The 72,089-nt window shown below is 37.8% G+C and overlaps 2 protein-coding genes, 1 non-coding gene and 1 pseudogene across 5 annotated transcripts in view; 2 read left to right on the top strand and 2 right to left on the bottom strand.

The window, feature by feature from the left end:
- The window catches only part of LOC112050445 (ATP synthase subunit gamma, mitochondrial-like), a 12,723-nt gene extending 6,929 nt beyond the window's left edge, over positions 1–5,794 (top strand). Inside the window, exons 3-5 of the mRNA XM_052890709.1 lie at positions 2,595–2,758; positions 4,689–4,853; positions 5,495–5,794. Coding sequence (XP_052746669.1) covers positions 2,595–2,758; positions 4,689–4,853; positions 5,495–5,758 — 593 coding nt within the window. The 3' untranslated portion in view covers positions 5,759–5,794. The remainder of the gene's footprint in view (positions 1–2,594; positions 2,759–4,688; positions 4,854–5,494) is intronic.
- A 23,934-nt stretch (positions 5,795–29,728) lies between these two features.
- On the bottom strand, positions 29,729–29,801 carry Trnav-aac (transfer RNA valine (anticodon AAC)). Its single transcript has one exon. It is a non-coding gene; the product is annotated as a tRNA-Val (tRNA).
- A 12,696-nt stretch (positions 29,802–42,497) lies between these two features.
- On the bottom strand, positions 42,498–71,778 carry LOC112050446 (L-lactate dehydrogenase). Of its 3 annotated transcripts, none has more exons than XM_052890613.1 (8): positions 71,620–71,778; positions 56,713–56,840; positions 55,938–56,055; positions 54,141–54,265; positions 50,155–50,377; positions 48,984–49,225; positions 43,368–47,925; positions 42,498–43,153 (listed from the first exon to the last, which is right to left on the bottom strand). In XM_052890613.1, the coding sequence occupies exons 2-7, from the start codon at positions 56,833–56,835 to the stop codon at positions 47,761–47,763; spliced, it is 996 nt and encodes a 331-aa protein (XP_052746573.1). In that variant the 5' UTR covers positions 56,836–56,840; positions 71,620–71,778; the 3' UTR covers positions 42,498–43,153; positions 43,368–47,760. The 3 variants fall into 3 exon arrangements, with proteins under 3 accessions (XP_052746573.1, XP_052746571.1, XP_052746572.1); XM_052890611.1 differs by lacking the exon at positions 71,620–71,778 and adding an exon at positions 67,615–67,788; XM_052890612.1 differs by lacking the exon at positions 71,620–71,778 and adding an exon at positions 66,561–66,775.
- On the top strand, positions 49,260–49,440 carry LOC112050447 (small nucleolar RNA U3; annotated as a pseudogene).
- Positions 71,779–72,089: the final 311 nt, after the last annotated feature.

Here is a 72,089-nt window from a genome sequence, read left to right as displayed (position 1 = left end):
GACAGGCTATTTGAAATGCACCCCCATGATATGGGTATCAAATAAAATGGTTCGCTGTCAGAAATTTCTAACACAATAATAGAGTAGTCCCCATGCTCCCAAACTAGCTATAACTGTATCTGAATACGAATAGTCACGTGACTTAAATCTAACATGGCGGTCATCCAAGATGGTGAATTGACGATTTGACTGGAGCTGACAATATAGCTCCGTATTTTTTTAATCAAATGTGCGTGGCAAATGTCTTTACCTCTTTCAATGATTTTTAAATATGGATTGCAATATTTGGAAAGAGTTTAAAATTGTTCCTATTCACAAGTCTGGGAAATGGAAAGATATAAAAAAATATCGCCCAATATCCATTATATCTACAATGGCAAAGGCATACCGACAATTATGTATGGCCATTTAAAAAAATACAGAAGTGAAAAACAGCATGGATTTATGTGCAAACGCTCTACAAATAGCAATCTATTACTACATGTAGCTAATATTGCAGAGTGTATTGACGATGGTTATCAGATGGATGCAATATATGCTGACTTTTCAAAGGCTTTTGATAAGGTTAATCATCTCAAATCAAGATTCATGCGATCGGTGTCTCAGACACTTTATTGAAATGGAGCAAATCATATCTTGAGAACAGAAAGTCAAGGGTGGTAATTAATGGTCAACAATCAGCGATGTTTATAGCAGATTCTGGAGTACTGCAGGGATCAAATTTAGGACCACTATTTTTCGATATGAAAAATAGTGAAAATGGTCGCTAATTGTAGGCCTCATAAGAAGGCTCAGAGTCACACAGCGGGCGATGGAACGAGCTATGTTAGGAGTATCTCTGCGTGATTGAATCAGAAATGAGGAGATCAACGAGTCGAGTCGAGATATGGTTGACTTACTTGATGCCCTAAGCAGTTTTTATTTTAGAAAGAATGAATTAAATATAGGTACTTACTACCATCCACAGGTAGAATTTAAAACTCTCGAATTTTGAATTTTTTATTAGTCGTTCGTTTCTGTTGCCTGATGCTTAGCATAAAGGCTAGGCGGATTTACACGAGGCTTCGGCCGTGGCTAGTTTCCACCCTACTGGCAAAGATGTTAAGCGATTTAGCGTTCCGGTACGATGTGACGCGAAGTCGTATAGAAACTGAAAGGGGTGTGGATTTTCATCCTACTCCAAACAAGTTAGCACGCTTCCATCTTAGATTGCATCATCACTTATCATCAGGTGAGATTGTAGTCAAGGACTGACTTGTAAAGAAAAAAAAAGATACCTATGAGTCCAGTTTTGAAGAACCATAATTTTAGAAGAAGGAGAAAAAATTATGACCTAATAGGCACTTGTTAACTAGAGTAACTAATTAGTTGGTTACGCCTATTTACCGCTCGGGTATATCAATTCAGTACAGCGAAGGCACAAGTCGATAACCCGCCAATATTTTATCTTTGGCACGCCGATAACCTCGGGCGAGCGCGCACCGTATCGCAGGGTGACGGGTTCGACACGCCTCGCCACAGAACTCTGTGTAAACAAATTTCGTTGACAACACTAGTTATATGTTTTTATCAATATTCGTAAATAAATACTTTAGATAAAAACGCTTAAAAAAAAAACAAATAGCTGACGCACGCGACTTAGTCCGCGTAAAATTCTGTTTGTCACAAATCTTGCGGGAACCGTGGATTTTTTTGGTATAAAAATGCTAAAAATCTATCTAGCTCCCAGCGAAAGTTCCATTAAAATTGGTCCTGCTATTTTTACTATCATCTAAAGTGATCATTTCAGTGAAATTACCTTAATCAACGTCATTTCGTTACTACCTTCTACTATCACTATTTACAATAATGTTAATTTACGTTAAATTATTAATATCGTTGGAAAAACAATGTTAGATTAACGCAAAAACTAAAAATTTATGGAATCAACTCAAAACGGCTCAAACAGGCCTGGCCAAAGATTTTGTACTATAGTCATGTCACCAGCGCATCGAAACTGAAGCGAATAGTCGCGGCTAATTGTATTAGTTTCTAAGCATTTTTATCGTCTAAATCAGTGATTTCCAAAGTGGTCTATATCGACCCCTAGGGGTCTATGACAACCTGCAAGGGTTCTACGTCAGCGAAAAAAAATTTGGGGGTCCATGGAATTAAAATCGGGGTCCACGATAGTGGATTTTAACACATACACTGATATTACCAATTTATTTACATCATACTATCTTATATCTTTATTATTAAAGCATCAGAGGTTCATCCTTCTCACTAAAAATATTGACTTATTGCTTATGTTATTTTATTTATAGTTTATATTATGTTTATTTAATGTTACGTATATTTTACATAACAGATACAAAATTTGATTTCGAGTAGTTTTAATTTAAATTCAATTAATAAATGTATAAATTAACATGTATTTTAAGTTTTTAACACTAAACTTCACTACAGTTAAAAATTTACAGGAAATCAATATCAAGTAAGTAGGGGTCCACGACACAAAAAAGTTTGGGGAACTCTGGTCTAAATAATCCTTAACACTATACCTGAATAAGATTTTTTTATAAGCTTGCGTTTATATAAAGTATGGCGGACAGGTTTGTGCGGCGGCGTCCACTCGGGGGTCTCGCGCCGCATTCGCAGGACGCTGACGGAGCGGAAAGCGGACGCCAAGTCCAACAGGATCGTGTGCATCGGGGACAAGTCGCGCGCCATGCTCCGGCGACACTTCTCTGGCAACATGCTGGTCAACATCAAAGATGTAAATATTTATATACTAGCGGACGCCCGCGACTTCGTCAGCCCTTAGATCTCTTTAATCCAGCCGTCTCAGAAAAAAATAGCTATCGCATCCCATCTCATTTCATTCAATTCTATTTATTCCATTCTATTTCATTATCGCTATCGCGACTTTCCATACAAACTTTCAACCCCTATTTCACCCCCTTCGCTTTTAATTTTTTGCGATAAAAAGTAGACTATGTTGTGTATATATGCCAAAGTCCAATTTATCATAATAGGTACTAAAATTCATTTTAATCGGTTCAGCCGCTTAGCTGTGTAACAGACAGACAGACTTACTTTCACATTTATAATATTACTATAGATAAATATATTTTTTAACCGACTTTAAATAACGGCGGTAAACTTTTCGACCCGTACTTGTGTAATATCGTCAGCAGTGACGTGCACTCCATAGATGCAAAAATGCACGGCATATCCTGAGGAGTCATTACGAACCTGTATTGGAGAAGGATTATTCTATTTTGTAACCAAATTGTATGAATAGTGCATACCCTAGTCGAACACCCTGTGCGTGCCGCTAGGTAATCGTCAGAATCAGAAATCGTAAGATGTCTCATTAGTGCTTTGCGTTGATTCGTCAGAACAGATCAATATACCCATGCCAAATTCCAGCTTTCTAACATACTCCGAGTTATTTTACTTACAACTTTATCTAATTAATTGACAATGGAATTTGTATGCTATTTTCGTCCTAGGCTAGGACAATAAGAATGAAATAAAAATAAAACGTAACCGAAATCAGTTCAAGTATTCACATTCTAAATTAAATTTTGTAACTTGGTAGAAATTAAAACAGCATGTGAGAAAAAGTACTGCAATATTACAAGCTATCAAAATTGCTATAAAATTGGTGTAAAAATATTATCGTGCAGAGACATTACGGTCCGCAATTCTATACATCATGAGCCGTGATAGCCCAGTGGATATGACCTCTGCCTCCGATTTCGGAGGGTGTGGGTTCGAATCCGGTCCGGGGCATGCACCTCCAACTTTTCAGTTGTGTGCATTTTAAGAAATAAAATATCATGTGTCTGAATCGGTGAAGGAAAACATCGTGAGGAAACCTGCACACCAGAGAATTTCTTAATTCTCTGCGTGTGTGAAGTCTGCCAATTCGCATTGGGCCAGCGTGGTGGACTATTGGCCTAACCCCTTCTCAGAATCATTCTGAGAGGAGACTGGAGCTCAGCAGTGAGCCGTATATGGGTTGATAACGAGACGCAGAGGCGTAGCTACCGCCGTATCAATGATACGGGGCCCCCGGACTGCATGGACCCCTTACGTGTGAAAGCAAAAATTAGCAAAATTTAATCCAGAATCACGCTTAATCTGGTGCTCTCCAGAAAAAATACTGCCTTAAGAGTTTTACTCCAAAAATTACAAAAGTAAAAAAAGAAATCTCTTTTTTCACGGGTGAAACGAGTAACCAAAAGTTGGATATACTAAACATATTTAGCATATATATACTTATGTTAAAAAGTTACTGTCATTTTTATTTTATGAAATCATTTTTATCTCTTACTAGCGGTACGCCGGCGACATCGTCCGCGCGGAATTCAGATTTTCAAACGGTGACGGAAAAACATCGTGTGAAAACCTGCATACCTGAGAATTTTCTTAATTCTCTGCGTGTGTGAAGTCTGCCAATCCGGCCAATTTGGCTTAACCCTACTGATTCTGAGAGGACTCTCGTGCTCAGCAGTGAGTTGATAATGATAAAAATTATAGATTGGTCGTATCGAGCAAGTGCGTGACGTTCATATAGTTTGTTCAGTACCTCCTGGTCATAGTCTTGGCTGCCAACGCCAGGTCCGCCAGGTCCAGTTAGGAGTTAAACTCTCATAAAATAAACTGTCTAATTGAATTTTAAAAAAATTGAAATTCAGATTGGTCGTGTAGCTCCAGTGTTCAGCGATGCCTGCATAATCGCCGCTGCGATCGCCCAGTCGGGATATATCTACGACTTGGGGGACATCTACTACAACAAATATTTCACTCCCATCAAGTATGAGACGACCACCATCCCATTCTTCAACAAACTCATGATCGAGGTGACAGTACATGTTATTAATATCTGCCTATTTTAATAGCCTACCCTTCTAATGGTGCTTTTCCACCCGAGATGCGCTACGAAAATATGTGACAACTTCCACCAAAATAGCACGCATCCTTCCATATAAAAAACATATCTTAATTGAATCCGTTTCCACCAGTCCTAAGCTATGTGTGAATATGATTAGTGGATATCGAACGCATCTATAGCAACGTAGCGTAGCATATCTCTGGTGGAAAAGCACCCTTATGCTAAACTAGCCGACGCCCCGCGGTTTCACCCGCGTAATTTAACGAGAATACGTTGATAAAATATAGCTAATGATACTCACAAATAACGTGGCTTGCTTGAGGTGAAATATTTTTCGAAATCGTTTCGGTAGATCCAGAGATTACGCCCACAAACTTCCACAAACGTCAACTCTTTATAATATTATTACTTATAGACTAGCAGACCTCCGCGGTTTTACCCGTGTAGAACCCATTATATACATTTTCAAAATGGCGCCCGTAAATGAAAACGGTGGGGAGTGTTTTTTTTTCTTACACTAACAATATAATGGGGATGATGACAAGGTTTGAGTATATTGATTTTTGAGATATCGGTTGTTAATGAATGAATGATGATGATGACTTACAGGCTGCGCCGAACATGAGTGCGTTTGACGACGTGGACGAAGACGAATTGCAAAGTTACTCGGAATGGACGTTTGCAGCATTGCTGTTCTACACGCTGAAGGAGTCGGCAGCATCGGAGCAGTCAGCGCGCATGGCGGCTATGGACAACGCGACCAAGAACGCCCAGGACCTGATCAGGAAACTGACGTTACTGTTCAACAGGACCCGCCAGGCAGTCATCACCAGGGAACTGATAGAAATCATTTCTGGAGCTGCTGCCTTGTAATAGGCACTAGATACCTTAGTAAAAAAAATTTCCTTAATCATGAATATAAGATTGATAAGATGCTTTTTTGTCGTTTAAATTGTATAAAAAACTGCCTCGTTGGTTGTGCGCTCTAGCATGGTGCGGGTGACAGTTGCCTTATGACGTTCATAATACGTACTATTATCGTGAATCTCGTCAAACTGTCAAGAGTGAAACGAACTGTCACCTGCACCATGCTACAACGCACAAGGGGTAGGAGGTAGGGACATTATCATTTTCCAATGCATTTTTTGCAGGCCCGCGTTTCTCTCTCGATAATAATCAACAATAAAAACAAAAAGCTTTTAGCTTTTAGTTCAGTTTTAACGTTTTCTATTCTTACGATACAAAAATTAAAAATCTACTAAAATATCTTGTCTATTTTACTATACGTGCATAGTATAGTAAAATAGACAAGATATTTTAGTAGATTTTTAATTTTTGTATCCAAAAACTACACACTTAGAGCTACAATTTTGGTTTTTTTTTTTTTGCTGTACAACCATTTTTGTATAAGTTACAGCCTGTTGAAAATCCCCCAAAAATTTGGATTTTTTTTCTGCTCCCTTAATTTTTGTGCATAGTGTAGTTTACCTACTCTTTTAGAATCTTAGCCGAAATAATATTCGCAAAAAGGAAAAATAAGCTGATTTCATTATTTTCACACTGATCCAGCTTCGGAAATGCATAATAACTTAGTTCTGAAGGCTGGGTTTCTCCTTTCAATGGTCGATAACTTTCCCAGCTGTTACGGAGAAATTCTCGAACGATAGAAAACTATCCTATTTTCATAACCCACGTCTAAACTAGCCTATAAAGTCCGGAGTCTACCTAGAGCCATAATCAAACAGTCAGTCAGTCAAACAGTCAGACAGTCAGGTCAGTTGTCAAACAGTTTCAAACTACTATTTAACAAAGAAGCAGTTAGTTACTTAACAGCTAGCAGCCTAAAACTATCGCGTTACCCTTAAACATTTACATGTTTATGTTGTCCTGGTAATCAGAGCTGCCTGAACCACTATGTTAAAGGAGCGTTAAAGTCTACCTAGAGCCATAATCAAACAAACAACTAGGTCAGTTGTCCAACAGTTACAAACTACTATTCCAACAAGGAAGCAGTTTGTTACTTAGCAGCTAGCAGCCTCAAACTATCGTGTTACCCTTGAACACCAACATGTTTATGTTGTCCTGGTAATCAGAGCTGCGCGAACCACCATATTATATCAGCGTTAAAGTATTGGGCTGCTGCACGCTGCTCTCTCTGTACACGTTGATGTTACAGGTGGTATATAAAATGTTCTAGTACACTGATCTGCCCAAACTACTGTGTTATAGCAGTGTCAAACTATCACGCTGCATTGTAACACCAATACAATTATGATGCCCTTGTGGTCGATGCAATGTGCTATCCGTGTTAAACTATCGCACTGCCCTGTAACATCAACAAGCATTTATGATGTCCTTGTAGTCTGAACTCTGAACTGTTCGAATCACTGTTTATGTAGTGCATTGGTAATTTAATCCGTAATGTTTAACAAAAATCAGATCTTCAAAATCTTAATTTCAGCAGTACAGGAATTAAGAGACTGATTCAAGATAAAAAAATTTGAAAAATCTGAAAAAAAAAATATAACTTGGTCACCCTAGGGATTCTTAGAAAACTATTCAAATTAGTTTTAGATAATTAGGTGGTGTACCTATCATTTACGTTTTATCCATTAATTACGGTACATTAGAATGTTTGTACAGGGCTGCTCTGGCGGGGTATCGCTAGGTTTGGTTGTACAAGGAGAAATATTTGAGCGAAGAAGGGTAGTGTTAACTAGTTTAAAAGGACATCCTTAGCCCCTACATCATCCTACATCCATCGGTTACAAGTCCGAGACATCGCTCAAGGTTATTCTCTACCACTCCAGAGATTATCGGTAACATTCTTGTTGTCAACCCGTCTCCGACAATATTTTATGCAAATAGCGAATATTCGACTGGTGACAGAAGGGCTGGCTCATTTTTTGCGCAAAGGATCAGCCTGGCTGTCCAGCGCGGAAATGCAGCCAGTATTCTTGCCACCATTCCACGTGGGCATGATTTGTATAGTTATTAGGTTAAGTTAGCTTAAGTTCCTTATTGTATTCTTTCTCAATAAAAAAAAAAAATAGCGAAAGTCTCATATGAAAAATAATGTTGTACCTTAAGTACATTTTAAGACCCCTGATAATCTTAGCTGCCTGGACCACTGCGATTGTAGCAAATATTATACTGTCACGCTGCACTGTATAACCACCTCGTTTGATATGATACCCTGGTAATCAAAGCTGCCTAAGCAACTGCGTTTAACACTATAATGTCACGCTGCTCTGTAACACTCTCGTGTTTTATCATGTCCTAGTAATCAAAGCTGCACGAAAAACTGTGTTTGCAGCAGCGTTAAGCTATTATGCTGCCCTGTAACATAACTCTTTTTTTATGATGCCCTGGTAATCAGAGCTGCCTGAATAACTGTTAAATCAGCTTTAAACTATCGCGCTGCCTCATCAACAAGTAAGTTTATGATAAGTTTTTCAGCCGTATACAGCCTCTACTCTCGGGCTTGGCATTTAGACGTATAAAGGCCATTATATTCACTTAAACCACTTTATCTATCTCATTATAATAAAAAAGTGAACTTCGTAGTGAAGTTTGTATTGCAGGGGTAGGTTTGTATTGTATATTTATTTTATTTTATCCCCATTTTCTTACGGGAAAAGGTGAAACCGGGAGGCGTCGGCCAGTCTTAATATATAAATTCGACAGGTCATTCATGAAGTCTCGAAAGTCAATTGACGTACAAAGATGAAATTTGGCAGGGAGTTCATAGTTAGTTGGTATCCGCTAAGAACTGATTTTGTTATAGGGCCGGATTAAAGGAGTCTAAGGGCGGACGACGTCGCGGGCGTCCACTAGTGTTAATAGATCGATTGAATTTAATAAGAGCCAGCGATTGAAACCTAATCGAAGGTCTCAGACGGATATCTCGACACGCAGCAAAATTATACCAAATTGGCAGCGCAACCATCTACAACGCGCGTAATTTAGCGTACTCGTATATTACGAATTAACATTAAAAGCAGCCCCAGGGCTTATGTACACAGGGGCAGGGTTATTAAGCCCTGAGGCTTCTTGTGTAGGTTAGCCCTGCCTGTAATTGATTCGGAATACGTAATAAATGCTTTGATCTTCCAGATTTTGGGTAGAGAAATGGTTATGTAGCTGCAACAGCAAACTCTATCCCCCGATTTTGTTTTATTATTTTTTATCAAGACATATTATATTCACGTCAATAAATGTCTCATTGCATGAATTTCCAAACAGTCCTCAATGCACCTTTAGTGTGGGGTCGACCAACACTACGCTTTCCGGTGCGGGGCCGCCATTCCATCACCTTGAGACCCCAACGTAGATCAGCTCTTCGAAGTTGTTTGACCTTTCGAAGACCATTGTCACGACTCGCTAAGCTAAGTCAGTGACTTTGGTTCTTCTGCGGATCTCGTCATTTCTGTTTCGATCATGCAGAGAAAATCCAAGCATAGCTCGCTGCATCGCCCGCTGAGTGACTTTGAATTATTATTTTATATTATTTAATATTGACCTCTTTTAATGAGGACCAAGTCTCGGATCCACAAGTCATCACTGACTACCTACACTCACTGTTCGAAGACGTTTATCTTTTAGGTACTGAGAAATTTTGGACATAAAGATATCGCGGAGTTTCTGAAAGCCACCCAGCCGAGCTGGAGTCGATGGGTCAACTCTTTCCACAATTTGGACCAACCTTACTGGTACACATAGTCCAGTATACTCGTCTACAATTTCGAGAGCAGAGTCTTCAACAATAATATAATTGGATACCGTGCATACCTATGGTAACATATGACTGACAAATTTATAGCTTACCTACCTAAAATGAGATGTGTCTGGCGATTACAGGCTCTTGTCCTATAGCAGTGCGCAGTCCTGTAACACCGCAATGTTTATGATGTCTTGGTAATCTGAGCTACCCGAACGTCTTGCAAATCAATAACGGCTTAAAACGTCAGCAAAATGTATTGATTCAAACTTCACTTTCATTGCGCATTGTTCTCGTTAACCGAGCAGTACACAAATTAGACAGGGATGAGAGATTGTGGAAAATCTATAATACGGCACAGGCACCCACCCACGTCCATGTGGAATTCAGAGGAAACCCACAACTAAAACCACCTGATTTCTGTGAAATAATGTCTATTTAAAACCAAAATTACTCCAACTACTAGTACTACTACTACTACTACTAGTTCGATTTTGATGGTGCTGCGACTGGTTTGGTTGGTGTAGCAGGCAGGTCATACAAATCTGGGTGGGGGTACGGACCTCGAGGCTATGTCTGCTATGGCAAGGTGCGGGGAGATCTTGATCCTCCTATGTTCTTCCAGCCCCCTTTTGGGATTGAGGCCTTTCGGCCTAAAGGTATACTTATAAGTGGATTTCAATCAATGTGCCCCATGCGGACTGCAATTACTGGCTATCCTGCTCTGTCCTGTAGTGCTATTCTGTAACGATGTTGTGTATGTGCGAGTTATAAAATCATTTTCATCAGTTATAGAATAATTTTTTTCCTCTTTTAATTATTTTTTCCTCAACACAATCGTTATTAGCATTTGCCCATGCCTTTGTCATTCTTTCTCACTGGATAACATAGTGTGACCACGATTTCAACCTCTATATTACTGATCGTTCAGACGTTCGTTGTGCGAGTAACCTCACTATTTCCGATACATTCATAAATGGCAGTCTAGCAGTGTCTTCCTCTTTCCTTCTTTTTTGAATGCGTCGAAGTTCCTGGAGAACTTCTAGCGGAGGCTCCTGTGAGACTTTAACCTTAGAGTAACATTGAAGTCCATGGTGTTTGTGAGCTGAGTGAATAAGTCATAACGCTCATTACCGTGGTTTGAAAGTAATGGCTGAACAGAAGTTGACAGTGTTGCAGAGGAAATATTGTCTGTTTTCAGACGAAAAATTGACAGTAATTGACTTCGTCAACTACAATTTGCCCTCGTTGTAGACGGCATGGCAGAAACACAGAATGCACTTAGTATCATATAGTAGTAGATGCTCAAAATATGACCATCGCATTTTTTTTTAAAGGTGGGCAAAAAAACTTATATCAGAAAAATAAAAACCATGTACCTAATCATTATCTATAGCACAACTCATTATTGTCGAAATCTATGCACTCGAAATTGGAGACAAGTAGACGAACAGCGCAGTTAGGTGGATCCAATTTAGAGAACGAGGTGAACAGCCAAATCGACTAGGCAGCTTTTAGGAAACTCCGTGACATCTTTCGATATTGTTTGAAGTATTTCTGTGTGATCGAATCAGAAATGAGGAGATACGCAGAACCAAGAACCAAAGTCACCATCATTACTCAACGAGTCACGAAGCTAAAGTGGCAAGGTACATAGTTCGAAGATCTGATGATCGCTGAGGTCAAAAGGTGCTGGAATGGCGACCCCGCACCGGAGAAAGTGTTCGTTGATCATAATCAGAAAGTTGCGGGAATTTCTTCAATTTCTATGCTTGTATTTGTTGTTTTGCAAGAACCTATTTCAATGTATTAACAGAATATTAACAAAAGATGAATAAAATCGGTTTAATCGTTCTGAAGTAATTATGTGATCATGGGAAATACGCTTAGTATTTTATGATATAGGTACATATTTAGGAAATGTACTTGGCGACACGTTATGACGCCACGTTTACTATAGTTGATCACTGTCAGTATGACCCGTCGCATATTATGATGTTTTACATAAACAATGTTGTATGCACATCATAAAACTGCATTGCTGCTTTATTTTGAAAAACCTCTTTATTGCTTATGCGCCTCTAGTATTACTGCCTCGTAGTTCTAGACTGCTTCTGCCTGCAGTTTATATATTTGCTGCCATCTGCGAGATAGCATCATTGTTATGTACATCTATTCTCTTCTCTCTACTACGCTGGACACTACACGGGGGTGTAGCTGAGTGGGATGACTACTGTTCAATTGATAAAAGTTATGATATATTTTCCAATATGAATCTTATCTTTTAAGAAATAGGACTCATTTTGCAATGCAGTTTATTTTTCTTTGCATACCCCCAACCACTGTGATATCCAATCCAATTAATCGTGAGATAGCACTATAGTTATTTACGACTATCTCTTTCTTACAACTGCATTTTACAACATAAGAGGATAGTTTAAAATCGCAAACAATGGAGTCGATCTAACAAGTAGGAATAAAAGTGAAAAATCGTATATCATCCGATATCAGTTTCTGAACTTCTTACCCATACCGCAAGTAGCCCAAATCTCGTTGACATAATAAGACATGACAGTGACTGTATATGATATAGTTTTTGGATCGATAAATAATAGCTCAGTATACTCAAACGTTCAAAGAAATTAGAAATAAAAATAAAATTTAAAAAAACAATCTTGGCAGAAACTAAGATACGAATCTTGTTTGTGTAATGTTAATTTACTAATTTTTTTCGTAATAAGCACTTTGGGTGCCAACGACTTATCGTTGCAGCTCTCTTGTCGGATCGGATACACAACAAATCTGTTGAAATAAATGAGTTCACACCTATACCCATTCCACCTGCCTCCAATGCACCTGCCTCCGTATCTAGACTGAATGAACGCACCCACCCCGAAAGCCTCGGTGTGAGTTTTAACACACACGCTTCCGTAGGTAGTAGAATGCACTTTGACCTATTTGATTTTATGCGATCCTGGTACTAGTGCAGCGAGTTTGTTGCACTCCAAGCAATGTGAAACTGAAAATGCAACCAGAGTAGGCGTCGTCCAACTAACTTTTTACGTGTGTGTGTACTCGTATCGAACAAGTACACACACACACATACAACCAATGTGTGTTCGCGCATAACTTCGTCGTTTATGGACCAATTCTGATAATTCTTTTTTTGCTAGAAAGGAGTTGTTCCGAGGGTGGTACCATGATAAGGAAACATAATAAGGATGAGAACTTTCCACCTAGATGGGTTGTGATTGTTAAGTGATCATCATAAAGATTTAGTATTTTCAGACAGTTCTTTCCCGTGGTTCTTTTAAAAACGGCTTTAATTACAACGCCACTGGCTTGGCACCGCCTTCAAGTTGATCAGAAGGTAGCACATACCATGTTATTTTTTGCTTTTTAGTTTAGTTGTAACATTCATGTGGTTTTGAAGTCGGTTGTTTTTTTTTTATTAAAATTTTTTATTTTTCAATTTTTGATTAGAGATGTTTGCGATAGAGCACGTCCTAAAATGTTACTACTACTACCACCATGATCATTTAGCCGCCAAGTAGTATTAGTGTGCTCCAGTCCATAGAGTCGGTTTTGCGGGTGTTAGGCCAATCTACATCTCGAAAACAGTGTTAGACACTGATGCCTCGAATAAATAGCGACCGAATTAAGAACCTCCTTTTTTAAGTCGATTAAAAATACGTGTGGTTTAGTCCAGTGAACAAAAATACCTATTAAACAATGTGAAATACTGATACTGCGAATAAAAATACGTATAAGTAGCTTATTCGATTCATCATGACGTCTACAAAAATGTGCAAAAATCTCAGACCCGCACGCAATTGTAAAAGTTGTATACTATTAATGATTTTTAAAAATAGGGTCTACATGAATGGAAAATACTACAAAACTATTGATATTAGAGTATTTAACACAGGACTTCTTTAAAAATTCTTGAAATTTCGTAATAAAAATATTAACTTGTGAAACTTGATCTCTATTGATAATATATTTTATTTAAAGTAGGGTTCCGCGCAGTCGCTAAACGCGATTGCGTTAACGCTGGAAAGCGGGCGGCTCCAGTACCTAATGATTTTATTTCGTGTTTTAAATTAATTTAAAGAAAATGGAAAAAGGAATGTATAATCTTGACACTTGAAACAATAAATGACTGTAAGAAATAAGTCCTCAAGTTTTCAAAGAGTTAGACAACTGTTAATTAACAAATTATTTCCGATGTTCATTATGGTATAAGCGGGGTAAGTTGAAAATCACAGCCGAGATTGCTAGCTTGAGCCGTAGGCGAGAGCTAGAGTAAGGAAGCAGAGGCTTTTTTTATATTCTTTACGAGTTAGCACTTGACTACAATCTCACCTGAAGGTAAGTGATCATCACTTATTTCGTAATCTAAGATGGAAGCGGCCTAACTTGTTAGGAACAGGATGAAAATCCACACTCCTTTCGGTTTCTACACGACATCGTACCGGACCGCTAAATCGCTAGGCTGTACATCTTTGTCGGTAGGGTGGTAACTAGCCACGGCCGAAGCCTCCCACCAGCTAGATCTGGACTAATTCAGAAAACCTCAATCGGCGCAGCCGGGGATCGAACCCAGAACCTCCGTCATTAAATCCACCGCACATACCACTGCGCCACGGAGGTTGTCAAAATTATTATTATCAAAGCGCACGTATGTGATACGACGTTTTATAACACATTTGCGAGGAAGCACACTTTGAAAAACAGCCAGTAAGTATTACCACAGTAGATATAACAAGGTATTACTAATAAAGTAAATTAGATAATATTTTTGTGTTTCTGTTACAGATAAATCGTTGTAATTTTTTGTCAATTTTTTTTTTAAATGAGATCTTGGCCACATGAGGAATTTTCTTCAGCTCATAGAAAGTTGAGCTAAAGTTGTCTTGGACCCACGTTTGGGAAATTTTTGCCTTATGACCAGGTGCAGAATCTTGCTGGGAAGTATAAAAATTAATATTAATTTTTAAGAAAGTGTACCTATTGGGGAAAGTACTGGATAAGATGTTTCACCACGTTTCACTATGACAACTCGTACGAACCGATTCTGTTTTTCGTTTCTTTTACGCATAGCTGGGGTATGGAACTGTCTGTCGAAGTCAGTGTTTCCTATATCTTACTATCTGGGCATCTTTACGATGAGAGTGAATAGGCACCTTCTAGGCAAACACGTTCCATCCTATACTATATATACACATACCATCAGTTGAGATCGTGGTCAAGCGCGAGCTTCATTATCATCATTATCAGTCCACTGCTGGACACAGGCCTCTTGCATAGAGTTCCAAGCACAACGGTCTCGAGCAGCCATCATCCAGCGGCTCCCTACAACCCGCTTGATATCCTCATCTCGCACTTATATTCCTTATAAAAAGAATATAAGCGCATACCACTGCGCCATGGAGGCCTTTTTGACGGACTCCATGGCGCAGTGGTATGCGCTGTGGATTTACAAGACGGGGGTCCTGGGTTAGACCCCCGGCTGAGCCGATTGAGATTTTAGGTAGGGATAGGGTAGGGATAGGGTAGGGGTAGGGTAGGAGTAGGGGTAGGATAGGGGTAGTTTATATCGAGTTTCACGCGGACGAAGTCGCGGGCGTCCGCTAGTAAAGAATAAAAAAGGGTTATTGCAATCGATAATAGTGACCCAATTTCTGAGTGCATATTAATAGGTCTCATCTCTTTACATGTTATGCAGTCCTGGTATTAGCTGCAATATCAACGCCCACGTGAATCCCAAGCTCTGCATAAATTTAATCTTGCTAGACGCCCCGCGGTTTCACTCGCCTATTTCCCGATTCCATATAAATAAATACTATGACACTCATGAATATCGTGGGTTTCTAGTGTTAACATTTTTTTTAAATTCAGTTCAGTAGATCCAGAGATTACCCCTTATAACACCACAAAATTTACATCTAAAAGTATAGAAAGCGTTAGATTTTAAATATTGAACGAAATTATATAAATACTCATAGTGGTATTTATAGCTACCACGGTGTTAAAACACAGCTGTTGTAGCTTTTAAAGGTTAACTTCGCCTGTTAGTATGTATGTATGTATGGACCAATCGCGAAAGTTAAATATGAATTACAAAGACATTCGATTGTAGCTTGTATAGGTAGGTAATCACGTTTCTTCGGTGGCAATCGAATATCCATACTAATATTATGAATGTGAAATTTGTGTGTCTGTATGTCTGTCTGTCTGTCTGTTTGTTTGTCCGTCTTTCACGGGAAAATGGAGCGACAAATTGACGTGATTTTTTTAGTAGAGACAAATAAAAGGATGGAGAGTGCCATAGGCTGCTTTTAGTTCCCCCACTTCCCTAAAATGGGGCGTGGAAGTTTGCATGGACCGTTCCGCAATATTCAAGGTAGATAGTTAAAAATTGGTATGCAGACTATTTGTGATAAAAATTTTAATAAAAAAAATTCAACCGACTTCCAACTCAAAAATTAACCTAAACTAAAAAGCAAAAAATAACATTTAACCTATGTGCTACCTTCTGATCAGTTTGAAGGCGGTGCCAAGCCAGTGATGTTTTAATTCAAGCCGTTTAAATTACACAATTTCTGTGGTTCTTTCAGAAACGGCTTTAATTAAAACATGACACTGGATTGGCACCGCCTTCAAACTGATCAGAAGGTAGCACATAGGTAAGATGTTATTTTTTGCTTTTTAGTTTAGGTTAATTTTTGAGTTGGAAGTCGGTTGAATTTTTTTTATTAAAATTTTTATTTTTTAATTTTTAGTGTTAGCACACCTAACTGAGTGTAAACAAAAATTAATGAGTAAATAGTTGAAACGTTATTTTCTTATGATAAGTATCTAAGTCCAACAATCCCAATTTTAAAAATACTACCTTAACTCATACACAAAATTTCACTCCCCCTTTATCCACACGTAATATGAATATTCAGAAAAACGTGAAAGGTGACTGTCCTCCGTCTTCATCACCAGACCCCCTATGCAGTCACAATCCATGTGGGTGGAAAGTTCTCATCAATATAAAATTTATCAAGTCCAAACACAAGGTAGCTACTGTGAACCGTCGAGGAGTTCCCTTAACTCTCCTTCATCTTCATAGCCAGACCTCTAATACAGTCACAACCTATCCAGGTGGAAAGTTCTCATCAATACAAAATTATCAAGTCAAAACACAAGGTAGCTACTGTGAACCGTCGAAGAGTTCCCTTAACTATCCTTCGTCTTCATCACCAGACCCCTAATACAGTCACAACCCATCTAGATGGAAAGTTCTCATCAATACAAATTTATCAAGTCCAAACACAAGGTAGCTACTGTGAACCGTCGAGGAGTTCTCTTCACTGTCCTTCGTCTTCATCATCAGACCCTTAATACAGTCACAACCATCTAGGTGGAAAGTTCTCATCAATACAAATTAATCAAGCCCAAACAAAAGGTACCTGCTGTAAATCGTTGACGAGTTCCATCGTCTGTGTATCGGCTCCATCATCAGACCAACTCTAGACCTTCATAAAATTGTAGTGGTTTAAAATACCTTATGGAAACACTAACAAACGCACTAGCCGTCTCTACGATTTTCGAAAGTTCCTCTCGATTTCTCCAGGATGCCATCATCAGATCCTGACATGAAAAAAATGGGACCACCCTGGAATCAAACCCTTCAAAATAGAACCTCCTCCTTTTTGGAAGTCGCTTAAAAAAACCGTGCATCTATTTTTTTTTGAATATCTGTCTCCAACTCCTTTTCCAACCAAATCTTGAATGAAACAGTTGGAAACTTCACACTCTATTTTTTTTTTTGTGTTTAAAATTCAACACCATCAATTTTATAAATACAAAGAGCAGAGACAAGTTTTATACCATTTTACAAACCTTGATAGGTGTACAAGTTTTTAAAATGATGTTACATTTCAGCTCTATACATTTTTTACAGGACTTTTTATGTGTACAAAACAAATGGAACCTTATTTATGAAAATAGTATTATAATACATCGGTAATTTAATTCGTAATGTTTAACAAAAATCAGATCTGTAAAATCTAACGAGTAGTTACAGCAGCTTTGAGAAAACTGATTCAAGATAGAAAAAATTGAGTAATCCGAAAAAAATAATAAAAGATAGTCACCGTAAGGATTTTTGGAAAACTATTCAAATTAGTTTTAGATAATTAGGTGGTGTATCTACTATTTGCGTTTTATTCATTAACCACCTCGGGATATGCGCATGTATCTCCAAATAAATACATTGATTGATTGATTGACTATAATATCTCCATGGTCAATCTTTTGAGATTACCTGCCATGGCCGAAATCAATAAATAATATAATTAATTTTCATGAAAAAATACTAAAACCGCTATTATAAAATGGGGGATGAGGGAGGGTGAGAAACACAGTCAAGGTTACACCTAAAAACCAGCGTAGACATATCTACATCATGCTGAGGCAGGTAAATGTTGAGGTGGTGCAGTATCCGTTTGTTATTTACTGTACTAAATTGTGTGTAATGTATGTCAAGAAATTAAACTTTTCTAATCTAAGAATTCTTTACGTTCTATTCTCATAAGGAAGTGACGTACGAATTGGTTATTAATAAAAAAAAAATAAGTATATTAAAATAGTTGTCAAAAATCCGTATGAATAATTATAGATTGTTCGTATGATTTACGTACCTACGGGCATCTTCCTTCTCATAATAAACATTGTAATATAAATATACAATAAATAAAAATGGTCCAAGTGCGTGTCGGTCCACGCGTAGTGTAGTTCCGAAATTTTTCATATATATGTCGGCGAGTGAGTAATTTGATTGGTTCGCTAATTCTACTTTAATTATTGTGATAATATTAGAATCAGGTTTTCATGTAATTGGGTTTCAATTATTTACTGTTTCAATAAATAAGACTGTAAAAGGTTTCTACCACGCCGGACGTGGCAGCGCTCAACCAATAGGAAACGCTATACTCGTCGTATCCGGTCGCTGTAGCGGTCGTTCCGGTAATTATCGATAGTGTTACTTTGTGTATATGCCATCCTTGACACATAAAGCTTAGAACCTGCTCTGAGTCTACGGCTTCTCCGTTATCAGAAGAAAGATTCAGTCATTTCCCCTGTTTAGCTAGTAGAGTATGGGAGCATATGATAAGCGCTTATGTTTAACAAAAATAAGCGCTTGTAACCTGAATATCTCAGCCTGGCTGTCTTGCGCGGAAATGAATTTAGTGTTCTTAATAATACACTGTAATCTTTGGTTCTTACCACCATTACACGTGGCCATGATTTGTATAGTTATTAGGTTATAGGTAGCTTAAGTTCCTTAGTGTTTTATTTCTCATTGCAAATAAAAGAATTAGGTTAAAATTAAATAAAAATATAAAAGAATATAGTCACTATAAGTTATTGTTATGTTAGCTAATTACATAACAACTTGAGACAGAAGATCCCTTAATTACTACGGACTGGATAAAGTAACCAACATGAATCTCACAACTTTTTACGGTTGAACAACTGAGTTGTGAGAATTACTATGAGTATATTTTATTTACTTACTCATTGACAATGTCAAATCAATCCATATAAATAAAATTGAAGTGTACTGTTATTTCAGAACTGGTTTATCACATTTTTTTTTTCTGTGTGTCTGTTTGTCCAGCCTAATCTCTGGAACGACTGAATCGATTCATCTTCCACACAGGTATAGGAGATCGTTTGAGAATATACATCACATACGCCTCCCGTTTTTCTAGAAATATCCATGGTTCCCGCAGGATTTATAGAAAAAACTGACATTCACACGTAGTCGCAGGCGTCCGCTAGTGCAATATAAAGTTTAATTATACGAGTCTAGATTTATATCGCACCTCGTCCTCACCCTCACCCACCCTAGAAACCTAGGTATGAGTTCCAACCCCCCAAGTTTCCCTTTCACTAGCGAGATGCATTTTGATCTGCTTTGATTTATGCGCTCCTGGTATCAGTGCATCGAGTTCGTGTAGATTTTGCACTGTGTTTGACACAGTGTTTAAGCACTGTGTCAAACACACCCCCGATGCAAAAAGAGTCGTTTGAGCAACGTCTCCGTTTTTCCTAGAAATATCCATGGTTCCCGCAGGACAAAACTGAATTTCACGCGGGCGTCCGGTAGTGCAATATAAAGTTCAATTATGCAAGTAGATTTATTAGTCCGGTATCCGTAGAGCATTGTTTACAACTGATTATTGTCAAGTTAATTTTTCGTGAGTAGCTTCATCTCGACGAGACGATCAACTTTTTTTAATTTCGTAAATAAAAAAAGTTATTTTCTTGATTCTGGTAGCTAACTGAGTTACCAGCAAATAAAAATTACGGAGCGTCGGAACGAGATAATGTACCACGCAATTTTTAGGCCATTGTGGCTGATAAGTTGTATAAGCAATGATTACTAAGCAACAGTAAAAAATAGCTGGTTAGTAAGGGAGGAGGGTGGTTTATCAGAAGTTGTTCCTAACCAGATGTTTTTCACCCACCCACAAACCTAGGTATGAGTTTCACCCCCCCCCCCACGTTTCTCTTTCACTAGCGGGATGCATTTTGATCTGCTTTGATTTATGCGCTCCTGGTATCAGTGCATCGAGTTTGTGAAGATGTTGCACTGTGTGTCGACACAGTGTTTTACCCACGACGCAAAAGGAGGGGTGTTTAAGTTTGACTTCGATATCTGTTTGTGTGTGTCTACGAGTATCTGTAGCATCGTAGCTCTCAAATGGATTTACCGATTTCGATGCGATTTTTTTTTCATTTAAAAGCCAGTTTTCTTGCGGTAGTTCATAACTATGTTTGATTAAAATCGGTCTATCAGTGTAAAGAGTATCGTTACTTTTTAAAATGATGTAAAGGCATTTTGGCGTATGATTACTTGATTAAGTGCTCCACACGTGCTGATATCTAGGCTAATAGGTTAGTTGACACTTTTTTTTAATGGTCTTAAATTGTTTATTATTGTTTTTGTATTACTATATAGATTGGAAAAAAAGTTATTTTATTTTTTTGAGACGTGATTATGAAAATTTTAATTTTTAAATATTTTTTGACAATACGAGCCAAAGCGCTTGTCGGCCATGATTTTCTATATTTAAACTGTTGCATTGTGTCACTTTAATAAATTCCTTACAAACGGAACGTTTGTCAAAAATATTATTAGTGTGACGTACACCTCGAGTAACATTATGACGTCACAATATGGACGACAGCGTTTTTGACGTTTAAAAAATTTAAAAAATTTCATGAATTTTAAATTAAGTTTTATAAGAAATCCTTAACTTTTATTAATTAACACCGACATATTTCGGACCCTTATTCCATGTAGGTACCTACTATATTTATATTAAAATTAATATGAGTCAACTACCCTATTGTCAAATGACAATTAATTGATAACTTCGACTTATTGATTCAACCAGAATGGTCTCCAGAAAACTCAACTGCAGACATCGTATTTTTAAGGGGGGAGGGGTGTTGGGGGTGTTGGGGGAGGGGGAGGGGGTTAGGGGCGGGGTAGGGGTGGGGTAGGGTTGGGGTAGGGGGGGTAGGGTAGGGCAGGGGTAGGGTAGGGGTAGGGCAGGGGTAGGGTAGGGGTAGGGTAGGGGTAGGGTAGGGGTAGGGCAGGGTTAGAGGTAAAGAAGGGTAGAGTAGGGATAGAGAACAAGTGCACTTATGTCAAAACGAAGCTTGACCGGGTCCGCTAGTATGATAGATACTATAGATACCTACTACAAACCACCGCAAAAAACAATCACCAAACAAAACAATGCCAACAGAAAACAGATAAATAATATGCACAAAAAAACCAAATATTATCAAATTTACGTTTATTTCGGACTATTAATATACCTAATGCCAATTTATAAGATATATACAAATGGGTTGACAAGTCTTTCCCTCCGTTTATCCACCGGGAATATTATATCCACCGACGTGCCCATGCGCGGTGAGTGGATAAAACGAGTGTGGGGGATAAACGTTTTATCCTCTCCCCGTGGATAAATTTCTCCCTTGCCCGTGCTAGCCCTGCAGGTGATAGCAGTAGAAAAGAAACTCTTTAAGTTCAATGTTGAGATTTTGCTCTCGTAACGGTCAGCAAAATCTACGTTAATTAATTTAATAAATTTAGAATCAAGTTTTCATGTAATTAGGTTTTGATTATTTACTCTTTAAGTAATTAAGATTGTAAAACGTTACCACCATAACGGTAATGATCACGTAACTCTCATCCAATGGCATCGTGTCCCAAATGGCGTGTGGCCGGTACACTTGACTAGACTGAGGCACTCTAGTCTGCTGATTTAGTAGTTCAGTTCTAATCGCGTTTTTGAGATGGAATAATTGTCTTCCATTTGTTATTTATAATGAAATAGTAAAGTGTTAATAAGTAGTGTTATTAAGAAAAGGAAAGTGATTAGTGATTTTTGTTATTAATTGGTTCAATTCTTTGTTGAGCAGCTTGAGGGCGTCATGCTGCTTGTCGCGTTAGTGATTTTGTTCGATAATGTTTCGAGAGCATGTCGGGCAGGGTTGGTGAGTGTTTACTAGTTTAAAAAGGCGCCTTTAAACCACACCCTTGTCACAAGTCCTGGGACTTGCTCGATGTGCTTCCTCTACCACAACTACCAGGGTAAAATAGTAAAATTAAGAGTAGTTTATTGCGTAAGCGATTAGTGAGGTTAAGCATAGCATACCTATTGTAATTGGCAGAGCCGATGACTAAGGTTCTGCGGTTCTGTCCATATTTTTATTAATGACTCTCGTTTTCTACGACATATAAATTGCATGTTACTTTATAGTTGTTTCGGCTCAAATTACAAGTACCCAATCATAAAACAAAATATAATAGTATTTTAATGATTTCGGTTTTATTTGATCCTATTTCGATATTTTCATTTCTTTCTCTTGACGACTGTAAGACGAAAAATATTTATAGGAACATGAATATTCTACTATAATTTATTTCTTGTTTCTTTCGTAGAGGTCGTTATTACACATTGTCAATGTCAATTCAATACAATATATAAAATTAACAAGTCTAGAAATAGTGCACCTCCTCCTCACTCACCAAGAAGGCATACCATTATGGTAATTATATTAGGTACTAGCGGACGCCCGCGACTTCGTCCGCGTGAAACTCGATGTAAACTTTCAAGTACCCCTACCCTACCCTCTACCCTACCCTACCCTACCATACCCTACCCCTACAATAAAGCTCAAATTGACAACGTTTTAGTTAGAAAACATTGGTATGGGAAAAAGAAAACGGCTATTTTTATGGGTTTTCCAGCAATTATTTGAATTTTTCTCGCCGTAAAAACCATCCTAGAACTTCAACAAACATTTTAAAAAATGAATTGACCAAATTGGTCCAGGCGTTGTTGAGTTATGCGCTTACCAACGCATTTTACGATTCATTTTTATATTATAGATGAGTTGCATCTATAATATAAAAATGAATTCAGTTCCCTTCCACTATCGTAGTACATTTCGATCTGTTTTGATTTATGCGCTCTTAGTATCAGTGCATCGTGTTCGGATAGATGTTGCACTGTGCGGTGATGCTGCAACTGCAAACCTTACCCTACATGGGCGTTTGTTTTTTGTATAAAACTAGCGGACGCCCGCGACTTCGTCCGCGTAAAACTCGATGTAAACTTTCAACTACCCCTACCCTACCTCTACCCTATCCCTACCCTGCTCCTACCCCTCCAATTTTTTCTGTCTTATGAACCTTCTCTGAATGGTGTTTTATCATTCAATATCAGCCTATTTAAACGGCCCGTTACAGACCAGACGCTGGACCAGAGCTTAGATCCGCGAAGCTGCTCCAATGGAGGTTGGCGGGCTAGAGGTTTTCTTTTTTTTATATTATTGCTTACAAGTTAACCCTTGACTACAATCTCACTTGATGGTAAGTGATGATGAAATCTAAGATGCAAGCGGGCTAACTTGTTAGGAGAAGGCTTAAAATCCACACCCCTTTCGGTTTCCACACGGCATCGTACCGGAACGCTAAATCCCTTGGCGGTACGTCATTGCCGGTAGGGTGGTAATTAGCCACGGCCGAAGTGGCCACCAGCCAGACCTAGACCAATTAAGAAAATCTCAATCGGGCCGATCGGGGATCGAACCCAGGACCACTTCCTGTAAATCCATTGCGCCACGGAGGCCGTCTACGTGTTTATTTTAGTATTCTCTTGAAATCCAAGAATGATTCAAATTCAACTATCTATACGAACACGTTGCACTTATACTAGGATCGCATAAATTAAAATAGGTCAAAATGCATTCTACTCGTACACGGCAAACGGGGGGTTTGAACTCATACCAAGGTTTCTCAGTGGGTGAGGTGGTTTAAGGGGGGTATTTTATATACAATGCACTGAATAAAGGTATATTTTTTTATTTAATGACAATGCCTTTGACCTGCCTTCCGAACCGGTGGTAGAATCTTTACAAATAGTCAACTGACGTGTCAAAAGTGCTTGTAAACTGAGCATACTTGAAATAAATATTTTTTGATTTTGATATGATTTGATTTGCAATCTCACCTGATGTTAAGTGACATAGCATTAGATGGAAGCAGGCTGATTTGGCAGAGGTAAAAGTTTATTGTATGTACCTTGTACCCATACCTCTGACAGTTTTGACCGTCGAATCATTCCGGAACGCATTTAGCATTACGTCTGGGTGGTAACTAGCCACGTTTTAACACCCAATATTAATATTTTAAATAAATCGAACCTAATTTTTGAAAACGGATTTGATTCTTTTAGAGGAAAAGGTACACTTAGTACCATAAGTAAATGTCATTTATCCGAAATCAACTTTATTCGGATGGATTGTAATTTTGATAATCTGTACTTCTTTCTTAATATTATAAATGCAAAAGTAAGTCTGTCTGTCTGTTACCTTTTCACGGCTAAATGGTTGACGCCGAACCGATCAAGATGATTTTAATAGTAAATGGGACCTTGGAGCAAAACATAGGGTACTTTTAGACCATTAAATAAAAATAGAGGGGGTGAAATAGGAGTTAAATTTTTTTATGGATAGTCAAAAACTAGTTCATAAATTATAAAAAAAAATCGAAATATAATGTGATTCAAGAATTTTTAAAGTTCAACCCATAAAGTGGTGAAATAGGGGTTGAAAATTTACATTGATATCCACGCGAACAAAGTCGCGGGCGTCTGCTAGTAAGGAGTAACTTAAGCTACTTTTTATTCTGATATTTTCGAAAAAATAGGATCCACACGAGTGAAACCGCGATGCAAGCTAGTCTAGATTCAATGCATCCCTCCTCACCCAGTAAAGATCATCGGTTTGAGTTTCCCCCACATCTCTCTTCATTGCAGGTAGCATTTTAAGCTGTTTGTGTTTATGCGATCCTGGTATCAAAGCGGCATTTATTTCGAGGCAATAACGATATTGCAACGATACAGCTGCAGGCTAACTTTGACGTTTGTTTACTCGTAGTTACTAATAAAGACCAAATTAGTGAATAATAATTAGATCAGCTGGCCTCTTCAAGATATAGAGTCTTTATTACCAACCTCATAAAATAAACATCACATCAAAAACAACGACACTTTGCAATTGCACGTTGTAGAGTCAACATCTCCTGAGGATGCTCCGGTTTCGGGGTGAAACGTACGTAGAGAGTATTTTGTCGGACCTGGGTGACGTTGTCGCATGGGTTCGCCGAATTTTCGCGGATGATAGCAAAATAAATAAATCATTATATAACCAAAAACAACAATCAATGGACAAAATATATCAATTGATTTGATGACATATTTACATTTTTACATAGAATCTCAATTACAATATGTCAACTAGCATATTTCAAAGATAGCCTGCAGAGAAACGACGTGGCTAATAATTAGCCGTTACTAACCCAACATCAATACTACAAACTAAATACAAACATAGCAACGTAACAACTGGCATTGGCAACTAAATATAGACCTAGTAATATGACCAACGACATTATATTGTACTATTTACGTCGATGAATATGACAAATTTTATGAAGGCTGAAAGTATGCAGCTTTAATCAATGCCTACCATAGATAAATACGGTAGCCAATACGGAGTTTCAGCCGTCGTAGCTTTACAAAGTAGCAGGCATCAGCAGTTTCATGGTATCAGATCCTCAATAAATTGTCCAAGTGTTGTTCATGTGAAATTCAGTGTTTCACAAATCCCGCGGGAACCATTGCTTTTTCCGAGATATAAAGTAGTTTATATTATCAGTAGATAATTTTTGCAATAATCTCCTCTCAAAAGCAAGCGTCATTCAAATTAGTTTAGACGTTCCAAAGATTAGCCTCGATAAACAGACAGATAAATATTATAAAACAGCGTGTTTATGTTTTGGTATCGTGTATAAGCACTTGATAAAATTCAATTCTTTTTAAATCAAAGACAGACACTGCAATTTTATTTATATGTATGCATTAATGTGTGTATGTATGCGTGTGTGCAGGCATATATTATGCTGGTATGTATGAATTGATTGTACTTATTTATGGTTGGAGCATACTCGTAAACTGACAAACAATGTTGTTGTGATATGTCTGACAACCTCTCAGGCCTTCATGGCCTGAAGAAGAAGAAGTAGAAATACTTTATTGCACACAAAAATACAAATATAAATTCAAACATTAAAGAGATAATTTAAACTTAGCATGCAAAGGCGGCCTTATTACTATAAGTAATCTCTACCAGGCCACCCCTGACAAGAGAACTTGCGAAGAAAGAGCGGGAAGGGGCCTGATTTTGTTAATGCCCCCGCAGACCACAGATTTTTCCGATAGTTTAGCCGGGATGGTCTGCTAGTACGCAAACTTTTTTTTTAACGTGGGGAAATCCTCATGGATACCTTCTCGCCACTGGGAGGCAAGAAGGTTATGTCAGGCTAGTACACACACTGAGCCAACTAAACAGTTCAGTCGGCGATGAGTGCGCAAACTAGCCAACAGTCTGCCGACTATTCTCTAATTATTTGCTAATTTCTAATCAACTGTTGAAAAGAGTAGTCGCAAAATTAAAATTAATAAAATATTGCTCAGAAATGTTATTATTGCTCTCATACAACGGAGGAGGAAAAGCAAAAAAAAGCAAATAATTATTATATCAGCAATAATTGCCAAGACCTTTAAACGCATTATTTTTCAATAAATCTAAATAGTATAATTAAAGTGTCTGTCTGTGATTTCTAAATGACTGTGTCAAGTATAGTAGAGGGGGATTCCCCCCTACTATACCCAAATATAATAATTTATCGACTAAAATAAGAAAAATAAATTACCACTAGAAAGCGACGTTATTTGTGAGTGTTATAGGCTATTGTAGGACCTATTAATCTGAGACGGATATGACGTCAGATGTCGCGATTTCTTTCGTAAAGAGTAGGGACTTAGAGAGAGTTTGAGCCATCCTCAGTCCATATTTCTTGTTGTGTTTCTTTATGGGTACTTGGAATGGGCGAGGAGAGTTACTTGAGTGGAAAAAGGGAGTGTTTGTTAACCGGAAAGGACCGCTTAACCCTACACACAACGTTCACAAGTGCGTGACTCCACTTAAGATCATTCTCTGCCATTCTAGGGTCTTATTTTGGTTACAGTTTGGTCTGTTAATTAAGTTGTCCTGACAAATATTGTGAATCATAACCGTTGTTCGACATTGGTTTTCTTAATTTATAATCCACTTCGGAGTCTGCTAAAACTAAGTATATTATCCCCTTATTCTCACGGGAATAGGGCATGCGCGGGTAAATCCGCGGGGGCGACGGCTAGTTGTTTATTTTACAAGACGCGCACAATTTTTGTTTGTATGTCTGTTAGCCAGGGCTAATCTGGCCCCGACAAACAAACAGACTGAAAGGCTGAACCGATTTTGACTGAAGGTATTTGACAATTTAGATTAATTATGATAGAAAATCTATGGTTTCATGCGGACAAAGTCTCGTAAGTCCGCTAACATTAATTAAAAAATCAGCTCACCTCCTCCTCCTCCACGCGAAAGCTGGTATGAGTTCCAACCCCCTTTGTTGCGGTCACTTTGCATGGCCAGCCAGAATGCATTTTAACTCTTTTGGTTTATGCGTTCCTAGTATAACTGAATCGTATTCATAGAGATTGTTGCACTCGAAATAATGTGTGACGATATTGCAACTATTGGCTCCAGAATACAGCTAACTAATTGTGAAAGGAAGTAACTAGCTGTGCCCCGCTGTTTCGCACGCGTATAAGTGAATTAACCCATAAATGTATCATGTAGGACTTGAAACTTGAATTTTGGCAACATTAATTAACTGTAAACTACCTCGTAGTTTACAGTTAATTAATGTTTGCTATGAATGGACTTTGCGATTAACCATGCGACCGACTAAATCGAAACGGGGCATAATATCCCGACTTAGCGGCGTTTGCGACTTTGAGCTCGGAATTTATGTCCAAAATGAAAAATAAAGAAACAAAATTGTAGATTATAGATAGCAGTCTAGTAGAACTTGCTCAGACTACTACTACTAAGTAGTAGTAGTAGTCCCGTTACGATATATATAACGTGATAGATATCTCGTGATAGATATCATATTTATTTAAATAGATATCATATATAGATAGATAATGTCTTGGTATGGACATGTAATGCGTAGAGAGGAAAGTCATATTACTAGAAAAATGTTGAATGTGCAAGTGGAAGGTCATAAAAGGAGAGAAAGGAAAAAGAGATGGTTGGATTGTGTGAAAGAGGACATGTGTGTAAAAGGAGTGGATGATGAGTTGACGAGTAATAGAGACGAATGGAAAAGATTGACATATTTTTCCGACTCCACTTAAGTGGGATAAGGGTAAGGAGATGATGATATAGATGGATAAGGTATTGCATAATATAACAAAATAATGGACCAATAAACCTCCTGGCAACATGCAGAATCGTAATTTGCATGCTTTTCTGAGTTTTCTATAAAACGGTTTCGCCCCTTCCCCCTATATCAAACTATGGTATGAGTACTAAACCCCCCCCCCCCCCATTGTTTCCATTTGTTAGCTTGCACTTATATACCTGTTTTGATTTATGTAATCCTGGTATCGGTGCATCGTGTTTGTACAGATTGTTGGATTCGCACTTGTATAATATATGTCTTTAAAATGGGCGTTACTCCCCATCCCTCTATGACAAACTTTGGTATGAGTATCAACCCCCACTGTTTCCGTTTATAAGTATGCACTTTTACCTGTTTTGCTTTATGCGATCCTGCTATCGGTGCATCGTGTTTGTACAGATTGTTGCATTCGCACTTGTACATTAATATATGTCTTTAAAATGGGCGTTACTCCCCATCCCCCTATGACAAACTTTGGTATGAGTATCAATATACAACCCCCACTGTAATATATTAAGTATGCACTTTAACCTGTTTTGATTTATGCGATCCTGCTATCGGTGCATCGTGTTTGTACAGATTGTTGCACTCGGACTTGTATATAATAATGTCTATAAAACATGCGTTACTTCCCTTTCCCCTATGACAAACTATGGCATGAGTATCAACCCCCCACGGTTTCCATTCATAAGTATGCACTTTTACCTATTTTGATTTATGCGATCCTGCTATCGATGCATCGTGTTTGTACAGATTGTTGCACTCGGGCTTTGTATATAATCTAATAAAATATATAAAAGAGCGGCCAAGTGCGAGTCGGACTCGCCCATGAAGGGTTCCGTAGCAGCAAGTAACATAAACTTTTTGCTCATTAATTACATATACACATTATACATATATATAAAATGTAAAATGTAATAGTAAAATGTTTGGTTTAAGATTCCGCATAATACTTACTACCTTCACGGACTGTACCGTATGAAATGGTTTTTTATATCAAAGTAGCGGACCCGGTCAAGCTTCGCTTTGACTTATGCCTTATTGAAATTCATCCCCTAACGGGGTTAAAAGGCGTGGCCGGTACAATTTAATATAATTGAATAGAAGAAATGTTCAGACTTTAAGAAAAAAAACATTCGTTTTGGAGGATTTATTTCAAATTTGTAATGAAATAGAAAAAATTTGTTTCCGCCCGGGATCGAACCGGGGACCTTCTGCGTGTTAGACAGATGTGATAACCGCTACACCACGGAAACTTCGTGTAAAATGTCCAAATCAATGGTTATAAATAAAATTAAGGTGTCTGCAAAAGTGAAGTCTCTACAACACGAAAACCTATTTTTAATCGACTTCAAATAAATAAAATAATTAAATGAATAAAAAACCCGACTGCATAAAATATTAAAACTGAAAAGTAATAAAATAAGCTCAGTCCAGAAGTGTAGAAAGCAATTAGAAAACAGTAGGAACCAATTTTGGATGGATAGAATCATGATGGCACTAGCCTTGCCTAAATCGTCTCTCGTAACCGCTCTAGCGACACTTCAATTGGGCAGTTCGAGTTAATATTTCATGAGCGGACTATTAAACATATTAAAAAGTCATGTCTAATACTTTTTTTTACTTTACCTAAAACATTTTAATAGTACGTTACGGGTTCTAAATAAAACAAAGTTCACAAACGTGAATCAGCGCCGTGTACTTAGGTATTATACGTGTATGTAGTGCACGGCATATGCTGAGCTGTACATCCTTTCTTTTTAAGGGTTACAGACAGACATGTTGTCATAAGTACTGACTGTCTGTAACTTTTAGATATTAATAAATATATGTTCTTTCTTTCTTAATGTTAGGGCGTTACGTACGTATGTATGGTATGAGATATGAGTTGTAGTCTTCGTTAGTACTTAGGTAGTCTTGTACTAAGTTTTAGGGAATTGGGATACTAATAAAGAAGAAGAATTCAGTTGGGAATTTGCAGCAGTCTCTCTGTCTCTCTATTTAAAATATGCATTTACTCAAAACGCGCCATCTGTTATAACGTCGTCGCACTACCTAACACATCATGAAACTTTCCACGAAGCCTGAACCATTAACCCTACCTTCGTGTGTATGTAACCAACTAATTTAATTCAATTGTTTAATTATAAATACATTTCGTCTTATTATTATTTAATTAAAATATTGTTATATACAAATACATAAATAACTTTATCAAAATAATAATATTCATCATCACGTCGGTTTTCCTCAAGAAAAACATCAGAGAAAATATTTTTTCGTTTTACAAAGACATTTTGCCCTAAAAGCCGGACATGTTTTTTTATTGCCAAACTTATTGTTTTTACAGCTGGGCTATTGAAAAAAGTATTTATACGTGATGTAAAGTGAGGATGAGATCGAAGATGGAGTGTGCCAGATATATGCATATTCGATATTTATTAAAAGATGGACATCATATTTATAATAAAAAAACTCGTTTACGAATTTGAAATATTTATTAAGTTAGCGAGAATTGCCACTCTGACAAAAAGCCTGACAAAAGCCGGACAGGCCGAACATGTACAAATTTGGCCGGACCGCAAAAAGCCAAACATGTCCGGCTAAAGCCGGACACCTGGCAAGCCTATATGGGAACTATATTATGGTCCTCAAGCAGTTCGTTGTTTGAAGGAGAAATGGAGACGCGTCCGGCTTTTGCCGTATTTGAAAATTATTGAAAGGAACTAGAATTTCTTCTCTAGTTCCTCATAATCAAATACAAATTTCAAACCTACACCCGTGTACGTGTGCCTAGTTTGCGGAGTCTGAAAGAAGCTGTTCTCTGTACCACACGTTCATAATTCATATTTATTTATTTTTAATCTAGCGGACGCCCACAACTTCGTCCGCGTAGAAATTTTTGTAACTTTCTTTCCCTATTTCCCTATTTATGTTTCTAGTAATAATCACGCCAGTTTTTATAAATACATTCTTTACCGTATTTCACTCCGGCCTAGCTCAAAACCGCCCTCCGGCCGTGGTTTAACATATCCTGGCCTTCAGCCGGGGGTTTGGGGTCTGGACTCCGATCGTGGCTTCGGCCAGGCATTCTACCTAAGTACAAAATAAACGCGGCTCGGGCCGCGCGCCTACCTGTCATCTGTATGTACTATGTATTACTTTTTTTATAACTTCGCCTGTCCAGCCTTTGTTTTGGGATTTCATCTAAGAATATAACAATTAGTAATTTATTCCGTAATATTTAATAAAAATCTGATGTTTAAAAAATTTACAACAGCAGCTACAGCATTGAAAAAACTGTTTCAAGATAGAAAATTTTGAAAATTCCGAAAAAAGAATTTAACTTGATCACCCTAGGAATTTTTGAAAAACTATTCAAATTAGGTTTATATAATTAGGTGGTGTATCTACGAATTTGCGTTTTATCCATTAATTACGGGACACATTTATTTATAATGCCAGCATGAAAAAAATCCTTATTGTAGTTTGACGTTTGGGGGTTTGTTTTTGTTTTACGTCTAGTTTGACGTCTAGATCGTTGAAACTTGCTACCTCCCAAAGTAACCACGGTTCAAACTCCATAATTGGCTACCGTATTTACCTATGGCAAACTACGGTGAAGCAATAATTCACCAACAATAGTAAATAAGACACTTTTGGTATAAGTGTTCCTTTGTACCTTCCCCACGAATACCTATATAGATAGATAGATGGAATCTACAAGTCCGAGTGCAATAAACTGTGTATAAACACGATGCACCGATACCAGGACCGCATAAATCGAAACAGTCAAATGTGCATCCTCCTATTGTACCAACGGAAACGGTGGGGTGGGGGTGTACTCATACCAAGGTTTGTATGTAGGGGGATGGGAAGTAACACCGACATCATCAGTACTAGAAAGTAAACAGAGGCTGGAATTATTATCAAAGCGCCCGTTTACGGCGTTTTATATCATAGGTACTTGTATTTGCGAGGAAACACTTTGAACATACTTTCTGAAAATTAATTTGCATCTTTGCTTGATATGATGAAATTTTGATACGCCTGTAAAGGCTTGTAAACGTATCTAACGGTCGATTTTTGACACAAGGCTTAGAGCCTTTACTCGCTGCCGTAGGGACTACTAACGGTGTCGAATTATTAATAAATTCATCACTACTTAACATTCTAAAATTAAAACAATACAGCGAAACGAAAAAGCGGGCGGAGTAATTTTTACTTTTTCACAGACAGCGTTAGAACCTTTGATTTAGTTTAAATTCTAAATACAAAGTACATGTGTGTGTAAATAAATATGTAAGTATGGATGGAAACATTATTCTGATTTAAAGGTCATTGGGTAAAAATGGTTTGATTATCGAAGACCGCGATCACTCTCAATTAAATGTAAAATGTATTATATTACCTTACATTAGTTAGAAAGAACACATTCAGACATTCATTTTCTTCCATTAATTTGTTTTTGTGTATCCTGATACACTTTAAAATCCTCATTTATGTTAACTGTTATTTAGACGGTGGTCGCTGAAAAAAAAAATCTTGCCACAGTCCCATCCCATACAGAATCAAGGTAGATACGAGTAGGTAGGTATACAATATGAAAGCACACTCAAATTCGCTATGCTCTAGGTATATACGTATTAACTCGTGTAGTATTTATTGATAATTTTCGCATTAATCTTAATTTGTAACTTAATTATTGTAAATAAAACGCCCACTTTCGCTTAGCAACATTTGTTTATTTTAAAATAAAATTTATCATACCTATACATATATAAAATATAATAAATATAATTTTTTACATATGCATATTATAATGCAATTATAGTTAGCATATTATTATGTGCATAGTGAAATAAATTTATACATGCATACGAGCAAGAATAATTGAGAGATAACAATCATAAATTGATTTGGTGTAAATAGGTTCACATTTTTGCTGTCGGAATATTTGTTTTCTACAACTAGTCGCAAAGCAGAGTTGTTTGACCCCATTATTAAATGAATGACGTCACCGAATGACGTCACAGGTGCTGAGAGAGATCGAAGGGGGAGGAACTCGTTCTCTCCTGTGACATGTGTCTTCTGGTACACCCTGGAATTAATAATTTATTCATTTATGTATTAGGATCACAATCGGGGGTGCTAACACGTGACAGTGAAGAGAAATAGCCAAAATATCTTCCAATGGCGGCGGACTTGAGTTCGATCTCTTTTGTCCCAACGCAATGAGATAGCGCTATTTCCGTTTGCACCGCCATTGGTCGATTTTGTCTAATTCTCTTCACGTGATGATCTCGTAGGTCGCATGTTGGCGCCACGTATCAGTCATCACATTTAAACATAGGAATATTTTTATTTCTTCTATTAAATAAACGGCCCATTTTAAAGAATTCCGACTTGATCGGAAAATGATAATCGTTTTACTAAAAAAAAAACTTCAAGCATGTATTCTGTACAGCACAAACAATGTTATTATATTATTTACCTAAACCCACCTAGTGCTTTATTAAATAATATTTGCCATATCTTTTTAAATACGAGCAATATTCCCATTATCTTCCAAATGGTCAGCAAAGACAGAGGCACGACAATATTGCAGCGGGCGGGGATCGAACCCACGACCGCTTACGGTGGAGCTACTGAGGCATCCATAAGCTTTAAAAGAAATATTAGATTTAATCAATTTGTATTCATGAGGATTTTGCATCAAGATGGGACGCAACTGTCTGATGATGAAGAAAGAACCCAGTTAGCTAACAGAATCAAGAATTTTCGTAAAAAAGATTTAGCGTCACATCAAGATTAAGCTACTTATGGAAAATTAACTTGATAGTAATCAATTGTTAAAATGTTCTGGGTTATAATAATCACTTCTAAATAGAAAAACTGTAATAAAAATGCATCGTCGGACATGCACAGCGCATGTCAGACTTCGCATTCGCAATATTATTGTCGTTAAAAACTCACCGGTATTATCCACTGCTAAGCAGTAGCAATATAATCTCCAAAATCTGCGCTTTAATATTATGTTAAACAATTTTCAGGGAAAGGAACATTTAGATTGTAATAGTTGTAAAATGCAGATACACGACCGGTTGTATGCGGCGGCTGTTTTAATACTGATCTTTCAGCTGGTGTAGTGTAGTGTCAAGTCGTAGTGGTATTGATTTGCGATGTACTCCCGCGGACGCGCGCGAAGTTCGTTCCGACGCGTATATAAGTCGACTAGCTGACGCCGCGTGGTTTTACCCACGTGGTTCCCGTTCCCGTAAGAATACAGGGAAAATATAGCCTTCCTCGATAAATGGGCTATCTAACACTGAAAGAATTTTTCTAATCGGACCAGTAGTTCCTGAGATTAGCGCGTTCAATCAAATAAACAAACAAACAAACAAGCAAATAAACAAACAAACAAACAAGCAAATAAACAAACAAACTCTTCAGCTTTATTATATTAGTATAGATACGTGTTCCGGTACAATGTTTAGTAGTAGTAAAGTCAGGCACTGACGATCTAAGCTAACATGCCTGCAGCGCTAACAGCTTGACAGCCGGTAAAACTGATCGTGTGCTAGTCGCGATGTGCATGACATCATGCCGATCGCGACCAACACACGATCAGTTTTATCATCGGTGGGTGGCTTTACAACAGAAACAACTGGAATTTACCGGAACGAACTAACCTTAATTTTAAATTTTTGAATTTCTTATCAGTTTATTATTATAACTATGGATGTATCTATCGAATACCTTTAAAGGAGCATTTCTTGTATATATGTCTATTGAATATGTATATACATAATCTGAATCTCGGAAACGATTCCAACGATTTTCGTAAAAATTAGTAAGTATACAGGTCCATTGATTAAACTAAAGTCTAGAATAATATATCACAGTCAGCAATAACAGAAAACAATCGTAAGATTTTAATTAGGTAAAACAATTAAAGGAATACAGGAATAGAAAAAGACGTAGCATTGACGGTGCAATGCGCTCAGATTACGCCGACCGCGCGTTGTCGGTGAGTCGATCAGGTTCAGGGGTCACGCGTGTTGCCACGATCCGTGTAGCCTCAGGAATTTGTTAAAACGTCACAGCTGGGCAGTGAACCCTCGGGCTGGAAGGGGTCTTTATCGGTCGGGGTGGCATAGAATTGGTCCTCTTGTCGGGGCCAGATGGGGTCTGACTATCACTGGTCAGAGAAACCAGGAATGCAGTAAGGACAGCTTGACTCAGCGGTGGACGTCGTCAGGAGTAGGCGTCCAACTGCAATAAATCCCACTTCTGACACCAATGTTATATACGCCGACAATACGGTATAATGCAATACGGTGCAATCCAATGGTGTGCGTTGCTTATTTTTGCTATGGAGTGCAGTGTGCACCGGACTCTATGCTCGAATACTCACCACCAACAAGTTATGATCGCCTAGTATTGCGACGCGAAAGAACTTTCCGATCACTCCGTATCTGCCATACCCTTATGAAGAGCGCAGTGTTCTAAACCTTTTGAATTTTGTTATATGTACTAGACTTTACTTTAGAAAACTGATATATAGCTTTACTGATATATAACTCGGTAAACATTAATTATTTCTAGGAATCATTTTGGACGATAGAAGGGCCAAAATTTAGTGTTATAGTTATATTTTTCATAAGCAAAAAAATGCCCAATCAATGAAAAAAGTATTGGGTAATTGGGGTGGACTACCCTTATCATTTAGGATTATGAAAAAAAGATAAGAACCTATTTTTAGATATAATAAAAAGGCAACTCTTCATTGTATTTATCACACTTCACACTAATATTATAGTAAAGCCCTCTTTTACGCTGCAAGAAAAGATTTTGCTCTGGATTAACACATAAGCTACTTTTCATCTCGGAAAAATCCATGGTTCCCGCAAGATTTGTGAAAAACTGAATTCCACGCGGACGAAGACACGGGCGTCCGCTAGTTCGGTAATAAACATAAAACTTCATAAAAGTCGAAAATTTTCGATAGACCCCATATCTGTCATGCCCTTACAATCGTAATACGAGTATGAAGAGCAGTGCTCCTATAACCGTTAACAGTTTGTTATCCTTGACTGGAATTTAGGAAACTGGTTTACATAGCTTTACTAGCCGATCCGACAAATGTTGATTTGCCTTATAAATTATTTTTTTGTCCAAAAAATTAAAAAAAAATTAAGTGATCCAGCCTTATCACTTAGGATTATGAAAAATAGGTAACAATCTATTCCCAGACCTTCCGGATAAACATATAAAACTTCATCAAAATTGTTCAAGCAGTATCAGAGGCAGTGGCGTACCTAAGTTTTTAACTAGGGTATTTTAGGCGAAAAATAGTAAAATTTCTTGTCCAACTATGTATTCTGTAGTTAACTTATGCTTGTACTGAGTCCTTAGGGTAGGCAGTGCTTTTTTGCAACTATGAAGTGCATGCCACTGCATATTTGTTATTGTAAGTACGCTCTTTACAAACCCCTAATAGTTCCGCAGTGGAGGGGCTGGGCTCACACTGGGAGGTCATAGGTTCGATCCCAGCCCGCTGGACCATTGTCGTATCCACTCCTAACGCATTATTTTTAGACTACCTAATTGGAGGGGAACGGGAATATCTATACTAATATTATAAAGCTGAAGAGTTTGTTTGTTTGTTCGTTTGATTGAATGCGCTAATCTCAGGAACTACTAGTCCGATTTGAAAAATTCTTTCAGTGTTAGATAGCCTATTTATCGAGGAAGGCTGTAGGCTATATATTATCCCCGTATTCTTACGGGAACAGGAACCACGCGTGTGAAACAGCGCGGCGTCAACTAGTTTGTAATATTTAAAATTAAATGGGAATTAATTATTCATTAAAAAAAAAGAAAAATACTTACCTATATACATACCTATATACTTACCTATATACTTACCTTAGTATAGTAGATACTATTATTGCATACGTAGTGTTGTGATTTAGTGTGCGTTGGTGACTTATTTTGCTATGTGTGCACCGGAGTCGGGCTCTCTGCTCTAATACTCACCACCAACAAGTTATGATCGCCTAGTATTGCGACGCGAAATTTCCGATACACCCCGTATCTGCCATACCCTTATGAACAGAGTGTTCCTAACCTTTTTAATAGGGCAGATGAGTCATATTAAATTTATTCTAAACAATATTAATTAATTTTGTACATGGAATAAGGGTCCGAAATATATCTCTCTGTGGTCGTTCTTTCATTTTGAAAGATCGAGGTCCTGGTAAATCCCAACCTCTTGCGGGTCTGCGTTTTTATATTAGTGGCCATTTTGCTAGCGTGTAGGAAATGGCAATGGGTAGGGCACATAGTTAGAAGGTCCGATGGGGTCCCAAGGCGACCCGCACTAAAAAACGCAGTGTTGGTCGACCCCCTACCAGGTAAGTTCGCTGAATGCAGGCGACTAAAGATGATGTTGTTGTGATGTACAAAAGGCCTATGTCCTGACGTCCATCCACTGATATCGATGTTAATGACGATTAATTTTGACAAAAACTAAACCATTTGTTTGGATAAGGATGTAGTTTTTACGTGACATCGTGAGACGGTAATAATATAGACCATTATGGGTGACAGCGCTTTGGCTCGTATTGTCAAAGCAATGTTAGAAAAAAAAATATTTATGTAATTACGTCTCAAAAAATATGATATTTTTTTTTTCAATCTAGTAGAACGATGATGACGATTTAAGGACCATTTAAAAAAGTGGCTGTGACATACGGAATGACAGACACACAGACAGACATGACGAATTTATAAGGGTTTTGTTTTTGCCATTTGTCACCTAGCCTCGAGCTGACTTTTGGAAACGTGTATAGCTTTACTAGCTGATCCGACAAATGTTGATTTGCCTTATGTTTAAATTATTTTATTGTCCAAAAAATTAAAAAAATATTTGAAGTGATTTTACCTTATCACTTAGGCGTATGAAAAATAGATAACAACGTATTCTCAGACCTACCGAATATACATATAAAACTACAACAAAATTGATCAAGCCGTACCGGAGGAGTAGGGCAACTAACAAATGAAAATGTATAATTATTTAAAAAAAGTACAACCGGCTCCAAACCATTAACGTACCTATTACCCAAGAAACTAAAAAGGGAAAAATAACATTATTATATTTTCTACCTATTGATCAGTTTATTTACCAAGGTAGATTTATGAGAAATTAATAAAAAAACTTTTTTAAACTGCATCGTGTGCAACAAACGGACTTGGTAAGAGGCTCTCAAATATATTTTATTTGTAATTATGAAATAAGTAGTTTCCAAGTTATTCAAGAAAATATACCATTTCCCCCCCCCCCCCCCTTTTCTGCGAAATGATAGTTTAAATAGAATCTAAAATTTTGAAAAAAATACAGAAATTAGATTTCTCAATTAGATGTCGTCAATCCACCTGGTCGACCAACACTGCATTTTCTAGTGAGGAGTCGACATGCCAGCACCTTGGGACCCCAACGACTATCGGTTCTACGAGCTATGTGTCCCACCCATAGCTCGTTCCATCAGAACCATAGGTCAGCACTGGCAACACACACTGTTCGAAGACTTTTGTCTTCAGGCACTGAGGAATTTGAGACGAAAAGATACCGCAAGGATTCCCGAATGTGGCCCAGCCGAGTTGAATTCGGTGGTTATGGTCTCCAGTGACCCTACAGAAGAAATATTTGCAAATACAAATCAAACTCTTTTGCATTTATGTATCCCTGGTGAAGGTGCATGTTACTGTACCTATAGAATCTGTATATTTAAGCAATGCTGGACATAAGTAGCCTATAACTTCACATAATATTTCACCCCTCTCACTTATCACAGGTGTTAACTCCGTTTAGCGAGTGAGAAAGGTATAGTTATCCCACTTCTGATATCACAAAATAAGTTTTCTCTGTTTTGCCAGCTTTTGACCAATATGCTATCGCTTTTTTGATTATATAAGAGGGACTGGGATAGATACACAATTAAACTGATTTATTCTGCGAATACTGAAGCTTTTGTGTAAATAACCGTCTCTCTCTATAAGGATGTCAGTGCTGAGGTTAGAGCGGGATAGATAGCTAGCATATACCGGAGTCCGGATATGATATCTCACTCTAACTAGGTGACAACTTTGGAGCGTAACTAGTAGGGTGCACGGTGCACTAGCCTACTGACCGAATTACTTCACCTTTGAATTTACTACAGTTATTAGATGCACTTTGTTTATCAACATCCGTGAATGCAGCTGTGTGTCTTTCACGTTCATCAATTATGATATCTACTTATGTTGAGTATATTAGGTACCTATTATATATATATATAAAGCAGGAAGCCCTTTATATTATATTGTATAAAGGGCTTCCTGCAGGGCATACCTACTCTATGCCCAAGCTTATAGGAGAGGAGATTTGGATACTGATCACGCTGCTTGTTATTCGTTAATGGACATGTGCTACTACGCCGGTTCAGGCGGTCCTATGAAATATGATATAAATATGATCTGTAAAAATTTTTAGCCAGATAGAATGTTAAGACGTCCGTTCTGGTCATTAACTTCTGATCATCATCATTATCAATCTATATTCGGCTCACTGCTATGCTCGAGTCTCCTTTCAGAATGGGAGGGGTTAGGCCAATAGTCCACCACGCTGGCCCACTGCGGATTGGCAGACTTCTCACACGCAGAGAATTAAGAAAATTCTCTGGTATTGAAGTTGCCTCACGCTGTTTTTCCTTCACCATTTGAGACATGTGATATTTAATTTCTTAAAATAAGCACTACTAAAAAGTTGGAGATGCATTTTCCGGATCGGATTCGAACCCACACCCTCCGGAATCGGAAGCAGAGGTCATATCCACTGGGCTATCACGGCTCATTACATCTGATAGTAGTCATCAAAGAATTTATAATTGAAAACCTAAGCTTAGAGGGCTATAGACATCCGCATAAGAGCCGCGTGGTGGATGCAAAAACATCAAATCTTCTGTCCTATAATGAAGGCGCCATGCCCTTGTAAAGGACCTTTATGAGACGCTGATTATGATCATGTTGAATGTTGAGAAGTAATGTTTCCGATAGTGGTATCAGTTAATGGATTTATAGCAAAAAGCTTAGAAAAGACCCTAAGAAGCTTTCTCTTGACTTTTGAATCAAGGGTCGGATAGAGAATGCCGTGATCTAAGGTTAGGTTAGGGTAAACTAGACCCTATTATATAGGTAGACCTTAATAATATTTACGCCACGTATTTACAGATATTTTATCTGCCGATCTGCGTGATCGAATCAGAAACGAGGGGATCCGCAGACGAACTAAAGTCACTGAAGCTGAAGTGGCAATGGGCGGGTCACATAGTTCGAAGAGCCGATGGGCGTTGGGGTCCCAAGGTTCTGGAATGGCGACCCCGCACCGGAAAGCGCAATTTTGGTCGACCCCCCACTAGGTGGACCGAAGACATCAAGCGGGTTGCAGGGAGCCGCTGGATGCTGGCGGCTCGAGACCGTTTTGTTTGGAAGTCCATGCAAGAGGCCTATGTCCAGCAGTGGACGTCCATCGGCTGACAATGATGATGATGATGATCGACATTGTAGCTGGAGATACATGTGATCTACCATACTAAATTTATGAAACCAACTCTGTTGCGTTTCGTCACGTCACGACACAACACGTCAGACTGATTCCGGCTCAGACAAATAGGTACTACACGATAAACAAGCTAGTGTGAAATGTGAATGTGTGAAGTTAAAATAATCTATAGTTTATACTTTCGCTTTCAATTTGCGCAGCTGCCGTGGTATTGATTTACTATACGTGCCTATCTAGAGTATACCTAGGTCACCTAGGCGGAGCCTCAGTTGCAAAAGTCATCCTCATAACTTATGATGTCCTGGTACTTTGTACTATAGAAATGCACTATCCAAATGCACTTTAGTTATAAACAAACAAATCATATGATATGATAGTGTCTCGGCAACGCGATACCTATTTTTATGTTGATGACATAAGCACACAAATGCGATGCGATTACGATACGTACGATGCGGATCTGTGCGCCAGTCGTTATCGTCATCACCATCATTATCGTACTATAATGACCCACTACTGGGACAGAAGGAGAGGAGGGATATGGAGTTTAGACCCACACTGCTCAAATGCAAATTGGCGGGCTTTGGTTCGACTCTGTTACGGCAAGGCGTTCTCTCCGTTGGTCAAAGTTGCACCTCCGCCTACTTTTTTTTTATCAACCCATATTCGGCTCACTGCTGATCTCTAGTCTATAGTTAGGAGAATTCTCTGGTATGCAAGTTTTCTCACGATGTTTTCCTTTCACCGTTTGAGACACGCAAAATTTAATTTCTTAAAATGCCTCCAACTTTTTGGAGGTGCATGCACCGGACCAGAGTCGAACCCACACCCTCCGGAATCGGAGGTAGAGGTCATATCAACTGGGCTATCACGGCTCTTACCGCCTACTACCTACCTATTAACATCTCGTTGTCAGAAATTCCATAGTAAAAAAATCTCTTAAAAAAAAAATTTCATAGCCAAGGACTCGAACAGGACAAACCTATCATCTGAGAGTACCTACTTCGCGCGCATTGAACAATGTTGTATAGCTTGGCAACTTCGTTCGTAACACTCCCGACATAGCACGCGGGGTCGCGGGCGTGTAACGATGAATGAAAAACCCACGTCTGATGCGTCACTTCCGCGCACGCACGATTTCACACCCGCGCAGTCTTTCCACCCGTCGCCCGCAAATCATGGTAGTGTTATCAACGAAATTGCCAGACTATAGGTACCTATCACTTCTGTTATAAAATACCATTTTTAAATTTGTATTTATATATCATGTGTTTCAAAACCTTCGCAATTAAATCGTTCAAAAAACATAATTAAAATTAATGACTACTTTAATAAAACTACAACATTCGCTCAGCAACATTTATTTATTAAGATTCAGTAGACATCAAATTGTATATTACCAAATTAAATTTTAATTTTTGATATTTGGATTTATTACGTAAAATCTTGTACAATTAAACTTATAATTAAAACAATAAATAATCTGGACTGTTTTTGAACATTATTAATCAACATTATTAAGAAAAAATAAATGCGAGTCTATCAAAAAAGTAGGTATAATTAAATTATGTATATCAATACTAATTCTGATACCTATTCATTAGACGTAGAGGCAAATATCATTAAAATAGTATATTTATATAAAAAAGCTATTGTAGATAAGTGTAATGAAATTGACGACTTAAATAATTATCATCAATAATTTAAATTCCATTATAAATACGTACATTTATGTAAAAATCAGTTATATGTAGATAAGTGTAATAAAATTTACTAAATAAATATCATTAAAAATTTTAATTCCTTAAAAATATGTATATTTATTATTTATGTCAAGAAACCTATGTGCAGACCAAGTGTAAATAAATTGACTGTAAATCTTATGCCAATGGGACGAGATAAATAACAATCTTGCAGTGGCTCAAACATTTATATTTTTAAGAAATTATAACAAACTAGCGGTCCCGGTCAAGCTTCGCTTTGACTTATGTGCAATTCTTCCTTAGCCCTACCCTACCCCTACCCTTACCCTACCCCTACCCTACCCCTACCCTACCCCTACCCTACCCTACCCCTACCCTACCCCACCCCTACCCTACCCCTACCCTACCCCTACCCTACCCCTACCCTACCCCTACCCTACCCCTACCCTACCCCTACCCTACCCCTACCCTACCACTACCCTACCCCTACCCTACCCCTACCCTACCCCTACCTTACCCCTACCCTACCCCTACCCTACCCCTACCCTACCCCTACCCTACCCCTACCCTACCCCTACCCTACCCCTACCCGGTTGCTACTTGTAGACAGACAGACAGGATTGGATTTAGATCGGACGTTCCAGTTTCAGAACATTTTATGTGAAGCTATTCACACGAAATCTGGTGAATAGCTTATATAAAATGTTCTGTCATTAGATCAGCCGGTTAAAATCCGGGCACGAAAGCGGGCAAATAGTAATTAGCTCTATATTCAAAACATGCTCAGTTACTATTTCGCTCAGTAAAATAAGTCACAAAATAAATTCAATTTTATAAGGGTTACCTCGATGATAATTTAAAAAACAGATAATTACTCGTAGATACGTTACTAGGACGCCAAAAGTGAGGCATTAAATAAAATACAAGTAGCCCGCCTTTCTATCAGTGGAATGAACGGCTTTAGCAATGTAGTGAAATGTAACACAAAACTGTGGCTGTTTTCTTAAACATTATGTATATATTATAAAATATCATTGGGTTACATTAAGTTGGGGGTCACGACAGATGAGGTGGAGAGTGTGTACACGCACACTCACAAAGTAATGAGCGGCGGCGTGGTCGGAACGTCACGGCATCATGAGATGATGGCGTCAAGCCGTTTGGCGTCACGGCATTCGAGCCGATATCACTGTGTAGGTACGCCAAGAGATATATCGCATCAAAAAGGAGTGTCATAAATTATTGTGTATTTATGTGGTCATTTATTAATTTTGTTTAGCCTAACAACAATATCAAAAGCACACAGCAAACTACTTAGGAATATAAATATGATGATGTTTCTATCGATTGGTCATGAATCGCGAGAACTTCAAACCGTAAATGCGATATAACTTGTTTATAAGTGTCGTTTCAGCCTACATACATAGGTTTTAGTAAGTATAACATTTTAATCGTTAATCGTGAAAACAAATCTAAGCTACGAGACAACAACATCTAAGAAAAAATCTTTTAAGTGATTCATTCTGAAACCGGGGCAACTTCAGATAAAATAAATCTCTAATCATAATAAACGCCAACTAACGCCTGTTTCTATTCAATTTATCTGAATTCAAAATCTCTCGGCTGTAAACAACACACGCGCAGCTGCACTACAGAGATCCACGTAATCGGCTACATACCTATTAATATTTGAGAGAGATTAATCCTAAATTCTTAAATAGACCATACTGTCTGAAAATGGTAAAGACTCAACATCCGTCTCTTTCACCGCCCAACATTCTCCATCCATCCATACAGGCCTACAGGTCTTACAACCGTTTTGTATATTTTACGCTTAAGTCTAAGAGGCATTCGCGGGTCACATAGTGCACCTGAGACCTATCGCTATTTCAACCATCCCGCATCCATCTATTCATTCTACTTTTCACGTCTAGGTCCACATTGACATCGTTTTAAAAAAGCGACCCTAGGTACCGATAATCGGAGCAAGCTAGTAGGGTTACACCATTTAAGGCAATTTTGGAAGATTCAGATGTGCCGCCAAAGTCCAAGAATAAATATTCAGTTTTCGTTTGACTGATTCGTAGGCCAACACTTTCCAATTTCTCCTGCCATTTTCCCAGTCTGCTCTGTACCTCAGATGCGTTTTCTCCGACAAGTACAATATTATCGGTGAACAGCATACACCAAGGTGCTTCTTCCTGTATGTCTGATGTCAGAGCATCCATTACTAGGAGAAACAAATAGGGGCTTAAAGCAGATCCTTGGTAAGTCCACCTCCACTTGAAACTTCTCAGTAACACTGGCTTCTGACCTTATGCTCGTGCATGCATCTCTGTACATTCCTTTCACTATTCTAACATACTGCCCAGGTATTTTCTTCACGTTCATAGCCCACCATACAACTTAGTATTCTGTCATACGCTTTCTCTAAGTCAACAAACACCATGTGGAGATTTTTTGTGCGTTTCTATATTTCTCACACAGTTGACGCAAAGCGAAAACTGCATCAGTTGTACTCCATCCTGTCATAAACCCAAACTGATTTAGAGTGACCTCACTCTCCTCTCTTATTCTCTTATCTATCATTAACCACTCTTCCGGGATTGACTCCTCGTGCAACAACTTATTGAAAAATAAAGTACAATTTGCTTTTCCCCTTGCTATAGCAACCGCTTTTTTCCCTTTCATTTTCTTCTCCACGTAAACATTCTTTTTAATCTCTTTCGAATTGTCGTCATGATCACTCACATTTTTCCAATCCTTAAATGCATCCTTCTTTTCTTTCAGTATATTTTATATATTATTACTCCACCACCACGTGTCTTTAGCTATCATACTTTTACCTTTAGTCTCTCCAAAAACATTCTTCGCCTCACTCCTCATGCATAAAGCTATTTCGCGCCAGCATTCATTCACCGATTTATTGTTAAGGTCATCCATGCCAATCATTTTTTCTACCAATCTTGTTCGAAACTCTTTCACACTCCTCTTTCTCTAACATATACCATTTTATTTTGGGCAGGGTCTTAGACATAGTCTTTTGGATTTTAATTTTTAATTCCATTAGTAAAAGTCGGTGTTGTGGTACTAAAGGTTCCCCCGGTATGACTTTACAGTTTTTAATTTATTTAATATGATCTCTTCTTATAAGAAAATAGTCAATTTGCGTATTATGGCTCCCACTTTTATATGTTATCAAATGTTGATCCTGTTTTTCAACAGTAGTGACTATTTAGATAAAGAATAAAAAATTGATATTAAACCAACTAAAAATTGTAAAATAGGAGTCCCTCGAAAATCAAATACTAAGTGTTATATTAATCACTGACGTAAATAACATAAGCATCGATGATTCTAACTAGATTATTTCTGTAAAAAGGACATATTAGAATTACTAAATTGACAATATAAAAAATGTAAATTTCTTGTTGGAGGATGGAGTAATAGATATTCCATTTTCGGAAGACGGCGTGGCTGTACCTACACAGGAAAGTGTCGAACAAACCATGGCAGTGATCACGTGAGACCTTTACATCAACCTATTTATAAATCTTTGATCAAAATACCTAATCGTTTCTAAAATTCGATATTTTTAAAGAGTGTACTGAGCAGTCTCTTTTTTACATTACGCAGACAATGTATGGAGATATAATAGACACTTATGATTCACACGACGAAGACAACATCAAATAGAACATACATTTTACACGACAAAGCATTACTTGAAATTGTAAACAAAGAAGTAAACATATAAAAGCATCCATCACGTTCCTTCAAACAGATAACAACTAATATCATATGTGTACACTGTTAATAAACGAGAAATGAAAATATTTGGTGTCAGGACGCATGCCCGATTTTGTCAAAGTCAGGCACAACGGGCCAACCAAATTCGAGTTCGCTTGGACCATCGTTGTGCTTGACTGTCAACAGTCAAAAATCTGTGTGCCTAGTTTTCATTTTTTCATACTGTTACTATCGCGTTGACGTAAACGCGAATTTATATGAAATTCAATCTGTTGTGCAGTAGTGTCACGAGATGGCGCTGTTTCAATTCCTTAGAAATTTGCGTTTACGTTAACGCGATAGTAACAATATCAAACTGCCACTAGGCCCTCAGTTAATAACTGTAGATAGATAGATGAAAAAACGTATTGTGAGCCTCAACTCGTTGTATTATTACGAATTTGTTGTGTCCTAGCCAGCGGGCCAATTCTCTAACTTTGACGTATGTTGGCTACATAATATAGTTAATATCAAATAAATAACAACAACAAAATCTCAATAGTTAACAAAAATCACAATTAACCGGACAATGTCATCTATCACGAAACACTAAAGCAGTTAAGCTACGCTTTTATATCCGTGGTCATTTACCTGAGCTGTATAATATCCACGGAAGGTTGTCAGTAAGCACCGGATTACATTTTTACTATATATAAATTAAATTTTGATCAGTTAGCATTAAATAAATAGTGAATAGGTACAAAACGACGTGACTTGAAAATTATTAAGTAATGGTAAATTTCGATTAACATTGACATGTTAGTGCATTTCTAACATGTCAAAGTGCATATTTTAATTAACTATTTAATTATTTTGGTTATGGGATTTTTTAGACAAACGATTCGCAATAATTTTACGTATAAATTTTGATTTTCACAATAAGTACTTTTCATCCATTAAACGTTTTTAAATCGGACCTTTGTCTATTATAATGAAATTACTTCGCTATAATTAAGAACCTCAATTATAGCGAAGTAATTTCAACAATGAAGACGTTTATTTGTATCAACCTAGAATATAAATAAGTTAGATAGAAACTTAGGATAGGTTATGGCAAATGTTAGATAAAACAATAATAATACTATGTTCGCATAAAACGCAGGCAATTGCAGTGAGTTAGAACTTGATTCCGACTTGCACTTGTACCATGATGCGAGCGGACGCGCGCAACTGATAGATCTCCTTCTCGGTGAGCGGCTGACGGATGACGTCACTTACGCCGTTGAAGCCAAGCACACACGGCAGCGACAGAAACACCTCGTCTTCTACCCCGTGTTCACCCTGGAATACGACCATAAATTTTTGTCAAAAAATACTTGAATTATAAATTAAAAAATATATGATAGACTTCAATTTTATTCACGTGCATTATATAACAAAACTAAAAAGTTATATTGTAGTACAGCTTAGTAAAATGAGTGATCTGGATTTGTTTTTTTTATTTATAGTAATGAGACTCTTAACAATATGCGCCGGCTTTAGGATCACTACCTTTTGTATCCGAACCTTGCTTGATCCAACAGTGAAGCGAATGTGGTTCTAGGTTTTTTACTATACTTATATTATAAGCGTTATAACAGCAAAACGTTAATAGTAGCCTGGAGTTGGGAAGTTAGCGGTGTTAGTTATTCTACACACCCCTGTGCCTCGGAGAGCACGTAAAGCCTTCAATTCTGCGCCTGATCTCTCACCAGTCGTGTCGGTCTACCGCCTCATCGGACTATGATAGTGCACCTGTGCGTGCGCATACTCTTGTGCACTATAATATTTCCTGCTTAAATGGTTAACCTCAACATGAGATTGGTCGGTGTAACCATGTAGTTACCATTCCCGTGGGAATGCGGGAATAAAATATAGAAATAGAATAGAATCTTTCTATTCGTCATCAACCCATATTCGGCTCACTGCTGAGCTCGAGTCTCCTCTCAGAATGAGAGGTGTTAGGCCAATAGTCCACCACGCTGGCCCAATGCGAATTGGCAGACTTCACACACGCAGAGAATTAAGATAATTCTCTGGTATGCAGGTTTCCTCACGATGTTTTCCTTCACCGATTGAGACACGTGATATTTAATTTCTTAAAATGCACACAACTGAAAAGTTGGAGGTGCATGCCCCGGACCGGATTCGAACCCACACCCTCCGGAATCGGAGGCAGAGGTCATATCCACTGGGCTATCACGGCTATATCTATTGGTGATACATAATTAAGTTTTAGTACGAATATCGTTTAAAGCACTTTAAAAAAAAACAGTTATGTTGAAATCACAGACAGACACTTCTATTTTATTTAGTAGGAACATAGTGTTAGGATAGAATGTTATTTACTGGATCCTTACTTTGACGTAGGTAGAGACGGCGTGAACACTATTCGCGTTGGTCAGAATAGCGTGCGCCAGCTGAGAGAGCGAGAGGCCGATAGCCCACGAGGTGTACCCCTTGAGCTTGATCACTTCGTACGCGCTCCTCACAACCATGGAGTGCAGTTCCTGCCAGTGCTCAGGGTCCGTGTCCGTGCCCATCTTCCGGTTCAGGTCTCGGAGTCGGACGCCGGCTACGTTGACGCCGGACCAAACGGGCACTGGAAACAGTATTCGGGTAAGCAAAATGACAAGAAGACCTTACTTCATAGGATCGTTTTTAAAGTCAGCTCTTCACGAGACTTACACAACATGTGAAACCTATCCCGCCACGTTAATGAGAAGTAGTGTGGTATCCTGATAAAATGGACGATGACTTCAGGTCTTCAATTAACTTTTAGGGTCAGGCGAGGGATGCTGTCGCTTTCTGAGTGGTTGCTTTTGAACACAGCGGGCGATGGAACGAGCTATGCTCGGAGTATCTACGTGATCGAATCATATATAAGGAGATCCGCAGAAGAACCAAAGTCACCGACATAACTCAACGAGTTGCGAAGCTGAAGTGGCAATGGGCGGGGCACATAGTTCGAAGAGCCGATAGCCGTTGGGGTCCCAAAGCGCTGGAATGGCGACGCTCAGTTCATCATCATACCTTCATGATTTTTTAAAAAAGTATATCTGTAATATAATTATATCTGTGATAAGTGTGATACGACAATAGTTCACCGGGCGGGGATCAAACCCACGACCTCTCGGTTAGGAGTCTGAGAAGAAAATTTTTTTGATGCTAGATCAGGATCAGCCCTTCCATAAAGGAAGGAAAGGGGATATAGTCACAACACGCTGCTGAATGCGTTTTAATAGCGGACGCGGGTTATAAAGTTAAAAGGTTTTTAAAAGATTGGATTCATCATGGAGAAGTCATGGGTTAGACTATTTACTTTTGTCATACTCTTTTTTATTCAACTTCTAGTTGGATTTCCATCTCTTATTTTCTAGTATAAAAAAAGTTAATGAAATAAAATTTTAAAGAAAGAACACCTTCTACATTTCTTAGCCCGACTCAGCTATACCACAGTGCCATCACATGGCAAAGCACATTGGCTGACCTATGTCAAAAAACTGTAACATATTTTTGAGAGATAGTCACCGCTACTGTCGCCATGCTCGCCGATGATGTACCCGTGGCACGAGGTAGCAGCGACGGACAGTTTCTCCGACAGCAAGTAGCGGAAGCGCGCCGAGTCCAGGTTGGTCCCGGAGCCGATGACGCGGTGCTTTGGCAGCCCGCTTAGCTTCCACGTCACATACGTCAGGATGTCCACCGGGTTGCTCGCGATTATGAAGATCACATCCGGACTGTACTGAACCAACTGAAATATACAGATACTCGTATATACAGGGACTGGAAACACATCCCTTAAAGGGGTTATAGTAGGGATTAGCTATCAAATTGCATTAGGTTCATCACTATCAACCCAAATTCGGCTTACTGCTGAGCTCGAGTCTCCTCTCAGAATGAGAGGGGTTAGGCCATTAGTCCACCACGCTGGCCCAATACGGATTGGCAGACTTCATACACGCAGAGAATTAAGAAAATTCTCCGGTGTACGGTTTTTCCTTCACCGTTTGAGACACGTGATATTTAATTTCTTAAAATGCACACAACTGAAAAGTTGGTGGTGCATGCCCCGGACCGGATTCGAACCCACGCCCTCCGGAATCGGAGGCAGAAGTCATATCCACTGGGCTATCACGGCTCAGCATTAGGTTATATGGGGCAAAAATATATAGATGCCTATGTGCCAACTGCTATATCATTACTTATTTAGTACCAATGATAATGTATGTTTAAAAATAGATTGAGTAAAAAACAATTATTACAAAAATTCAATTAATTAATTGAAAATTAGACTTGGGCGTCATATTATTCCTCTAAAATTCTAAGTCAATGTCAACCGATGGCTTTTTGGTCGATCATCGAAAAACGATAAATCGATCTATATCCCACGATATTAGCTTACTCAAATACGCAGCTGACATTCTCATCAACAATATAAAACAATCTGAACGGCGCACGTGGCTCTGTGCTAGATCTCCTTCCTAATACTATAAGAGGGTAAATGGAACTTAAGCCAAAATGTGGGTTGCATTAAGGTGATCTTTGACGATCATTATCATAATTATCCTAATGATTATAACTGACATCAATGACTTGCAACAAAGCTCGGGGTTGTAATTCCATCAACTTCTCAAAAGGAGACCGACCTTTATTCATACATTGATGGAATTTATATAATATCAGTTTTAGACTGGTTTCATTGACAGTATAATCCAGATGTGGGCAAGTACCTACTTTTAACCGACTTCCAAAAAGGAGGAGGTTTTACGTTCGGCTGTCTGTACTCTGTATGTTAATTTTTTTATTTATGTCCATTTGATATTTCCGTCAGTTGTAGAGATGTTGTATGACGTCATTTTAAATCCAATTTCGCGGACCACCCAAGTTGGATGAATAGCTATTTTCAATGAAAAATGAAAAAAAATGAAAAAATCTTTATTCGTCAACTAAGTCTTACAAACAAGTAGCAAGGGCCCCTGTACTAGGTGGAAAACCCGTATTACTGGGTGCCCCGCTCATTCACCACACAGAACAACCGTAGTTAACAAATAACAGAATTATAAATTATAATATATTTAGTGTGTGTGTATGTGCGTGTGTGCGTGTGTATGTGTGTGTGTGTGTGTGTGAGTGTGTGTGCGTGTGTGTATTATCAGTTTGTGTTTTATTTAAAATAATTGCGTCCGTATTTAAGAAAAGTTATCTTTAAGTAAAAGTTCAGTTTGTTCATAGTCTAGGGCCAGCAAGGTATCAGTTACCACCCGTTTCAATTTATTATGAGTCAAAGCATTAATTTTGTGACTTTTATTAAATTTGTTATAGAGAAATGAAGATTGGTAACCATATTGCTTTCTTATAAATTTAGTTCTGCTTCGTGTATATTGGCAAACTTTAGTAGTTCTACGTTTTGAAGTGTTGTGTGGTTGGAACGGCAGCTTTTGGTGAATTTTATTTATACAGTTAAATATATATGTCTGTCTAATTGTGAGTAATTTATAGCTGGAGTGTAGTGAAAAAGTGGGATATCGAAAAGATTTAAAGAACATCACTTTTAACAATGATCTCTGAGCTCTTTCAAGGGCAATTAAATGGGTTTTGGCTGCACCTCCCCATACGGTTATGCAGTAACTAATCACAGAATGTGCCAGAGCCTTGTATGTATTTATGAGATTTTTTTCATTAGCAACGTGTCTGAGTTTTTTGAAGATCCATATAAGTTTTCTCGTCCTATCCGTAATGCATTCTATATGTCGTCTCCAGCTCAGATGCTGATCGATAATTACTCCTAGATATCTAATACTATCAACTCTAGCAATATTGTTGCATGTGCAAATATTTGAAACGGAATGGTCGCAAGTATGTGCTTTCAGACTAAAGTTGATGTTAGGTTGTGTCACTTTATAAATGGAAAACGTTAGAAATTTGGTTTTATTTATATTGAGAGTTAATAGATTTGAATTCAACCAGCTGGAGACGTGTCGAATACCTGACTCAGCGACTTCTTTTAGCCTATCCCATGTACCTGCATGGAAGATGAGTGCAGTGTCATCGGCATAGGTATATATTTTACAATTTTGGATTTGATAATTACAGAGATCATTTACGTAGATCAGGAACAAGGTAGGTCCAAGGACACTACCTTGTGGTACGCCGTAGGAGATGTTTGTTGGATTGCTGATATATTTACCGAGTTTAAGTTGGTTTTCACGGTTAGACAGGTAGTCAGTGAGTAAAGCATGGGGCAGGCCTCGCACACCAATATTGTGTAGCTTTTTTAGAAGGATTGGTACAGAGACGGTTTCAAAAGCTTTGGCTAGGTCCAGAAAGACTCCAGCGCATTTGTTACCGGCATCCAGGTGATTACTAATTTCCTCAGTTAAGGCTATCACTGCGTCTTCTGTGGAGATGCCGTTTCTAAACCCGTACTGGTTTTTAGCTAACAGGTCAAATTGCATCAGGTATGTATTAAGACGATTATTTATAAGCTTTTCCAGGATTTTTGATAGAACCGGGAGAACTGAGATCGGTCTGTAATTGTCAACGTCGTCTCTGCACCCACCTTTATATATCGGTGTAACAATGGCTCTTTTAAATATAGATGGGAATCGGCCATGTTCAAAGCATAGATTGTAGACATGACTCATTATTGGCATAAGAATATTTCTAGCTTTTTTGATGAACGACGTAGAGATGTTGTCCCACCCTGGGGCAGAGCTATATGAAAGGTCGAGTATAATAGAGTTTATTTCTGATGGGTCAGTGTTAAGGAGTGCAAAAGAGTTAGATGGGGTTGATATTGTGTCCACTTTGCTATCAATATCAGTGGGCGAGCCTGTTAATTTTTCCGCCATGTCTTTGCCACGATTAGAAAAGTAACAATTAATAAAATTTGCAGATTCTAAGGGGGAGTTCTTCAGGGTAGTAAGTTTGGTTGTGTCGTCAGGTTTGTCTTTATTAGTGTAACAAATTGATTTTAATGTTTTCCACAAGGATTTTGAATTTTTTGCACGGTCTAATCTATTCCTATCGTAATTAGTTTTAAGTTTCCTAATGAGTTTATGACAGTAATTTCTGTAGCGAGTGTAAGTAATTTTTAAGAGGTCGTTATTTGGATTTATTTTTACTTTACTGTGTAGTTTGTCCCTATGTCTTATACACCGTAGAATTCCTGGTGTTATCCAGGGCTGGATGCGACGTTTCCTGTTGGGTATCGTAGTTATTGATCGATTATTATGCAATGCCGTAGAAATTGTATCAACCAGGCACTCGGCAGCTTGAATTGGGTCATTCAATCTCAATGCATTTCTACAATATGGGTACCAAATGAAAAGGGCTTATTAATACATTTTAAGATTAACTTGAAAATATGAACCAACTCAGAGTCTTAGCCAAATTCAAAGAGGAAAGGAACGCTTATTACATAACTATGGCCAAAGTCAGATATAGATTTTTTTAAGTATTTTTTTAAGATTGGCAGTATAAGGTATGCTACATATCTAAAAAATGCTCCATACCGTTGGGATGATCATCTTCAGTACGTCAGTGTTCCTCTGAACAAGGTTGAGGCGGGTCTCGCCCTCGCGCTGGCGCACCCCCGCAGTCACCACACAGATCTTGGAGCCGGCAGTTATCACCGGATCTGAAACAGCACAGCGGGAAGTGATGATGAGGCGTTCGAAAAACGTCGACCACAGCACAACCAAGCGCAGTTCGTTGCGCAACCAGCAGACCAACTGGTCTGCTGGTCTACTCATCGACCATGATTACCACCCTACTCGAGAAGATGTACCGCCAAATGACTTAGCGTTCCGGCACGATACCGCGTAGTCTATACTAATGTTATAAAGAGGTAATATTTGTTTGTTTGATTGCAATGAATAGGCTCTGAAACTACTAAACCGATTTGGAAAATTCTTTCACTGTTGGGAAGCTACACTAGCCAAGTTTGATATAGATATTTTTTATCCCCATATTCCTACGGGAACGGGAACCACGCGTGTGAGACCACAGAACAGACATCGCTAAAAGCTAACGCTTTATATCTGTGGGTGAAACTGCAAGTCCGGCTGGTGAAAAGTTTCAGCCGTGGCTAATTACCACCCTACCGGCAAAGACGTAACGTCAGGTGATTTAGCGTTCCGGTACGATGAAGTGTAGAAATCTAAAGGAGTGTGAATTTTCATCCTCCTCCTAACTAGTTAACCCGCTTCCATCTTAGATTGCATCATCACTTACCAAAAGGTGGGATTGTAGTCAAGGGCTAACTTGTAAAAAATAAATAAAGCAATAGATAGTTCATAAAACCGTTGTTTGGTAGATGGCGGTAATGCCAAAGTTTAGATTGCTTAACTTTGGCAGTACCGTCCTCCATGCTAGAATACGAACCTATTTTTGACTTGTTCTTAACGCAGTACTAAGGAGTTCTAAGAGATGGCGCTGATAATAATACTAATATTTTATTATTCTTTGTTTGGTTAACTATGCCCCTGTCTCAGGGACTACATAAAAATTGTTTTTGTGTTGGATAATCCATTTATCGAAAAAACCTATAGGCTGTATGCGACGACCAATAGGAATCAATGTAAAATGTGTTAGAAACAGGAAATATTATTCCTTAAACTCGCGGTAGAATTCGCAGGCCTCCTTTGATTAATAATATCTTTATCACCAGATCTTCACACAACTCGCCTCACACAACTCACCTCACCTGCTCGTGGTTCGCCAATCAGGCAATAAATTCATAATTCATAATGATAATGACGCAACCGTAGGCATGAAGGTGATACCACCTGCTTCCCAACTTCGAGCCGAGAATTTTAACTGAAAATTTCTTAGAAGAAAAAAACACTGAGTATCTCATACCTATAACTCGAACCAGGATTCGAACCTAGAACCTCGTTATCTGAAACCACATAGGCTTACCTTACCACTGGACCAACAAGGCAGTTTTAGAACATCTTCATCATCAACCCATATTCGGTTCACTGCTGAGCTCGAGTCTCCTCTCAGAATGAGAAGGGTTAGGCCAATAGTCCACCACGCTGGCCCAATGTGGATTGGCAGACACACTACGAGAAAATTCTCTGGTGTACAGGTTTCCTCACGATGATTTTCCTTCACCGTTTTAGACACGTGATATTTAATTTCTTAAACGCACAAAACTGAAAAGTTGGAGGTGCTCGCCCCGGACCGGGTTCGAACACATCCTAATCGGAGGTAGAGGTCATACCCACTGGGCTATCACGGCTCCAAGTTTTAGAACATAAAGGTAAATAGTTCTTTCGAAAATGTTACAGAAGTGGTATATGTACCTGCGCTGGCTTGAATCTTGGCGCTCTTCAGAAAAGCGGAGCCATGTTGGAGGTCCATCAACTCTCCCCTCAGCTTGTCTTCGTTGACGTCAATCAGAGCGATGTTATTAGTAACGCCCTGGAGAAAACCGACAGTAACATTACTATAAATATCAACCATAATCTCAAGTTGTTGGTAGATTTAGCGACCCCCACTAGATGCACCGATAACATCCAGCGGGTAGTACGGAACTGATGGATACTGCAGCGCGTTAGTGTGAAAATTTAAGGAACGTATTTTTACAAGGGAAAGGCCTGAATGCCGGCAGCTCGAAAATTTGGTGTTTGAAAGTCCATACAATTGGCCTATGTCCAGCTATGTAACTCTATCGGCTGATTATGATAGTAATGAAGACGGAAGTTAAATAGTAATTACCTATGATGTGAAAACTACGTCATAATCAATGACAACGTTCGTTGACAACAGTCCCATGATGTGCGGGCAACAGGGAGAAAGACTGCGCGGGTGTGAAATCGTGCGTGCGGGGAAGTGACGTGCATCAGTCGTGGGTTTTTCATTCATCACTACACGCCGCCCGGCCCGCGCGGAACATCGGGAGTGTTACGAACGAAGTTGCCAAGCTATAGACTGATGACGGCACGCTCATCAGTAGTCCATAACCATTTCATACTTCGCGGTTTTACGAAACGATCCTTCAGTTTATACACACAGGCGCATGTTTGCTTACCTCTACATCCACAGCCAAGCGGACTTAGTGGAATAGATTGACTGTACCTGAGTTAACATAGCGAAGACCGCTGCCATGCCGACCTGACCTGCGCCCACTACGGTGACCTTGTTGCTATTGTCTTCAGACTTGGGCTGCACGGGCAGGAAAAGTTGCTGAATGGTTGCCATTCTATCTGTGAATTCAATACAAGTGAATTACAGAGTGCCTCCAATTTCGGAGGGTGTGTTTCGGAAGATCTCCGGGCACCCAGTTATACCCACGTATGTAAGTGTATGGAGATGATAACATGATATAAGTATAATTAAGGATCTGGTAAAATAAATGGCTTACAAAAGTATGTTTCTAAAAAAAAAATATTTTTATTATCACTCTTCTTGCTCAAAAAGTTCGCACTAAAGCGGCGAAATTTGAAGTTGTATTTTATTTTTTTCGGTTACCAACAATCTTAACAAACAAGCAAACGAAGAAACAAACCAATCACAATTCTTCAAAAAATTTCGTAAAACTCAGGCAGCATGTTCTACGATCTTTGCTTGTCCCCCGTTGGGGACAAATTAAATATGAATTAAAAATGTCGTAAAAAGTTGTAGTCAAGGTCTTACTTGTAAAGAATAAAAAAATAAGCTGTCCTACTGATGGACGTGTGCCTCATGGTTAAGTAGCCTACAGAAATTGTCTGAGTGACGTCACTGTTTGGATTCGCCGGTTTTAGCAGAGAACAGCAAAATAAACAAATTATTCATTGTTCATTATAAACTTCCACAAAGCATCGCCTGGTGCTATTCAACAAATAAATATGTATTTACCTGTCATCCGATAGTACCTACACAACGGTTTCCTAACTAGCCTCAGTCGGAACACGCAAATCATTTTAGTGATCGCACTGTTGTTTGCAGTATCACTAAAATCCGCACTATTACTGCAGTCTGCACATGCACTCATATATTACACTTGTACTATTATAATATATTCTGTGCTATAACTCCATTCGTTCACACGGTAAACTAAACAACACACTCGACTCGATAAAACTTTGAGAGTAGTTGATTTCCTTGATATAATTATTATTTTTCATGTCATCGTAACGAGGAAACGTTTTCCCATTTATTATAGGTATGTATTAGATCGAGCGCCTGCCATGGTCAGATTTATTATAAAAACTCTTTTACCATTGGAAAACTACATTATCTAGTTTCTAGTAACATCCTAATAAGAATACAGTAATGATTTTAAACTTATTTCGTGGTTGTTCATTATGAATGTTATTTAAACGGGTACATACCACGATAAAACGACGAGATTTTTATTGTCGATATTTCGACCCGTTTAAATAACATTCATAAGAATACAGTAGCTAACTTATCCTAATAACTATACGTACAAATCATGCCCACGTAACAGTGGCAAGAATACTGGCTGCATTTCCGCGTTGAACAACTAGGCTGATCCTTTGCGCAAAAAATGAGTCCTTCTGTCAATGTACCTTGTACATCCTACTAATATTATAAAAGCGAAAGTTTGAATGGATGTTTGGAATGGAAATAGATTTTACTCTGGATAAACACATAGGCTACTTTTTATCCCAGAAAAAATCATGGTTCTCGAGGGATTTGTGAAAAAATAAATTCCGCTAGATGTATTATAAATGCGAATCATTATTTTGGATGTCTGTTATATATAAAAACTGCTGAATTGATTTGGCTGAATTTTGAAAATGAATTTAAATACCCTAGATTAAGCTACTTTTTATTCCGCGTAAAACTAAATAACACGGACGATGTCGCGGGCGTCCTCCGGTAACTTATATTGTACCCCAGTATTCCCACGGATACGGGAAATACGTTGGTAAAACCGTAGAACGCCGCCTAGTACACCATCTATACTAATATTATAAAGCGGAAGAGTTTGTTTGTTTGTTTGTTTGTTTGATTGAACGCGCTAATCTCAGGAACTACTGGTCCGATTTGAAAAATACTTTTAGTGATAGATAGCCCATTTATCGAGGAAGGCTATAGGCTATATTTTATTTTCAAAAAAATTAGGCATCCTTCCTGAAACTCCAATAATGTAACCCAAGATGTACATGGCGTGTGTTCGCGCCTTCCCAAAAGTCTGCTAATTCCCTCAAGCATTGTCATTGCTATTCAAAAGGCCAAGGGGTTGCAAATACAGCAGCGTCATTCACTCGACCGTAAAATGACCTCACTCTCAACCAACACGCGCACGAGACGGTTGTAGCTTGCCAATTTGTCATCGGACTTAACCTTACTTACAATAAACCTTTTCAACCTTCTCCAAGTTTTTCTTTACCAGCATGCGCTGCAAAAACTATTGATGTTAGAATAAAATAATGTATGACAACTTTGTAGAACACATCATTTTCTACAAAAAATGTCGCGACAGCATATATCTATCTATCTATCTATACTATAATAAAAGAGTAGAAATCGAGTGTCTGTACTTTGACCAAATTTAACTAAAATCAAGTTAGGGCGATTAGAAATGAGCAATAGAATACAAAAATATTTTTTTTTATTTTCTTGCCTGTCTGTCTGTCTGTCTGTCTGTCTGTCTATCTGTCCGTCTGTCTGTCTGTCTGTCTGTCCTTCTGTCTGTATGTTCGCGCTATTCTCTGGTTCTGCTGAACGGATTTTGACGCGGATTTAGCTTAATCTATTTTATCACTATAGACTATAGATTAAGCAAAGTTCAGGACAACATATAGGCTTTGTTTCATTAAAATTGGACAGATAGAAAAAAAGTTATCTTGAAAAAACCGGATTGCTCAAATTCATTCGCAGGCGTTATTTGGAGAAACGAGTTTTCAACTAAAACTGTGTAATATCGATATTGAGGCACATATTCTATACTTAACTGACTAATTTGTTTATTTGGTTGAACGCGCGAAACTAATCTCAGGAACTACTTAAAAGTTCAGGTTCAAACTGAATAATCCTTTTTGTGTTTAAATAGTCACATTGTCTACTTTTTTATCGTATAACGATAAGCAAGATTTATTACTATAAAAAGAGCACGAATTTGGCGCAATAGCTATTAAATACTTATCGATACTCTATACTTATAATAAAACTGTAACAGGTCAAATTACAGAACTTTTTGATTAATTTAAAAAAAAATATATCATAGGGCATTATACAATCGATACTGAATTCAAAAATATTTTTTTTCTATTATTTATCTGTCTATCTGTCCATATTTTTTGTTGACCAGGCATCACACTGAAACTACTGAATGAATTCAAATGAAACTTAGCACGGTTTGAGAACATAACACGGAGCAGGTTATAGAATACTTTTTATAGCGAAAATAAAATCAGAAGGGAGTGAAATAGGGGTTGAAAGTTTGTACGAAAAGTCCTCCTTTTTCCTGGTCAATTTACGCAAGCACAAAAAACGCGCTTTAAACTTTATTATAGACCGGCATAGCGCGGCCTTCTTCCGGGGGTTTGTAATATGGACTCTGATCGTGGCTACGGCTGGGCAGTTTACCGATGCACAAAAAACAGAACGTGCGGCCTTCGGCCGCGCACTTTATTGGAGCCCGGCCTTCGGCCGGGAGCTTATGATAGAGCCTGCGACCGTGACTACGGCCGGGCATTTTACCCAAGCACAAAAAATGGAACGCGCGGCCTTCGGCCGCGCACTTTATTGAAGCCCGGCCTTCGGCCGGGAGTTCTTGATACAGCCTTCTACCGTGACTACGGCTGGGTATTTTACCCAAGCAAAAAAAAGCGCGGCCTTCGGCCGGGGGTTTGTAATGTGGCCTCTGATCGTGGCTACGGCTGGGCATTTTACCGATGCACAAAAAACAGAACGCGCGGCCTTCGGCCGCGCACTTTATTGGAGCCCGGCCTTCGGCCGGGCTTTTATGATACAGCCTTCGACCGTGACTACGGCTGGGCGTTTTACCCAAGCACAAAAAACGGAACGCGCGGCTGAATCCGGGGGTTTGTGACAGGGTCTTCGACCGTGGCAACGGCTGGGCATTTTACGCAGAGACAATTAATTGCACGCCGGCCGTCGGCCGGGGGTTGGATAGGGCCTCCTACGATGGCTACGACTGGGCATTTTACCCAAGCACAAAAACGCGCACTTTATTGCACACCGGCCTTCGGCCGGGGGTTGTGATTTTGTAATTATCTATACTAATATTATAAAGAGGTAAAGTTTGTAAGTTTGTAACAATTTTTTGAAATGCGGTAATCTTCGAAACTACTGGACCGATTTTAAAAATTCTTTCACCAGTAGAATTCTACGTTATCGGGGAATGCTATAGGCTATATTTTATATTTCTATCATATATAACTACTGAGATATCGCGGGTTTTCTCTTACAGGTCAGACCAAAAAACTTACTTATTCGCATGCGCTGCCTCAACCATTGCGTATAACTGAAATAAATGTATGGAGGCTTTTTGAACCTTTAAAAGTTCTACAAAAAAGTCCGCGACACCATATATCCATCTTTTATATTTTAGCAGATATAGTACCTTTAGTATTTTAATAAATTATTTAAATTTTAAACTAAGGTTTACGTCATTATTTACACAACTAAACTTAAATCCTTATCAAAATAAATGATTTAATAATCACAAGGATATTATAGAGATAATATTTGCCCTTTACAGTATGTTAATTAGTTATATAGTTTCGGAGATAATACAAAATTTCTGAAAGTCGCAGAAATGCCGCTATATAACGCCCCGCGGTTTCAATGACGTGGTTCCCGTTCCCGTATGAATATGAGGACCAAACATAGCCTATGACACTCGCAAATAATGTAGCTTTCTATTGGTAAAAGAATTTTCCAAATCGGTCCAGTAGATCCAGAGATTACCCCCGACAAACACACAAATTTTACCTCTTTATAGTATTAGCATAGAAGTCGCTTGGGAAATTATAGTCTTTTGGTCATTGCACCACGCACAAAAGGCTGGACCAATTTTGCTGAGGGTAGGGATAGGATAGAGGTAGGGTAGGGGTAATTTAGGGAAAGTGTAGGGTAGAGTAGGGTAGGGTACGGATAAGGTAGGGGTAGTGTAGGGTAGGGGCAAGGTAGAGGTAGGGGAAGGATATGGAACGTATAGGGTAGGGGAGGAGTAGGATAGGAGTAGGGTAGGGTACGGGTAGGGTACGGGTAGGGTAGGGTTAGGGTAGGGATAAGGTAGGGGTAGGGAAGGGTTAGGGGTAGGGAAGGGTTAGGGTTAGCGGTAGGGTAGGAGTAAGGTAGGGGTAGGGAACATGTGTACATAAGTAAAAGCGAAAGCGAAAGAATGACCGCTATCACACAATAATAATATATTTTAAAGACGAAAGTTTGTGTGTGTTCCTCCTTTACGCTGCGGCTGCTAAAGCGATTTGGATAAAATTTGGAATGGAAATAGATTTTATTCTGGATTAACACATAGACTACTTTTCATCCCAGAAAAATCCATGGTTTCCGAGGGATTTCTAAAAAAACTAATTTTACGCGGACGAAGTCGCGGGCGTCCGCTAGTAATCATATATATAAAATTCTCATGTCCCAATGTTTGTTCACATACTCTTATGAAAAAGCTGAGACCGATACTTATGAAACTTTTTATGCATATTGGTAAATCTGAGAATCGGCTACTATCTATTTTTCATTCATTCTTTTTAGGGTAGGGGTAGGGTAGGACTAGAATAATATATAGTAGGAAATGAGTCAAAGTGAAACTTGACCGGGTCCGCTAGTATATTTATAACTACACATTGCATCAAAATGTGTAACGCTTAGTCACTACTTGTACATATTATGTATTCTGTGTCACTAGTGCTATGCACGAATGAAATCATTATGAAATACTCGGTACAAGGAAAACGATAATTTTCTTTAATTTTCCTGTATCCTGACCATCTTAACTAACATTATAGTTTGCGATTAAGTTTGTGTGTTTGTTATGCATTACTATTTAAATCCGATTTTCATAAAATATTGCACCTAGATATGTGAAACAAATGGGATGAGAAATAAGGGAAGAGAGTAGGGAAAACAAATATACCGATTTTAAATTAATCGACAAAATGTACACTAAGCGAGAAATGCTGTAAACTACTCACTCGAATTTTAAGATATTAAATATCACGTGTCTCAAACGTTGAAGGAAAACATCGTGAGGGAACCTGCACGCCAGAGAATGTCTTAATTCTATGCGTGTGTGAAGTCTGCCAATCTGCATTGGGCCAGCGTGGTGGACTATTAGCCTACCCCTCTCATTCTGAGAGGAGACTCGAGCTCAGCAGTGAGCCGTATATGGGTTGATAACGACGACTCACTCAAACGTATCCATTATGATGAATAACTAACTATGCCTTTTCAACTTGCATTAAAGATGTGTAACGACGTCACGTAGTATTTCAAACCAGTAACGTGTAGGTCGCATGACGCAACTATAACTACACTGTTCGACTGAAGTCTCTTATTGCATCATTTTTAGGGTTCTTTATATCAACAAGGAACCCTAATAGTTTTGTACCCTAATCATCGCTCCGTTTTGTCGTGAAAGACGAACAAAGGAGATGGTCCATTTAAGGTCCACTCTTGTACCCCGTATCATTAAAATTTAAAAAATACAAGGATTTTATTAAAATCTAAATAAGTGAATAAGTCTAACTAATTAAAAAGAAATAAATAAAATAAAAACCCAAGTTTTTGAGTTATTTCACTATGGCGCCCTTAAAGCAACTATGACATAGCAATTGACAGCAAACGTCAAATTACTACTGCATTGAAAACGTCATCAATCCGCCATTATTAAGAGTATAGTGTTGCTTTCTTGGGAGAGAATTAATATTATTTCAAAAGAATCAAAGTAAATTCTTTAAATAAATATTTTTACCCTATACCCTACTCAAAACTCTTATGCACGCCACTGACAAAGCAATACTTAAAAACAGTAAAAATAAGTATGGCGGTTGCACTCCCCTTTCGATATCGACTCTGAATTTAATCAGCGAATGGAAAATGATTAACCATTGCGAAACATTGACACATTTTTATTCTGCGAATGCCATAGTAGGTATGTAGGTACGTTGATATTAAGTTACTAACTAGCGAACGCCCGCGACTTCGTCCGCGTGAAATTCAGTTTTTCACAAATCCCGCGGGAACCACTGATTTTTCTGTGATGAAAAGTCGGCTTTCATTCCAAATTTGGGAAAAATCGCTACAGTAGCCGCAGCGCAAAGGAGTAACAAATATACACACTTACACACACTTGTATAGAAACTTGTCTATTGTATGGCGGTAAAAAATTTTAATCATTTACCCGAAAAGGTCAAAGATAAGACATTTATTGAATTCAGAAATTATATTTTTAATAAATAAATAGATGCAAATATTTATAATTGTAAAATATAGTATTTTGCTGGTGGGAGGCTTAGGCCGTGGCTAGTTACCACCCTACCGACAAAGACGTACAGCCAAGCGATTTAGCGTTCCGGTACGATGTCGTGTAGAAACCGAAAGGGGTGTGGATTTTCATCCTCCTCCTAACAAGTTAGCCCGTTTCCATCTTAGACTGCATCATCGCTTACCATCAGGTGAGATTGTAGTCAAGGGCTAACTTTTAAAGAATAAAAAAAAAGTAAAGACTATTTTCAACTAAAATTTTGACTAGTAATTGTAATCATTGACATTTTAAAAATTATGACATGAAATTTCTCTTATATATATATTTTTTTTTTATTGTTATTTTGTTTCTCTTTTGTAGCAAAATATACTATAATAATCTTATTGCTCTATTAACACAACATATCATAAATATTTTGCACGCCTTTAACGGCAAAACATGTTTGGATCGAAATGTATGTTTAATTTTATTAACCATAACCATATGTATAACCCATGTTTAAAGCAAATAAATAAATTATTATTATTAAACTTTCGTGTGCTATACAAATTTTAGTGATATTGCCATAGAAAACAACGTTTCTCGTTATTTATAGATAGACAAAACGATATTATTACATATTGTGATTCACACAAAAGGAAATCCCATTTACCAAGAACAAGGGTAGCCCCGATAAACTGCACAAAAGACCAACCGGAAAAGGATTTGTGTCCGATCTTTGTTTAAAAATAGAACAGATAAGGAGTTAGGAGTATGATTTTGAAATTTAATAACTGGTTGACAAAGTCAACGTATTATATTACTAGCAGACCCCCGCGACTTCGTCCGCTAGGAAATCAATCACCACTTAAAGTGTGGAATTTCAAAAATTCTTGAATCACATTTTGAAATTCAAAATTCATTTATTTCAAGTAGGCTCAGTTTACAAGCACTTTTGACACGTCAGTTGACTATTTGTAAAGATTCTACCACCGGTTCGGAAGGCAGGTTCTGCCGAGAAGATGCCGGCAAGAAACTCAACAGTTGCTCTTTTGATAACAATTTAATTACAATTTCTTATAGTTTTTCGTATTTTTTTTATGATTTATGAAGAAATTTTTAAAACTGTAACACTAAAAATGAAGGACTTTCTATATAACCCCTTTCAACCCCTATTTCATCCTCTTTTATCTTTATTTTATGGTCAAAAATACCCTATGTTTTGCTCTTATAATTTACCATATACCAAAATTAATCTCGATCGGTTCAGCCGGTTAGCCGTAAAAAGATTACAGACAAGCAGATAGATAGACAGACTTACTTTCGCATTTATAATGTTAGTAACATGCAACGTTGCTGTATATATACTGTGACATGTATTATAGATACATTGTAAATACCTAATTAATTAATATATTATTAGGTACTTTATTATAAATTTATTATTTAATTATTATTTGTATATTTAAATGGGTGTATAACCTGAAATAAAGAATTTAAAAAAAAATACTTTTACACCAAAGAAAGGGTTTTTGAAAATTTCAATCACTAAGATAAATTAAATTAAAGCGCAAACAAAGCTGCGAGCATTCGCTAGTGTGTTACTAGTCACTACTAAGTATGAAACAAAGTCGCTTTCTCTGTCCCTATGTATGCTTAAATCTTTAAAACTACGCAACGTTTTTAATGCGGTTTATTATAATAGATAGTGATTGAAGAGCAATATTTATAAGCATATTAACATTCATGGTTCCCGCGGGATTTGTGAAAAGCTGAAATCTTCACGAAGTCGCGGGCGTCCACTAGTAAACAATAAAATGTGAAATGCAAGTTTTCAAAACTGTGCAGATTGAAAGTTATATGAATAGTTATTTTGTGTAAACTTTAAACTTAATAATAAATTTGGAAAGACCGGGGATGTTTGTTGAAGGGTAAGTGTTGGTAAGGGTTGCCGGTGAAATTACGGTAACGTAAGGGTTAGCGTTCAAGAGGAGATAGGTATCTAAACTTAATAGAGAGTAGCGCATAGTGAGACATGTTTATCATCATTATCTTTATCACCCATATTCGGCTCACTACTGGACTCGAGTCTCCTCTCAGAATGAGAGGGTTACGCCAATAGTCCTAATGCGGCTTGCCAGACTTCATACACGCAGATAATTAAGATAATTCTCAGGTATTCAGGTTTCCTCACGATGTTTTTTCCTTCACCATTTGAGTGATATTTGATTTCTTAAAATGCACACAACTGAAAAGTCGGAGGTGCATACCCCGGACCGCATTCGAACCCACACCCTCCGGAGTCGGAGGCAGAGGTCATATCCACTGGGCTATCACTGCTAACACTGCTCGAGACTGACAGAGACTGTCTATATCAAGGTGTTATTTAGTTATAGAAGATGGAAAAAATGCACTGTCATAAAAAATTAAAGCTTTCTGCTTGACCAAACATTAAATAAAAAGTTCAAAAAAAAACTTAAAATCTGACGACTAGTTTTCATTAAAAAAAAAAACTACTCACCTGTATCACAAAAGCCGCTGTCACCGTTTTCAGACATTTTGAGTATTTTAAAAGAATTTCAAAAAAATATTTAAAAATTAATTATTTTAAAAATATTTAAAGTAAGTAATATAAAATATTATATTCAAACTATTTAGCGCACTTTAAAATATTTATGAAAAATATTCAATTCAAATTAATAAGTGTTCACTGCACAGTGGTCAAAGACTGAATGAGCGAAAATCACGTTACACGTATAATACAAAGGGATAGCAGGTTCAACATCCGGGCGATCCAAATTTAAATCGATGCTGGTTTTGATTGTAACTGCGAGATGCGTGCTGCTATGCACGTTGGCTATTTGGCAACCTCTCTCTTTAAAAGCTTTGAATTTAAATGCAATAAAATAAATATGTTGTTCAATAGGCAGACGTTTTTTACGAGGTTCATTATCATCCTATCTTAGTTTAACTGGCCACTATTGGGCCAGGTCTCCGTTCATACAAGAAAGGTGGGATGAAAGTTAAACCTACCCATCTACCCAACCAATGATGGCAGAAAAAACTTGGCTATTTGGCGGTCATTCAGATAATAATGACTGACTGTATATGTAGGTACTCTTCAAGAAACACACCATAAAGTTTCAAAATCCATTCTGATTATTTTTTACTGATAAAAACAAGAAACAAAAGCTAGGGATGATGACTGTTTTATAAATTGTATATAAATTAGGAGTATGCTAATAGTAAAGCAATTTCGTAAAAGTAAAGGTATCGGCGATCATTATAAATAAACCGGCGATAAAGTACAAATGTATGTACAATGTTCTTATAATTCGAATTCGTTTCTATCTCTCTCTATCAAGACGTATCGTGTTAGAAATTGAGAGATAGAATTGAATGAGTCTCACGCTGTAAAAATGTCTTCATTGAACATGGTTAAATTGGTTAAGTGTATATGGTCTTCATAAACCTGTTGTAACGTCGACCCCTTTGCAAACCTATCACTAAATCTGTCGGATATTTTAATGTTATATTATGCTTAAGAAATACGTTTAATAGATGAATGTACTCACTGAAACTGTATTCCTTATAAATGTTACACCCGAAAATCGACATTTTGAATACTTAAAAAAAATACGACGATTGTTTAAAAAAAACAAAAGGACAATCAACACTATTGTAAAGAAGAAAAATATTGTAAAGAAATTTTAATTTGAAACTTTACACGATGTTCACTGTTCGGTGGACCGGGAACGAATGAATGAAGGGATGAAAACACAAGGGAGCAGGATAAATAGCAAATATTCAACTCAAAAAGTACCTATGGAATACCTACAATTCCCTCTTTAGCCGGAGGAATTTGAAGTGGTAAGATTTTTTTTTTATTCTTTACAAGTTAGCCCTTGACTACAATCTCACCTGATGGTAAGTGATGATGCAATCTAAGATGGAAGCCGGCTAACTTGTAAGGGGGAATTCGGTTTCTACACGACATCGTATCGGAACACTAAATCGCTTGGCGGTACGTCTTTGTCGGTAGGGTGGTAACTAGCCACGGCCGAAGCCTCCCACCAGCCAGCTCTGGACCAATTAAGAAAACCTCAATCGGCCCAGCCGGGGATCGAACCCAGGACCTCCGTCATGTATATCCACCGCGCATACCACTGCGCCACGGAGGTTGTCAAAATCGTGTCGGCATGTATAATGAGAATAAGGACACTTACGAATATTATGTCGAAGATATTGTTAATAATAAATATTAAATACATTACAAAAAAAAATGTTAAAATGTGGAATAATTTGCCGTCTTTTGTCCGTGCCAGTAATTCACTTGCCATTTTTAAGTTTCGTTTAAAACGACATTATTTGTCGTTGAATTAAATTTTTATTTTTCGAGGTATTTATTTTATTGTTATTTATTATTTATGTAGTATATATTATATATTTTTAGTTGTAATATATTATGTAATACATATGTAAATTTTAATATTATATTTGCGTAAATATTATATTATATTTATTTAATTATTTATATATATAATTACATATAATGTATTGCACCTTCCCGCTCTTTCTTCGCAAGTTCTCTCGTCAGGGGTTGCCTGGTAGAGATTACTTTTAGTAATAAGGCCGCCTTTGCATGCTAAGTTTAATTTATCTTTTTATTGTTTTAATTTACAATTGTATTTTTGTGTGCAATAAATTATTTCTTCTTCTTTTTCAAAATTTGCTACAATTACTTTCTGTCAGAAAATATTTTCAACATAACGGAAACACACATGAGAGGTCATTATATCTAAGTCAGCTCTATAACACTCAAAAAATGCATCATATTCAATCCATCGTATCAAAAGTGCTTGTAAACTGAGCCTACTTGAAATAAATGAATTTTGAATTTGAATTTTTACACAGACTTGTAATACCCGTTTCTTTTTACGTCGAGGATTAAAAACAGATCAATTTGATTCGTATTTTATAATCCGTTCAAAAATAAACTAAATGCAGCTGTAGATATAAATTGTGGCTGGAGACAACAGAGACGTTTTCTTTTAATTGAACGTTCAGAAATAACAGAGATCACGAAAATAGGAGCTTCGTGCTTTCGCCACTACGTCGCTGTTAGAGGTCATTGTCAAGGGCAACCGCACGCTCGAGTTGTAGGTATACACTATACCTACATACTGCGTGTACATACGCTATTAGAATGACCCGGTCAACTTTTTTAACCGACTACCAAAAAGGAGGACTGTATTATGTTACCATATACCTACTCTCACAATGTCTTGAGCACTAGCTTGCTAAATTCATGACTGTAGTGGATTTTTTACAAAATTTAAATTTCAACTTTCGCACATTAGCCCTCATACTCCGAGGCATGTGTAGTACTTGTTGATTATGTCTAAATTAACTATACGATAAGTATGGAAATTCTAAAACAACTTTTGGGAGGCTTCGGCCATGGCTAGTTACCACCTTACCGACACAGACGTACCGCCAAGCGATTAAGCGTTCCGGTACTATGTCGTGTAGAAACCGAAAGTGGTGTGGATTTTCATCTTGCTCCTAACAAATTAACCCGTTTCCATCTTAGATTGCATCATCACTTACCATCAGGTGAGATTGTAGTCAAGGGCTATAGTTGATATTAGTGACCCGGACCGAAGGCTTGACGTGATCTCTGAGTAAAGAGGACGTAAAACCGGCAACATGCCAATTTCGTACTGTGATTTTCTAAAGAAACAGAACCTGGGACTTAAATTGGAGACAAAACAAGCAACCGACGACGTACTTACAACACTCACTAAACTAATATCAATAACCTCATGTGTCAAAGGTCAAACATAGCTTAATTTAAATATTACAGCATACCATATCGACTCGGAGAGGGATTGTAATCGACGTCAACCAGGCGTTCGACTCGGTTATAGCTAGCCGTCGTCAGTTTTTTCAGCTTGACGACCGATAAAACTGATCGTATGTTGGTCGCGATGTTGTAGGGTTGCCAACCTTTTTTTTATTCTTTACAAGTTATCCCTTGACTACAATCTCACCTAATGGTAAATGATGATGCAATCTAAGATGGGAGCGGGCTAATTTGTTAGAAGGAGGATGAAAATCTACACCCTTTTCGGTTTCCACACGACATCGTACCGGAACGCTAAATCGTTTGGCGGTACGTCTTTGCCATTAGGATGGTAACTAGCCACGGCTGAAGCCTCCCACTAGCCAGACCTGGACCAATTAAGAAAACCTCAATTGGCCCAGCCGGGGATCGAACCCAGGATCTCCGTCTTGTAAATCCACCGCGCATACCACTGGGCCACTGAGGCCGCCAAATCTTACTTTATATAGTATTGTTCTATAGTTCGTGTCTACGTACTATACATACTGTTGATAAAATACTTATTGTATATTTTCAACACTGAACTCTAACAAACAAAATTTTTATTTTACAACTTTATGATAATTAGTTTTTGACAGTTGTAATAGCGTCTAGCTTATGTGACCTTGTCTATGTTGCTGAGTTCCAAACATTAATATAGCAAATTAGAAAATTTATTATTATTTCCGATAAATAAATCTTGAAAAATGCAACAAGATTAAATATTTTTTTTAAAATAAATGACGATTTTTTGCTTATTACATAAAATACTATATTTTATTTAAGCGTACTATATTTTTTATAGCAAAATCTGAAAAATACTATATTTTTCTGAAAAAATGTTGGCAACCCTAGATGTACTACATGACTATCGGTGTGTGTGACAAAAGTGATTTGACGGTAACATTGATCGTGTGTGGCTAGCGTTATATTGCAAAGAATGCTTATCTATAATTATACCTACTTACATAGATAAAAATTGATAATTTGTAAAATAGTTTGTTTGATTGAAGACATACATTGCTCGTACTTGTAATATTCGTGTATAAAGAACCCACGGTTTTAGCCGTTCCTGTGGGAACAGGGGGATATAATGTACCTAGTCTTCATTATTTGATAAAGATGTATTACAATGAACTAATTTTTGAAAACGTTTGACCTACCTACCTACTTTTTGAGGTAAATCGTATCAAACAAACAACCAAAAATACCTATACCATTTCTCATTATAAGAGTTTAGCTTGATTGATATGTATAATCAAAGATTAAAATGTCGTTGTGTATAATGGTTTAAACGTACGTAATAACAAACCCGTAATACTAGTAAAGTAATTCATATTAAGCTATAGAGTATAGTGAATACTAGAAATATAATAAATAGAAAATACACATTGGTTTTAAGCAATGCATTAAAAAAGTAGGTAATTTTATTACAAATACAACACGCAAAGCATATAAACACAAATAAAGAACAATAGGTAGAAGTACCTACAAGTTAAAGGAAAACTTAGACATACACTGACCGGTAGTAGAAAATGTAAAATGTATGTTACATTTTACATTTTCTCTAAAAAATGTAAACAATAACTGTAAACAATTTTATAAAACTTTTCAAGTCATTAAACGTGAATTATTTTACAGTTTGTAATACATAAAGGAAATTTAAATTCGCCGGTAAGTATAATAAATGACTTACCTTTAGTTCGTTCTCACAACTCTCTCAAAGACTTTCGGCGAGTGTGCGCGTGCCTGCAGTCGCGTACAAAGTTGATGGTATAATGGACCCAGTGAGGCGTCAGTTCAAGGTGACCCTCCACAATTCGTTTTAGAAGCCACGCCATCGCGCATGCTTGATCGACACCGAAGGAAAATCCACCCAAAAACGTCTGTAAGATAGTTCAATTTACACTGGCCGCGCATTTTTGATACAGGATAATGGAAACGGCGGCACGCTTTAATTCATATTATACATCATTGCATGAAATGTATGTAGATTATTTTATGTTAATTGTATTTACTTGTAGAAAATATTTGGGGTTATCAAATAGGTAAATAACTGGATCCAGCAGTCTGAGTAGCGACTTGGTAGCGACTGTATTTGTTACAAACTTACAAAAGCTGCGCGAGTCCTTGAATCCTCATGTCCATCTGCCTGCCGCACCGCGT

This window comes from Bicyclus anynana, chromosome Z, assembly GCF_947172395.1.
Source record: "Bicyclus anynana chromosome Z, ilBicAnyn1.1, whole genome shotgun sequence".
NCBI classification, from domain to species: Eukaryota; Metazoa; Arthropoda; class Insecta; order Lepidoptera; family Nymphalidae; genus Bicyclus; species Bicyclus anynana.
This window is presented reverse-complemented; position numbering and strand designations above follow the sequence as displayed.

Coding starts and splice junctions, on each gene's coding strand:
- LOC112050446 (XM_052890611.1), bottom strand. CDS start 67,657: ATGTCGATTTTCGGGTGTAACATTTATAAGGAATACAGTTTCA. Junction 56,056..56,712: donor TCTTCGCTATGTTAACTCAG/GTACAGTCAATC, acceptor GGTTTTCTCCAG/GGCGTTACTAATAACATCGC. Junction 47,926..48,983: donor CCGTCTCTACCTACGTCAAA/GTAAGGATCCAG, acceptor GTCGTATTCCAG/GGTGAACACGGGGTAGAAGA.